Source organism: Hydra vulgaris, chromosome 14 (assembly GCF_038396675.1).
Source record: "Hydra vulgaris chromosome 14, alternate assembly HydraT2T_AEP".
In the NCBI taxonomy this organism is placed as follows: Eukaryota; Metazoa; Cnidaria; class Hydrozoa; order Anthoathecata; family Hydridae; genus Hydra; species Hydra vulgaris.
The window spans coordinates 24,251,195-24,323,283 of NC_088933.1; the positions used below are offsets into that span (position 1 = coordinate 24,251,195).

Consider the following 72,089-nt stretch of genomic DNA (forward strand, 5'->3'; position numbering starts at 1 on the left):
ATTAGTCAACTGTTAAATCTGAAAAAGCTGTTTTAGAGTTGACTTGACTTCGGTGTGAATAAATAAAAGATGGCGTATAACAAATAAGACAAATTTTTATTTTTGAAAATTACAAGGAACTTACTTAGTATTTCATTTTAATCCAGGTAAGTACTTAGTAGGAACTTACTAGGATTAGCAGGAAATTTATAAACGTGAATTTCATTAGTCATGACTAATGGGAAACTTATTAAGTTTAGCCGTATTGAGCGAAAACTTACCAGGATTAGCCGTTTTAGCAGGATTAGCAGGAAGTTAAACAGGTTCCTAGTAGTATTGGCCGGTTTTTTTTTTCTCGGGTATTAGACAAAGCAAGCGGAAACACCAAAAAAACTTGGAATGTAATTAAAGAAGTAATTGGCAAAAATAATTATGTGAGAAACACTCTGCCAAAAAAAATAACTGCTGAAACCATTCATTAACCCTACCCAACTCTTCGTTAGCTGTTTCAAAAAGTAACTTTTTGAAACAGCTAACGAAGAGTTGGGTAAGGTTAATGAATGGTTTATAAGTAATAAACTGTCTCTAAATGTGGATAAAACCAAATTTATTTTATTTCATAAAGTAAATGAATTAGAAAATATTCTCAATTAAACAGCCAAATCTAATAATCAATAACGCTAACATTAAAAGAGAAACTTCAGTTAATTTTTTGGGCGTAATATTAGATGAACATTTAGGTTGGAGTGATCATAAAAAAGCATTGAAAAAAAATTATCAAAAAATATTGCCATGATATATAGGGCTAAACCAATTTTAAAAAATAAATCTTTAAAATGTTTATATGTTTCTTTCATTCATTCTTATTTGGTTTATTGTAATATTGCATGGGCAAGTACAAATTATACAAAATTAAAAAAATTGTACAGTAAACAAAAACATACCTGCAGAATATTATTTGAAGCTGATAAAATTGTACCATGGTAGCCTCTTCTGCGTATACTGGGCGCATTAAATGTTTATAAAATAAACTTACATCAAGTTTTAATGTTCATGTATAAAACAAAAATGTGACTATCTCCTAAAATATTTCAGTCCTGTTTTGAAAAAGTAGTGCATAAATACCCGACAAAATTTTCAAATAATAACTACATTGTCCCTAAATATAATTCAAAACAAATTACATATTCAATTCAATATCGTGGAGCCTATTTGTGGAAAAAATTTCCTAATATTGCAAATACGAAAAAAGTTAGTATACATCAGTTTAAAAAAGAATCGAAACAGGTGTTATTACATATAGATTTTAACATATCCGATTTTAAATGCCTCTTTTAAACTAAAATTCAATCATATAAAATATGTCTCAGAATTTATCAACTTTTTTTTTTGTTTGTTTGTTTGTTTTTTCATTATTTCAGTTATGGTGTTTCCTCTAATCTAAAAAGTTATTGCTGAAATCTTAGTTCTTGAACATTTACTATTTAACTATTAATGAATTGTTATTTGTTTTACTTTTAATTAAGTTGGTTTTATAATATACATATATAAAACGGTTTTTTTAAATTAAGTACTCTTTTATTTTGAATTTTTTGTTCTTTATTTAAATATTACTTTATTACAAATTGTTATAATTTTTTTTTCATATTTTTCAATAAATACTTTGTATAATATACGTATATAGTGTGGCTCTTGTAAATACGTGCTCTTTAATTAATTAATTTATTTTTTGTTTTTTACTTTTCTTTCAGTTTTTCTTGTTTACTTGATTATTACTCTTAACATGAATATTGTTCTTGAAGTATTTCTTAAACTAATTGTTATTTATTTTTACATTTATGATTTTTAATAAATAGTTTGTAAAGTATAAATATATTATACGGCTATTGTAAATAGGTACGATTGGGGCTCGGTGATAAGACAAAATAATGTCTTCTACTTGCCCCGCCAGTGTTTTTATTTATAAACTTTTAAGTTGTAAAAGTTATTAAACGGCGAAATAAATAAATAAAATAAATAAAAAAACTCAATTTTTTTTTAAATTTGGAGAAAGAACAAAATAATTCTGACCTCGCTTTTTTGTTAGAAGGAGGAAAGCAGAAAATAATAACCCACACGGAGACAATTTAAAATTTTCTTTAAATGAATAACTTTGAATAATATATATAGAATTGCATGACCGTAAGTTAACCTTCATGTTGTGGTGATTAAATTACTTCCTTAACTTTTAGTAAAAACAACTTTGAAAGACTCTATTAAACTATTTTGCATTTTATATAAACTTCTTTGAAACATTTTGCTTTTTTCTCTCATTTTTAAAATGCAAAATAGTTATATAATATATATAAAGATATATATATATAAAGATGGGAAGGACGTGAAGAAGACAGGTTTGTCTTATCACCGAATCCCTTGTTTATTCTAGACATTTATATAAATTTTATATAAATGTCTAGAAAAAACAATTCGGTGATAAGGCAAACCTGTCTTCTTCTCGTCCTTGCCATCTTTATATATATATTAAAGAACTTTATATATATTATGAACCAGAACTCCGAACACTGCGCCATGCTACGATTTTCACCTGAAGCTGTACCTTTTTTTTTTTTTTTTTAGGTGCCCCAAGAAGTCCTTACGGTATTGTCACAGAACACCGCGGAAGTGCATATAACCAGGAAGTTCACGCCTCCTTCCTTACCGTGACGCGAAAGTTTGTCCAGAGCTCGTTTCGAACTTCGATCTCCTGCTTATAAAGCAAGCGCTCTAACCACTGCGCCACGGTCGCACTAAACTACCTCTAGATAGCGAACTGTTGAAAGATCTTGTTATTGATATTAAAACTGATGTTTTAGATAAAATAAATAGAATTTAAAAAAATTTGCTATCTGTCGTTGGTATCACAGTCCGAAATCTATCGTGCATTGGTTGTGGGAGCAAAGACGATGAAAATAGTCCAGTTAATAAATTATACAATAAAAAAATTTGAAAAATGTTTATCATCTAAGTTTTTCAGGTTAATTAGAAGAAATGATAGGAAAATATCCGACACCCAGAGGCATTTTACATGCCTCAGAAAAAAATTTGACTTATATATTGCTTGTGCTCTTCATAGCAATAGTGATATGAACACTCCGAAAAAAAAAAAAATTATGGTTAATTGGAAAAGCCACAGTGCAAGACAATCATTTACAAAGCAATGCCAAATTCTGGTAAAGATGGCTGTATAGCTCGTTTTTGAAGTTTAAAAAACAACAACAATTACTTACAGATTAGGTTTAGCATTAGTAAAACAAAAGAATTGAAATATCAAGGACGTAGTATTTAAAAAAAAGTTATGCATAAATATTTATTATTTATGCCACAGTTTTCTTATTTTTAGTGTAAATTGTAACAATTCAGCAACATTAATATTGCATAGCAACTCAAAAAAAATCTGAAATAATAGATATTTGCATCCTTCAATTATTCCTCTGAAGTTCTAAATAAACGGTAATATTTCGATTAGTTAAAAAATTAAAAACAATACACATAATGATGGATCTTTGAGAATGGAAAATTTAATCGAAACAATAATATTAACTATACAAAAAAAAAAAAAAAAAAATTGTCAATTTGGTGCATTAACACAATGATACATCAATGATGATATTAAAAGTTATTAAAGAATTTTTCGGTTATAGTACAAAATAGAAGACAGTTTATCTCTTATAAAATGTTTCCGTATATAAAATGTTCTTCTTTTATCGCGAGCTAGGTAGCGTATCCATATATTTACAAATTATTGACAACATCACTTCATCTGCTCCACCACCTATGGATACTAGTCGTGAGTCTCTAAACGCTCTGCTTATTTCACCTTCCATATAACCCATGCCGCCCCAATATTGCAAACAAGCATCCGTAACTTCCCTTAGCAATCTGCCAGCTTTTAACTTGCACATACTTGCGAGGTAAGTGACATCCTTACCTTTTACATAAAGGTCTAAAAGTTAAAAATTTATACATATATATATAAAAGTGAAAAAATATATATATGTATTTGGAGAAAAAAAGCAACAAAAAAAACACAACAAAAATCAAAAAAAGAGAAAAAAATTTAATTACTATAATATAGAAATTAAAATCAAAAATTCAAAAATAAATTTTTAAAAATAGAAATAAAAAATAAAATTACATTTTTAAGATTACATAATTAGCATCATTATGACCAATAAGATGAAATATCTTGATATAGAGATTTATAATGACCAATAAGATAAAATATCTTGATATAGAGACTTATTGATACTAACAATTAACTCTTTATCAGTTACTATTATTTGCCAGAAGTTCAGTTTTTTTAAATAAAAGCAGGGTTGTTATCTGTCAAATATGTCTGAGACATATTTTCTGCCGACATAAAATATGTCCCACATATTTTCTATCGACATATTTTGACATATTTTTATGTCTGAATTATTTTCTGCTGACATAAAATATGTCAGACATAATTTCTATTGACATATTTTGATATAATTTTATGTCTGAATTATTTTCTGCTGACATAAAATATGTTAGACATATTTTCTATCGACATATTTTGACATAATTTTATGTCTGAATTATTTTCTGCTGACATAAAATATGTCAGACATATTTTCTATCGACATATTTTGACATAATTTTATATCTGAATTATTTGCTGTTTGATATTCTTGAAGAAAAAATCAATCTAACAAATTTATTGCGCATTTCAACTTAATTTACAGAGTTAAGAGAAAATAGTTTAACAAATTTGTTGCTTTTTTGCAATCAATTATGCTTCATAAAACTTTTACTTTAAACCCTATAAGCAAACATCAGTTGTTTCATAAAGGTCTTTTTCTGCCCTTTTTAGCGATGTATCATTTGATAGTATTGACTAATATTGGCATTTATTGACTTATTTATTGATTACGATTTATTTATTGATTATGACTAATATTGACATTGATAGTATTGACTAATATTGACATTTGATAGTATTGACTAATATTGACTAGTTTTGAGGCATCATTTGATAGTATTTGATAGTATTGATTAGTATTGATTAGTATTGGCGCTTTCCCTTATTAGAATGAAAAAACCATCTCAAGCTGAGTTTTTATTACTGAAAGTGGTTTTTATTAGTATGACAAAACTTAAAACTATTTCTTTGATTAAAATAATAATAAAAAAAAAACTTTTTCAGTTATTTTTAATTACAAGTTGACCCTGAAAAAGATCTCATTATGAAAAATTGAATTCAAAAGATTCTATGAAAAAAACGGTTCTCAGAATTTCAAAAAATTCGTGCCAAATTAAATTCATTTAAGCTGAAGAATTTGAAATACTTCACAAAAGTTATATTTAACTCATTAAATTCATATTAAGAAGACTAACCGGTAATAATTTTTAACTAATTACCAATAATATACTTTTAGTTATAATAGTTATGATTTATTTAACAAAAATATTTGACAATTGCATTATAACAGCATACTTAACTGCCATAAACTTGCATAAAATGTTTTGAGTGAAATATATATTGGAGTAATTATTTTTTTCGTTTTCCTTACGATTTAAAGTCAAAAATGGAGAATAATTTAATGAATTAATCAACTATTAGTTAAAAATAACTAAAAATGTTTTTTTTTTAAATATTATTTTAATCAAGAGAATAATTTTAAGTTTAGTCATATTAATAAAAACCTTTTTCAGTAATAAAAACTCAGCTTGAGATGGTTTTTACATTCTAATAAGGTAAATCGCCAATACTAATCCATACTAATCAATACTATCAAATATTATCAAATAATGCTTGAATACTAGTCGATACTCTCAAATGAGACATCGTTAAAAATACATTGTCAATAGTATTGACAAAGTATTTTTAGCGATGTATCATTTGATAGTATTGACTCAATACTATCAAATGATACATCGCTAAAAAGGGCAGAAAAAGACCTTTACGAAACAAAAGATATTTGCTTATAGGATTTAAAATAAAAGTTTTATGAAGAATAACACAGGTCAACAAAAACAAAATTTTTTTCTGGTGCCAAGAAAACAATTTTTTTTTTATGTTGGATTTCTTATTTTGATTTCAAATTTGCAACTTATTTTTTACCATCACGTCAAGTTGTAAAGATATTTGGGTTCAAATCTTTATAATTTGGGGAAAAGTCCCTAACATTGTCGAAAAAAAAGTTTTTCAAAAGTATGTCAACCTGAGTCTTAAAAGAAGCGTATTTTCATAGAGATTTTAAAGATGTTATTCGTTTGTAATAAAAATAAGTATTTTTTGTATTATTGCTGAAAAACATTTTGTTGACATTTTTTTAAGAGTTTTTTTCAAATAATTTTTTTGCCAAAAAATTTTATAGAGAAATTTTTATGTTTTCTAAAATCTCTATACTATCTTCTAAAATACGCTTTTTTTGAGACCCCAGTTGACATACTTTTGAACAACTTTTTTTTTGACAATATTAGGAACTTTACCCCAAATATTTATGATCTGAACCCAAATATCTTTACAACTTGACGTGATGGTAAAAAATGAGTTGCATATTTGAAATCAAAATGTGAAATGCAATCCAAAAAACTAATTGTTTGCTCGGCACCAGAAAAAAAAATTTTTTTGTTCCCCTTCAATTACAATTGATTGAAAAAAAGCAACAAATTTGTTAAACTATTTTTACTTAACTCTGTAAATTAAGTTGAAATGCGCAATAAATTTGTTAGATTGATTTTTTCTTCAAGAATATCAAACAGCAAATAATTCAGATATAAAATTATGTCAAAATATGTCCATAGAAAATATATTTTACATATTTTATGTCAGCAGAAAATAATTCAGACATAAAATTATGTCAAAATATGCCGACAGAAAATATGTCTGACATATTTTATGTCAGCAGAAAATAATTCAGACATAAAATTATGTCAAAAAATGTCGATAGAAAATATGTCTGACATATTTTATGTCAGCAGAAAATAATTCAGACATAAAATTATGTCAAAATATGTCAATCGAAAATATGTGGGACATATTTTATGTCGGCAGAAAATATGTCTGAAAATATGTTGACAGATCTGCCAGACATATTATGCCGTAACAACTCTGAATAAAAGTTTTTAAATACGCATTTATACGTTAAAATTTAAAATACTTTTATACGTTTATTTAAATATATATATAAAAATATATATATACTTACAAATAGTTTTAAATTATACTTATACATTTTCGATACGTTTTTTATTCATCAACTCGAATTTACCACAGCTGTTATGTCAATGCCTGTTGGTATAAAAAGAACTTTACAGGCAGCCCTTCAACCATCCAATAGGTTACCTTAGCTTATTTCAGCCGCTAAGTTCAATGACCTACAGATATTAAAGAGTTTTTGCCGACAGGAGGCACAATATTTCTATAGCACTCTTCCACATCATGGAAAATCAACCATCAACAACGATGAGATTGCATCGAAGTGATTTTTTTGAAAAAATACTTACAAAATTATTGTAAAACATCTTTGTTCAAAAAAAAAAAAAAATTTCACTTTAAAAAACTAAAATTTAAAAAAAGAGAAAAAGTTAAGACGCCATACTTTTACCAAATTATTTTCAAAGAACAGTAAGCTAGTCTAAGTCCTTTGAAACCATATTTTAAAAATATTTCTAATACTGTGAGTTAACTCTGGGTTGAAAAAAGTAGTACTGAAAAACTGTTTACATTCATTGTTAGCTTTATACCTGGGAACACTAAAAATGTCCAAAATTGTAACATTCCATTCAAATGAAAAAAAGATATTGTACAAAAAAGAAAAATTTCATTTCTTGTAAATTAAGCATAATTTGCGTAATTTAAAACATTAGGTATCGCTTATAATTAATACTTAATTTAACGCTGTTGCTGCTGTTAATACTTCTTGGCCTTTTAATATTTCTCTTTATATTTTTGACCACGCGATGATGTATTCTTAAATCTTTATAATTTGTTAATATCTGTTTAATCAGTAATAAGATTGAAAACTTTGCTTCATAAGCTTAATTAGTAATATGATCAAAACTTTTCAATTTGATGACTTCTGCAGTAAAGGATAAACCTTATGTTATTTTTAAACGAGTATAGTAACTTTGAAAGTCAGGTAATTTATTTAATTCATGCATTTTAATACTAACACAATTCAAGTCCTTCATCAATCGTATTTAAAGTATATTGATCTGTTATTTTTTATTTTTAAAAATTAGAAGACGATAATGACTCTAGAAAACGATGCTCTTTTCAAAAGGTCAAACTCTTGATAAATTTAGTGTTTATCTCCTAAACCCTTGCATCTCACACGGCCAACTCTATATTGTATGTTAAAGAACAAGATCGTTTAAATACCTTATTTTAAAGAAATTAAAAAAAAATCTGTTTGCTTTTATAATTAAAAAAAACCAGGTCGTTTGATCGTTAGTTGTTAAATACTTATTACGAGGAATGTCATTAAACAAATATTTCAAAAACAAGGTTGTATTTGTAAAGTTTCTAATGTATATATTTTTCTTAATTTATATATTTATTTATATTTGTGTGTTATTTATTATGTGTTTATATGTGTTAAGGTTATATGGGTTTATATTTTGTAAGTGTTTAAATATATTTTATATATGAAGTGTTTCTATGTTTGTGATGTGTTATAATGTTATGTGTTTATAGTTTGTAAGTGGTTATTATGTTGTTTGTATGGTTTCAAATTGTTGTGACTTGGCTTAGTTTACAGCAAGATTTTTGACCTTGCTAGCCAAGCGGTATACTTTGCTATAATGTGACTTGGCTTTATTGAGAGCAAGAATGTTGTCTGTGCCAGTAAAGTGGTGTACTGTCACAATAAAATACATAAATTAAATCTGTTTGTAGTTAGTGTAATCATAAAATGGGTTGAAAAAATATTGAATAAATGCGTTCAAATACTTATATTCTGTTGCATTTTAAGAAAATTTTGTTGAAAAGATATTTACTCTGTTCTTTTTTAACAATTTTTGCTTTTGATGATAAATAAATTTTGTTAAAAAAACGGGCTTCCTATTTATTAATAGCTCCTCCCCATATAAAAATTTATAAGTTTTTATTTCCTTCATTAAATATGTTTAATTTAAATTTATTGTTTTTTTTATTAAGGTAAATATACAAAGTGTGATAAAATTAAATTTTTAGGATTTTTTGTATAAAGAAAGTTTTCTCCAAATAATATTTTAAAGTTTATATATATATATATATATATATATATATATATATATATATATATACATACATACATACACAAATTTTAATTTTTCTGCGTTGTATTATTGACCTTTTTTCTTTAGAATCAAATATATAAAAAAAATTAAAATAGTTCAAGAAGTTTCAATATTCCCAAGTTTCTTCACTTGAAGCAAATGATTGTTTATAGAGGTTTTCTATTATTTTTTTTGTATTTATTTATTGTACTTATTTATATTTTGTACTTGTTTTGTACATGTTTTGTACTTATTTATTGTAAATCTTGCATTAAGTACATTTCAAAGTAATGAAAGGGATTTTTTGATGGAGGATTACATTTTATTGTTCAATGCCTAAAAAATAAATAAGCATACAAGAAAAAAACAACTTTTATTATTGAAAATAACTTTTATTATTTTAGGAATCGTTTTTACACACTCCTTTGATGCTTAATTATGTTAATTATGATAATTTAAGAAGTGAAATTATTAGACTTCATTAAAATGAAAGAAACCCTGTTAGGTGAGCTGAGACAAATCGTCGTCAAAATGAAAGAGATGAACCTAGGCTGACATGAATTGTAATTAAAATGAAAGAAACTCATGGCAAGAACTCAATATGTAAAATATGCATCACATAGCAAATTTAGTTGTTATTTTATTTCTTTCGTTTTACTTTGGTGCTCTACCAACTATCATGTTTACTTTGTTTACTATTAAAATATGGTTTTAACTTAGTAAACTTTAGTTATTTAAAATTTGCTAAGTTGATCATTAGCTTATAGTTTGAAAAGAAATTAGTTGTTGCAATTAAGGTAAAAAATAATTTCATTTTTTGATCAAATTGCAAAATTTGTTTGTACTGATAGCTATTGTGTTTTTGTTATTTTGTTTTTGACTATTTTCAACAATGCTCTAGAAACAGAATTTGACTATTTTCAACAATGCTCTAGAAAAAGCATCAGTGACAGGTAAATTGGTTTGTAGTTTTTTTTCATTTTAGACATATCTTAGAATGCTTTTTCAGCTTATTGCATATCAAATAGAGGGCTCATATCTCATAAGGCACATAAGGTGTGGGCTTAAATTAAGGGCAAAAGCTCTGCCCCCCCCCCCTTTTTTTTTAAATATACAGTGTTTATCCTGTAGAAAGTAAAGTATGAGGAGAGTGGTGACAAGAGTGGTGAGGAAAAAAATACGCTACATCTATAATTAGTATTTTTGTAGTTGGTTAATCCACCAATTGGTAATTGATAATGTAAATTTAGTTAAATTTTTTTTGTAAATATATACTTTTCTTTATACATTTTGTTTTGTTACTATGTATAAATAAATTGATTTCCACTTAATACATGTGATGTATTTTTTCCTTTTTTAATTCAATTAATTTTTTTAGATTAATCAGATGACGTATTAGTTTAATATAGACGTATGGTTAAAAACGATTAAAAATTGTTATGTTTTGTTAATTTGATAATATTTGTGTAAATAAAAATATCTTTAATTTTACAAAGCCATTAGGGATTTTTTTGAAACCACAACCCGTCATGATTCGTATTTTATCTGTGTGAATGAAAGTCTATGCTAATATCTAATGTAAACTTCAAATTATATAAATTATTAAAAATTATATTAAATGTTACAGATGTACTTTTACTTGATAATTTTATTGCAGCAATATTTGCTTAATTTTGATTTATATGAATTTTTATAAAGCATTTATATTCCATTGTATAAAGTTTTATAAAATAAGCCTTTAAAGTTTTGTTTTTTTTTAGTTTTATTTAGATGCCCCAAGAAGTCCTTACGATCTTATCACAGAGCACTACGGATGAGCATTTAATTGGAAGCTCACGCCTCCTTCCTAACTAATGTCATAAAACTTGCCCAGGGGTGGGGTGTGTGAACCACGGATCCTTTGTTTCTGAGGCAAGTGCGCTACCACTGCACCACGGTTGCTCATTAAACACTGTTAAAAGACAAATTTATAGCATGCCAAAGTGGTTGAAGTGCTTCGCGTGGGTTTAAATCCTTTCGTTTTCACACTTAATTTTTTTTTTTTTTAATCTTTTCCAATTTTCTTGAACTCAAAGTAGAACAATTTTAAGAGTCAATAGATATTATATGCATATCATATATAAAGATATTGTATACTATAACAAACGAAAGAGAGAGAATTATTTAAAAAGTTTTTTAAAATTTCTAAAAACATGAAAACACCGTTAGAAATTTGTTATGCATATGTCATGGTAGAGTTTAAGGTTTTAATATGCTTAGTAATAGATTAAATGTACGCAGTAAAGAGAAAACTTTCTTTTTTAAAGAAAAAAGATTTTACAAGGAAACTTAAATTTTCTTTAAAATTAACAGGGCAAGAATCCTAATAACAGGGATTAACTTTTTCCAGATTTTTCAGGAGTATCGGATTTAGTTTTGGAAAATATATATTTCGGATATTTTACCCAAACAATTTTCCGGATTTTTAAAAAATAACCTGGATGATCTATGGAATAAGCTACTGATGGCCTGAAAAAAATTAATAGAAACTTATCAAAGAAAAAAAAAAAGGTCTGCCCCCCATTTTTATATATATATTAGGGTGGCTCTTAAAATAACATTTTTGAAAAAAACCTGTTCCTACCCCTTTACTTTGTTCTATATAATATTAAAACACTAGGTTTAAAATTTTTTTGAACAAAAAATTATTTTAGGGGTAGCTCAAGACCCTTAAAAATTTGACTGATCCCTAAAATTTTGAAAATAAAAGTTCTTCTAAGTATGTCAACCTGGTACTCAAAAGAAGCGAAATTATATAAAAACTTCCAAAACAGTAATCACTTTACAAAAAAAGCATGTTTAAAAAAACTATTTTTTTTAAACTTGAAAATAATGACTTTTTTTATTTTCAGCTTAAAAACAATAGTTTTTAATGCATTTAATCAAGAAAAAAGTTATTTTTTTGTAAATTGATTAATATTTTTAAAGTTTTTATATAATTTCGCTTCTTTTAAGTACCAGGTTGACATACTTTAGAAGAACTTTTATTTTCAAAATTTTAGGGACCAGTCAAATTTTTAAGGGTCTTGAGTTACCCCTAAAATAATTTTTTGTTCAAAAAAATTTTAAACCTAGTGTTTTAGTATTATATAGAACAAAGTAAAGGGGTAGGAACAGGTTTTTTCAAAAATGTTGTTTTAAGAGCCATCCTAATATATATATATATATATATATATATATATATATATATATATATATATATATATATATATATATATATATATATATATATATATATATATATATATATATATATATATATATATATATATATGAAGACCTCAGTGGAAAAACCGGCGTTGTCACATTTAAAAAGTATTGAGAAAGTATTTATTGATCATTAATAAAAGTCTTTATTTAAAGCAAATGAAACTGAGCAATTTAAAAAAATTTATATTATAATTATTTTATTTAAAATTTATTCAAAACAAAACATTTTTTTAATTTTTCATACAAAAATTTTTTTTTCTTTGCTTTAAATAAAGACATTTATTAATAATCAACAAATACTTTCTCAATACTTTTTTCCACTGAGGTCTTCATATATATATATATATATATATATAAAAGTTTACAGAAGTTGTAAAGTATTGAAAGTTAATCATAAACTCAAAACAAAGATTTTTATATTTTGCTCTTTTTTAAAAATCATTGAAATAAAGCGAAATTATTAAAATGGTAGGTGTGGAATAGACTTACCATGAACAGTAATATATTAATATTCAGTAATAATTTTACGGGTCATGGTAAGTCTGTTATTCCACTTATTTAAGTCATCTCATATTTTTTGGAACTTTTTATACCAATGGTATTTAATTAACACATTTCAAGTGGGTATTCTAAATATTATTTAGACTGGTATTGATATCCAATTTGTTGATAAATAGCAATTCGCGCAACATCTACTGAAACGTTAAAAGTTTTTAAAAGTTAAACTTAATAGAAAATTTATTTTATAGCTTTAAAAAGTAAACAATAAGTATAGTTATTATATATTTAATTATTTTTCTACCTCTTACTAAAATATATTGAAGTAAGGAATAAGTATATAAAAGGTCAGTGTGGAATAGATTAAGACCCGTATTTTACGGGTCATAACAGCTATTTTATAATATTACTTTATTACATTATTATTATTATTAATTATATATTTATTAATGTTCATAACTCATATTCATATTACATTATTTTATTAAAAAAGTTATGTCTTTTATAATTAGTTCATTTGAAATTTTCTTATAAGATAATTATTAACAAGATATTTCAAAAATAATGTGAACTCCAACGAAAAACTTAGCACCTATTCACCTGCTTAAGTAAAATATAAAACTATTATTGGAGTTATTGTGAAGCAAAAGTATGCAGAATATGCTACAGAAATCAGCAACCTTACTATATCACATTTACCTTCACTTTTAATTCATATTTTTTTCAAATAATCGTTAGTGATTCATAAAAAATAACTTGTATTAAATTTAATTCTGTGTGGGGTAAAGTGTTTGCTGATGGTGGAGGCAGCATTTTTAGTGGGTCAGTAGTGACATTTAAATTAGAGCTATATCGGATATAAATTTTACATAACCAGCAGATACTGACTATATTTAATATGCATATATATACACACACACAAATATACATACATACATACATATATACATATATATATATATATATATATATATATATATATATATATATATATATATATATATATATATATATATATATATATATATATATATATATATACATCGGCTTGATATTGGATATATTGACATATACACAATACCAATATTTTCCACAAAAATTACATTAATGCAAACATAAAACTTCGGAAAAGATCTTAGAATGTTGTTTTTTTTGCATATAAATTTCAGTAGCAATGGACATTTATAGCCCCTCCTGCTTCCTGAAATATAGATCATGGGTCACAAAGTGCAATTAAAGTAAGGGGGGGGGGGGAGGGAGGTAGGCAAATTTAATATTTGTTAATAATATTTATCATACATAGATTGATTTTTGTTTATTTAGTAAAAGTAGGTGAAAGTGTTTGTATCTATATAACAAATTTTTTCTCAGCAAAAAAGTCCACATTATTTTGCAAAAACCTCCTTTGCTCCATTGCTGCGGCCCATGCAGATATCTAATATATATTTCATTTAAATTTCACACAAACTAGATTTTTATAAATAGTACTAAGCAGGGATGCGGAGTCCCAAAAAAGACTCCGGATTTGAAAGTCACAAAAAGATTACTTTATCATAGTTTTTGGTATCCAGGAACTCTAAAAATATAAATAAGTTTATGGACTACCGATAGGAAAAAAATTAAGACTTTTAGGTTAGAGGAACAATCATTTTTTGAGCCCGGAGTCCTTAGGTATAATGGCGGCAAGGACTCCGGGCTTAAAAATAATAAGTTTCAAGTCATTAAATCTGATGAATTTTTTTATTATAGCAGATAATAAGTCAACAAACATGTTTAGAGCTTCTGGACACTACAGACTTGAAAAAGGTAGAGATATAAAGCCGGAGTCCTTTTGGGACTCCGCATCCCTGGTGCTAAGAACATCAAACATTTTATTTTATATATCTGCTATTGTTTTTTGCTCAGAAGTTAATTACAAAACTAACAATAACATTAAAAAATATAAACACATATAAATGCTTTGGTATCAAATGTGTGCGTATAATAGCTACGTATATAATAGTGAATGTGTTTTTTATTTCAGACAAAATACTTGAGCGAAAAGAAGTTAATAAGTTAGCACAAGCATGGCTTTGATGAAGTGCACAAGAGAGTTTGCATTAGAAAGAAAAAAAAATAAACATATTAGATTGTGATTATTGCATTACTACAACAGTGTCCCTCAAAATGTGTCAGTGCAGTTATACCAGTTTTCACTGATTATTAAAACAAGTTCTGAATCCTTTTTGTGGTTAAGACTTCTGCAAGCGCTTGTTTTTACTTTATAAATACGCCAGATCTTTATATTATAAGTAATATAAAGCAATATTCAGGATATTAGGCCTGATAGCAAAATATTTTGAAGCTAGATCAAGGTTTTATTGCCTAATTAAAAGAATATTATCCATGACTAAAGAGAAATCAGTAAATAAAACCTTACTAATTAGAATTGTTTTAAGCTTAGATAAAAGTTACTTATGATGAAAAAAAAAATGTAAAAAAATGAAAAAATGAAAAATATAAAAAAAATTATTTTATTAGAGATATGATGTACACCATCTGGTGATTTAAAGCTGCTTAACGCCATATTACGCAGAGAAAGGTACACTTTAAATCACCAGTGAGCAAACTGGAGAGTTTTTTCAATTAAATCTTTTAGACCTTTCAAAGCAAATGTTACACACAGACTATATCATGATTTATACAAGTAAAAACTTGAGAACTGTTTTGTCATACAATAATGAAAGTATTCAACAGTACAATGACAAATTATTTAAATACATGAAACAATGTGCAGTTATTATAATATTAATAATTATAATAACATTGTTGTTATAGCTATATTATAACTATTAATGATATTATTAATAACAAATTCTGTAAATATACTGTAAAGAAAGGTTTTCTTTTTTCTTTTTTTTGTAAAATGCTTTATTTTATTTATAAAAACTATTGTTGTCCCATTTTTTCTCTGAAATGAAAAATTATTTGTTTTCATTTTTTATTCAGTCCGACAACATCTGCAAATAGGATACTAATAATATTAATGATGATAACATTCAATTAGTTAAAATTTTAAAGGTATTTTTGATTACAAAATTGTGTAGAAAAAGGAATAGCATATGATAATTTTATTTTTTTAGAAAAAATAGTAGGAGAGACCAGAGCTAGTTAGTAAAGGAGGTAAGTTGACAAATTGCATTTAACTCTAAAGCCTTCGATCAGAAAATGACAGGAATCAAATGGAACCTTCCTAATTGACCATTTCTTTGATTGTAGTATTGTAAACAACTTGCAAATTTCTATATGAGTTATTGCAATTTGCGTGTATTTTGGAAAAAAATGTAACTTTAGGAACAAGGCTTTGTTTTTACTTAACAAAATATCAGTTTTTATAATTTACTTATTTCTGCCAGTTTTTTGTCAATAGTTGCAGTATTTCAGCATTTATATTTTAAAAAAGGCTGGGGATAGTTGGCAAATATTTCACAGGGCTAGTTGGCTCATATTAATCACTATTAAAAAATAAAAAATTCTTTTAAATTTAATTTTCTTTTTTTTTATTTCTAAAAAAAAAATTTTTTGATGGAGAGTTTTTTACCTAGAAACAAAGTGGACTACTGTTTTGGTTAATTATACCAACTATTATTTGTTACCAGCCCAAAGAAATTGCTTCAGAAAAAAAAGTGAACTACATACTGGTAAAAGAGCAAAAACAGAGGCAATTATCACTGGCCTCCACTATATATTTGATAGTCATTGATAGGCCATAAATGAAACTAACTTTATAAAATTTGAATCAAAGAAAATTAGAGCAAAATAATATTGTTAACTGTTTTGATAAATGATAATGAACTAGTTGTTAACCATTTTTCTTCTCCAGAATTTCAATTTAAAGCAAGAGGCAACAATTCATATCTTTAAAATAATAAACATATAAGGTGATTTAAAATTATTAAAAAGTATGAAAATGATTTAGGTATTTCAAAACCTATAAGTAATGGATCATATATTGTAAGTGGTTGCCATTAAAACAATTGGCTTAAGTACTTAGGCTTCTGGATAACCTTGTTTATTCTTGTTTCAGTGTAAATCTAAGGCCAGCACTTGAAAAAAACATTAGGTTACTTAAGAATCATTATTCAACTTTAGTAGATTACTAAATGAAGTCAGACATTATATTTCAACATGCAGGTCCTTCCTGCAAAGATTAGGATATTAGGCTTCTTTACTACTCATTTCAAAAGGAATGTAAAAAAGTTTATTTATTTATTTTTTATTATTTTTTAACATTTATTATTACTTAGTTATTATTAGCAAAGTTAATTAAAATTATGCAACATATTTGAAAAAAATAGAAATATCCTAACTTATAAAAAAAAAAAAGTAAATATATTTCAAACAAAAATTATAACCTGTTGCACGGTATATTGTTGATCGCAACATTTCCACCTCAGTTTGTAATTCCGCTAATTTAAAATGAATTACTTGATTACTAAGTAATGTTTTACCAAACGCTTTCCTCTGGTGACAATAGTTTGCTGTCTGTCTTATACATCGATCACATATAGCCAGGGCTAAAGAGCATAAGCTGTAAAATGGGTAAACTATTAACAAATGTATGCTAAAATTTTTTTTTACATATATCATTATTATTATAAATTGTGTGTGTGTGTGCGTGTGTGTGTGTGTGAGTGTGTGTGTGTGTGTGTGTGTGTGTGTGTGTGTGTGTGTGTGTGTGTGTATATATATATATACACACACACATATGTATACATAGAGAGAAAGAGAGAGAAAGTATGGCTCGTAATTTTTTTACAGCGAAAAAAAACTAATGTTAAATGAAAAGTCCAGTTATAAACTCTAAAGAGAAAATGAAATGCGAAGTAAAAGATTTTTAACTGGGTGTTAAAGTAATGGTAATGTAGTCATATCAATAAGAGATAGATTTATGGGGAAACTTCATCAATTCAAAATCAAAAAATCAAATTCAAAATCAAAATAAATAAAAAAGTACAAACGAAAGCTTCCAAATAAAAGGCATTGATCATATTGAAACAAACACAAAAAAGGTACAAATGTGCACAATAGCAAATCAAAAATAACAAATAAAAAAATAAAAAACAAATCAGAAAGTTAAAAAATCAAGAAAAGGATTTTTTCTTACTAAAGAGTTCTTCAGATTAAACTTAATATAATTATCACATAAGAAAATACTATAATATAATATAAATATAAATCAAATATAAGTATAAATCAATTTAATAATAAATTAAATATAATTATCACATAAGAAAATACTAAATATAAATCAAATATAAGTATAAATCAATTTAAAAATAAATTTTATTAATGCTTATAACAAAATTAAGCCAGCAAAATTGTAAAAAAAAAATTGAAAATTGAACAAAATTGAACAAAATTGAACAAAATTGAAAAAACTTAAAATTCCTAAATGAACTAAACAATAATGGTTTGCATAGTCTTTATACAATATTTCAAGGTATTAGGCCAGGTGAATATTTCAAGGTAGTAGGCCAGGTGAATAAAAAAAAAAATCACTTTTACTCAACTTAAAACTTTATACAATATTTCAAGGTAGTAGGCCAGGTGAATAAAAAAAAAAAAATCACTTTTACTCAACTTAAAAAATTTGAGCAAATTGCTCAAATTTTCATTCACATAAAACTTAGGAATTACTCAGTGTTTTTAGAGAAAGTTGCTTAGCTTTACGTAAATAAAAATTTGAGCAAATTTACTCAATTTTTATTCATGTAAAGCTGAGCAATTACTATAAAAATGCTGAGTGAAAACAATTGCTTTTTTTTATTCACCCTACTTTTGTTATAAAGTATGTTGAGCATCCTTATTGAAGGTCCTTATTGAGCGATTAAGAAATGATCTTAATTTCACATTAAAATTTACATTTGAAGAAACCAAAACCCTTTTAAATGTATAATTTATTCACCGATTTTTTCATATAAAAACTACATTTATGAACTTAAGGATTCTGGATCTATTTGCTTAAGACTTATGATGGGAGTTGATAAGTGTTTTTTTGCAGTTTCATGAAAGTAATTCTATTGCACTATAGATACAAAAAAGTTAAAAAAAAATTTTTTTTTCACCTTCGCTTCCAACAAGGCTGCAAGCAACCACTATTAGAGTTGAAAGTTACTGGAAGAGAAAAGATGAAATTTATAAAGCAAGATAACGATTAACAGACACCTAAAAAGATTGCAAATTATATGAATCAGGAAAGCAAGATGAAGAAAGCGAATTCCAAAGAACTGATGTTCGAGGAAAAAAACTAGACAAATAAGAGTTTTTGGAGCACTTAGTAACATTCACAGAAAAAGGATGAGACTTAATTGGATAACAAGTAACACAAGAATGAATTTTAGTAGATGACACAAGAGATGCTAGCTCTTTAGAGCAGTGCCCATTATAGTATTTGTAAAAAAGAGAAAGAAAAGCAACATTACAACAATGTGACAATGCTTAGAGGTTAGCTGCAAGAGTAGGTCTAACTATGAACAACTTTAAAATGCGTTTTTGCACCTTGCCTAAAAGAGAAAGCATCAATCAAGCTGAGAAAAATTGGGTTTATCTGAATTAAAGTTCACCAGCAACTGTGACCCCCATGCTGTAGCAGAAGTGAGATCCTTTTCAAGCTCAAATGCTCCCTCCAAACAATCAGAGTGTTGGTTTCTTATCAAGACAAGAATAAATGGTATTATCATCATCAAACAATGCCACCTTAGATAGCAGATGCTGCTTTCCAGCATGCCGGAAAACAAGACTCCGATAAGCACTTGTTAAATAGTTTTGAGAGTATAGACAACAGCTCCGGAGAACACTTCTGCAAGACTATAACAGGTATGTTGTCTACACCACAAGCTATAGAAGAGTCTACGCAGGAAATCACTTTAAATAAAGAAGATGAAGTGATACAAATGTCAAGCAATCGATCAACCTGTTTGTCAGCTATATCAGGTAGAACGCTACTAGTGGAATCAAGAGATGATATTGATGAAAAGTTCTTAGCAAACAATTCAGCTTTGTCTTTAGGTGAGGTAACAAAATCTGAACCATACAACACAGGTGTAATAACAAATTTGCCCTTATTATTGATACTTTTAAAGATTCTCTAGAAGTCACAAGAGCCTAATTTTTGAGAAGCAATAGCAGGCTTTTGCACAAGACAAAACCTTTTTATAATGGTTTCTAGCAATAGTAAACAGATGTCTGTTTTGTGGAGAATTGTTTTGCTGATAGATATGGAAGTAATGGTTTCGATTGAAAATTGCAACAACACAATGTGAAGTAAATCAAGGAAAAGAGCGAGGCTTGACTTGGAATCGCCGAGAGGAAATAAAAAATTCCATGTCAGCCTGAATCCGAGAAGTTATGTAAGAAGCACATTTATTAGCAGGAAGACGAAAGATTTCTACCCAAGGGCCATCACAAAGAAAATCACAGAAAGAGTCTCAGTCAGCTTTATGGTAGTTGTAAGAGGTACGATGATAGGGGGATTCTGATGATGAAGAATGAGATAATAGATGAGAGATCAAACTGTGATCAGAAGCACCTAAGGGTGAATATGGAGAAACTGAGCACTGACTAGGGTCAGAAAAAACATAAAAGTTGAGTAGAGAAGGTAAATGATATGGTTTGTCGGGAAAACGAATTGGAAAAGTGAATATTTGAGTTAGAGATTAAGAAAAGCAAAAATTGTGGACCTTAACGCCTGCAGAGTCACTGACACTAGAGCCAAGCCATTTAGTGTGATGAGCATTAAAGTCACCAACAACAACAATATTGGCTGAGGGATAAAGAGAGAGGGCTTGGTCAATTTGATCAGAAATAATATCAAAAAGAGTGCAGTCTTGTGATGTAGGAGAGCGATATAAAACAAAGAGTAAGGCGTTAGAGTGAAGCGATGTTAAACAAAAGCACATAGTCTATGGATTCAAACCTAGTTTCCCAAGAAATGGGTGAATTCTTACGAATGTAAATGCCCGGGCCAAGGAAGATAACCAACAAAAAGATCACAAGATGAGACAGCCAAACTCAAATTAGTCTCACAAACAGCAAGTAGGTCTGATGAACTTTGCAAGAGATAAGACTCAACAGAAGAAAAGTTACTTCAAAGACCACGAATATTAGTGAATGATAGATTTAGATAACTTGGTGATGACAATGGTTTTTTGTGTTTTATAGTTTTTTGGTACTTTTGTCATTTTTAAATTTGTGAAAGAACTTTACTCAAAGCATAGATAGTACTCAGTACACTATTTAGTAGCCCAAGCAATTGCCTCATTACTATTAATAAACTCTAAGCCCTAAAAAAGGGCTCCAAATGTGGCCTAGACAATTCACAAAGAAAGTACAAACAGGGGCACCATCCATGCACATCATGGCACTGTTAGAACTCCCTTTATCTCCCAATCTTGAATTTGATCTTACTTCTGTAAGAGATTGGAGCTTGCATCCGCTAGTAAATTTTAACTCCAACAAGACTTCTCTGCAAACGATCTCAATACTGTCAAAATTTCTATTTTAATGAATGGCATCCCTCTCACTAAGGCTTCTTCTTTATGTCTTCCTGGATTATTGTTCATAATGACTTTTTATGGAAACCAAATATACAATCAATTGCTAAATTCTGCAAAGGTTACTTTTTTTTATCAAGCTTGACATTTTCTTACTCCTGGTTCCATTCTGTACTTCTACAAATCTCTTATTTGTCCCTGCATGGGATACTGTTGTCATATTTGGGCTGGTTTCTCCTCTAAACAAGGTCCGAATAGGTGTTGTAATTGTAGTTGGACCCGCTCTATTTGCCAAGCTTGAGATTCTCTCCTATAGTCTTAAAGTTGTATCTCTTTTTCTTTTCTACAAATACTATCATGGTCGCTGCTCAAAGGAGTTATTATCTCTAGTTCCATCAACAAAAACTCATTCTTCCTTGACTCGTTATTTAGTAAAGTTTCATTCATTTACTGTATCTGTCCCTGCATGCTTTAAAAACTGTTATCTGTCTTGTTATTTTTCCTGCACTTCAACCCTTTAAAACTCTCTACCGTCTCCATGTTTTTCTGACTAATACAACACGCAACTTTTTCAGTCTTCTGTCAACAATTTCCTTGCTCTATAACTCTATTCTTTTTTTCTAATAACTCCTAACTTAATAGTGGTTGTTTGCAGCCTAGTTAAGAGTGAATCAGAATAAAAATAAATAAAAAAATTCATAATCAAGTAAATTTACTAATTAATAACTATGTGTAATATAAAGTATAATTTCACTTAATTGCTATTTTATTTACTTGATTACAAATTGTTGCTTCTCTTTCTCTTTTCTATAAATACTATAATGGGCACTGCTCTAAAGAGCTGGCGCCTCTTGTGCCATTTAATATATTTAAAGTTAAAATAATCTAAAAATTTATTGTAAGATCTTATTAATTTAAAAGATCTAAAACATTCAGTCATTCAGTATTCTTGACAATAAAGTTAAACAAATAGTTAAGCTTTTTAAAAGTCATAACATATATTTGTCAATCAAATAAATAAAAAAAACAAAAACAATAAAACCACTTTTGCAAAAGGCAGAGTAAGTTGTCTGTTATTCTAAATTTTAAAATGTATGATTTGTATATGAACTTTTGTTTTCTTATTGGCATGGTAAATAATTGCAATTTTTTTTGAAGATTAAAGCAAACTTCAGTTTTAAGAATTAAAGTCTGAAACTAAAAAAATAGTGAAAATCATGCTGATTTACTAAAAAAAAGAAGCCATATAAGATAAATATAATAAAATATAAACACTAAATGAAATACAATATATATATGAATAAAATATAAAAATATGAAATAAATAAAAACAATTACTGAATAAATATACAAACTAATCAATTTTAAAAAACTTTACACCGTACCACTAACAGAACCAACAAGACGTTCATCTTGAAATTGCTTCATTTGATAAACAAATCCGAGCCCTTCTTCACCAATCCGATACTTTTGAGGAACAACAACATCTTCAAAAAATATTTGAACAGTATCAGAGCTATGCATTCCAAGCTTTTTCATTCGTGGCTGCACAACAATGCCCTTGGTCTTCATTGGCACACAAATAAGACTCTTATTCAGGTGTGGGTTTTGACCTTCACTTGTGTTGGCTAACAGACACATCCAATCAGCTTGAGCACCATTTGTTGTCCACATTTTCCCACCATTTATTACATAGTCATCTAAGTTTTATAACAATAGATTCTTAAGACTAATTTGAAAAAAATTAATCAAACAAATTACTAAAAAACATAATAATTTAATTTGTACATATTCCACTATTATATCTCCACTATAAATGAGGAGTAAAAATATGTAGAAATAAAAAAAGTACATTTATATACCAAATTATTAGCATCTGTGGAACATGAAGTATTATTTTTACCACTTTAAACACTTTAGATCTATTTTCTGGTTGAGATGCATAAAGCTATATTAGTTAAAATAATAAAAAAAAATCTATTCTATATTAGTTAAAATAATAAAAAAAAAAACCTCCTCTTTTAACAGCCGTTGTTTTAATAGCAGAAACATCAGAACCAGCTCCAACCTCGCTAACACCAAGACATCCAACAATGTCACCAGCAATATTTGGTGCAAGGAACAATTTTTTAAGTTCATCTGACCCAAAGTTTGTAAGTGCAGGAGTGCACATGTCTGCCTGAACACCAATTGCCATAGGCAGAGCTCCACATGGAATATTACCTATTAATACATTACAATATTATAAAAGCGTTTACTGTTAAATTAAAATACAAAAGAATCTATACTACAAAAAAAACAATCAATAAACATGTTACATAAATCTTATATTTATAAAAATGCATAAATTCTTTCTATTATAAGATAAAATGAGGATACATATTAGGTCTAATTTAAAAAGGAACATGAAATACACTTGGAAACAGAATATGTAAGACCATAAATAATACTTGCTAACCTAGTAACGAAAGTATAATAAAAAAGAGTATAAAATCACCATTATCTCAATAAATTGGGAAGGAGAAACTATTACTTAGTTACTTGATTTTAAATAAAATGTTTTTGTTAAAAGTTGTTTAATTAAAGTTCAGTAAACAGTAAAGTTTGCTTATTGTTAAAAGAATGTATTTATATAATTGTTATACCAACATTTATAATTGAGTTTTTTCCATTGAAGTAAAATACTAATGTCCCAAAAAAGCTTGTTTTTTAAATATAACTTACATCATTTTGTTTAAATTAGTCTTTTTTGTAAAAACAATAAATGGAAAGTTTTATTGTTATAGTGGAAATTTAATGTAATAACAACACCAGCAAAATTAGATCAAGAAATACTAAAATTTTGAACCATTCTTTAATTGACCTTATTCATACTGATGATAAAACATGTTTTATTTTAAAAAGATTTTTTTAATATTTTTAACTGTATAAAACAAAAATAAAAAAACATAGTAAAGTTATTTTAATTTCAAACAAGCTTTCCATATTGATTTAAACAGCTTTTTTTATTGCCAGTATAAACAGTATAATTTTTAACTTACAGCACAAATTTATTAAGTTTTTAATTCAAAACAATTATAATAAAACTTTAAAAGTATTTAAACAAAGCCTTTTCAGCAAAAATTTTAAAGAAATTAAATTTAAATAATTTACTATAAAATTAAAAATATTTAATAAATAAACTTTAACACTTTACAAGATCTAATAATGTTTTAACAACAAAAAAACATTAAATACAAATTTATTTTAAACAAATTCTACTTAATAATTGAAAAAATTTATTCAAAAATGAAATAATAATAAAACAAAATGACTGTTACTCTTGTGAGCTTAATACACGGTAGGGGACGTTTATTAATTTTTTGAAAATTATCCTACCCACCACAAGCTTATTAAGTTCATTCCCCCCCCCCTCCTTTATAGAAAATATGTATATCAGCCACTGGTAAGTATGCACCGACGAATATTGTTTTCATTAAAAAATAGCAAATAGCTAATTGCTATTTGTTAAACTTTAGTACCAAAATACTGAATGAATTTTACTTGTAATATCGTTTAACTTCGTTTAACGAATATATAGCGAGTATAATAATAATAATATTGTTTACTTTGTTAAACTATAGTACTATTCGTTAAGAAAAATGTTTGTTTAACGAATAGTAAAAGCATTTTTTTTTCAAATAGTAATCAATTTTTTTTAATATCAAATGTCTGTCAATTTTACGTAATAAAAAGTACCTTACAAGACGTAACCTTGTAACATGTGATTTTTTAATATTTTATAATTTTTTGTTTTTTTATACATATAAATATCTTCATATATATGAAAATATACTCAAGTGTATGTAAGTATTTATAAGAATATGTAAATAAAAATATATATTTGAAGTACAGTGTAAATAGTAAATAGATATAATAATAGTTAAAAAAAATACTAATCAAGCATTACAAATAACAAGTTATACAAGCATTACAAACAACAAGTTAAAAACACATTAGTGGATTTAACTAGAGAGCCTAAATACTCAGAGAGTGGACATACGTGTGATCGTTTTTGATTGGATGTTTGATTTTGATGGCTTTTGACGCCATGTTTTTGCCAAAAAAAACTAACTGCAAGTGAATTTGCTAATAAATTTTTGTTAAATATTTGTAAAAGTTAATGAAAACTGATGTGAATGTAATAAAAATTTACGAAAAAGAATGTGCTTTAACTACTGATGTTATGTCAATAACTGAAAGTGGTAACTATGATACATATCAAGCTCATACTATGGAATTGTTAGATTACCTTAAAATTATACCATAATGTTAAGGCCATAATTTATGGCCAAGCTAACCATACTTTAGTTTTTATACTTAGAGAAATATCTACGAGATGAAAATAAACTGTAAAATATTATTATAGTGAAAGTTTTGTTTATAAAGGTGCAAATAACCAGTCAATGTGAAGATTTTTTAGCATAAGCTGCACTTAAAGTTATACTTTTTCCAGTTTAAATAAACATCCATGTGATTCAAGTTGTTTTATTGATTTTTTAGCAAATGTACTTTATTTATTGAAGAATACAAGAACATCTCTCTCATGTAACAAACCTTTCATAATTACAGCTGGAGTTCAAAAAATATATATACTTCTATCACTAGTTATAGATTAACATTCCTGCACATGTTGACATTCTAAATATGTTTACTTATAAGTTTAGCATCTTGATGAAAAACATTTTAACAAAACAAAAGTATCAAGAGTATTATATTGTAATGAATTATAATGAAAGTTGTGGATTGAAATTTATTGCAAATAAAAAAAGATGATTCTATATTCACAACTGCTTGATTTAACTGAATTATTGATAAATGGTTTACACTTATGAAATCACAAAACCTTACTATGGCTTTTAGTATAGAAAATCACTAAATTTACAATAAAACAAAAGCTTTTTTCAATGAAATTATAGAGGTACTATTCCATTATATGTATTGAGCCTATGTAGAAAACTAAGGTGGAAACTTATTCCATCTGGTGTTATTTTGTCAACAACCAAATATTCTTCTTGAAAAAAAAAAACTTTTAATATGAAATTGCAATTTACCCAAAACTTCTAAAAAAATATTTATAACTGGTACGTTCACAAAACAAGTAATTCCTACAGCTTTTCAATACAAAAATGACTTGAAACTTATTTGTTTTGCTTAACTCTTAAAAACATTACATTATCAAAGTGCAGTTACGATACCAAATAATGGCCATCGATTTTTATTGTGTTTTCTTGACTTAGTTAATAGTAAGGTCCACTAATCCACACAAAAAAGAGCACATTGTTTTACTCAAAGATTTGGATAAAACGTCAAGTTTAATCTTGAGTAATACTGACCAAACTACTATTTTATAATGTATTTTAATGTAGTTTTTTAAATATATATGAGTTCTAGAGTTGAAGAAAATTAAAGAATTTTCCTAATTTGCTTTAAATCACAATATTTTAAAAAATTGAGTAAATGCTGATTATACAAACAGCATAATGTGGGAAGTTTATTTTCTGCTAATAAAACAAACTTTGCTTTTTTTTTTAAACAGAATTAATATTCAGATCATCTTTTGGCATAACTTTTTACCTAAAAGAATGGTAGTTCTATACTTTCAGAGAAAGTCAATTATGAACAAATTAAAACTGATACAAAAATTAAAAGTTCAGCTTTTATCCTAATTCTCATTAATTTTGATTAAAGCTTGAGAACAGGTTAAAAAAATTCAGACCTGTAATATTTAGCCTTAAGGAATAAAAATGAAGTAAAAATATTATTTTGAACTTGGCAGCAAGATATGATAATACAAGCATTGGCTTTGAAAGAATAGATTTAACTAAACTAATTAATAAAAAAAATTGTAAAACTTTTGTCAGGTCTAAACTTTTGTTAAGTAACTTATAAATTACAAGTAGTTTTTTGACGTTTTTTTTTAAAGAATTTATTTATTTGCCAAATAAATTTTTGTTTAATAAATAATTTTATAAAAAACTGCTAAGAAAAACATAAAATATTCAAATTTTCAAAACAAAATTTCCTTTAAAATATTGGGTTATACAATTGTTTTTACTTAAATTCATTTGTCACACGCTAATTTGACAAAAACATGGCTGCCGTTTTCCGTATGTCCGCTCTCTGAGTATATATATTGTTGTTTATTTCTCTCCTCCGGCGTCTGCCTTGTAGAGATATTAATAATGAACACAATGGCATTAATTACAAGACGGTCCACTGTTCCACTACTAAGTCACATATAAAACACACAAGAGTTAAATACTTAATATAAAAAAATGAAGACCTCACATACACAAAAAAAAAGAAACGAAAATGAAATAAAATCAAAAAAACAAACAAACAAAAAAAACAACAAAAAAACAAACAAGAAAAACATGAAAAGCAAGATTCGAAAATAATCGAAAAAGTTCCAAAAATAATCTGGGCATTTTAGTTTAGAAAAAGATTGTTGTTTATATCAATTTTAATTTTGTTATCTTCGCTCCAGATTTTTTCACATTGTAAAAGAAAAAACTCTTTACTGTTTGATATTTTTGAAATTTCGAATTCTTCATACAAAATCTTTTTGATTTTGTTTTGGAATTCCTCCAACAAACTCACTTTAGCAAACATCGACTTTTGATGGAACGACTTCATTCTATTACAATATAATTTATATAAAAGTTCGTTAAGAAGTAAATTTCCAATATAAAAACTATTTACAGGTGTTAAAGGAAAAAGCAAAGTTTTGAATGTATTTTTAAGAGGTGGATGATGTGGATAGATTTTATGAATAAGAGCGAGTGTGTATTTTATGAGTGGTTGTGCTTTTCACATCTAAACATCATATGGGGAAGGTTTTCCGTTTTTTTCATACATTGAGGGCAGAGAACGTCTGGTACAAAGCCTCTTTTTTTAAAAATCGAGTTGGTTGGAATTGCAAAGTGTATTAGTTTGTATTTAATTTCGTCTGCTTTATTGTTGATGTTACTATTGTGGATGTAGTTAAATAATTGGGACCAGTCTTTTGTTGTTATGTTTCTCATGCTATATTTATAGTAGTCTGCCCATCTGTAAAATTTTCCTGTTAGGTTTATTTCTGCATCATTTTTGGAGTTAGTGTATACATTTTTTGGTTTAAGGTTTATAAATTTGAGAGAGGGTGAGTTTTTTAGATAAATAGATGTTAGTGCTTTGTTGTGGTCGTAATTTTGGCTTTGAGAATTTATGAGATGTTTCCATTTCGGTGGTAGTGAATCTATTATTTTTGTTAGAAGGTGTTGCTTTATACCGAGGAGTTGACTCTCTAGAAAGCCATTAGCAAATACTTTTGAAATGTCGCCTATCTTGATTATGCTGTTGTTTGTGGATTCTGGTGATGGCTTAAGGATTTTACGCTCGTGCCTTATATATGGATTGTAGAATATGGGTTGGTTTAGTACTTCCTCGATGGTAAGATTTTTGTGGTTGTTGAATTTTCTATAGAGATGACTCCACGTTTTTATTGTTTGACGGTAGTAGGGGGGTAGAGTTTTTAATGAGTTTGAAGAATGCGTGGTGAGAAATATAAGATTTCCTTGATTTGCATGTCAGTAATTATTAAAAATATGAAGGGCTGAATCTTTCCACGCTCCCTGTTTGTTGTCATTAAAATATTTGGAAATCCAACTTAGTTGAATCGATTGCAGTTTTTTTTTCACGTCAATAATGTTTAAACCGCCTTTATTGATTGGGAGTTTGGAAATTTGTTTAGGTGTTTTTATGGAGCTATTATTCCAGAGGAAGTTGTCGATTTTTCGTTCTAATAGTTTTATGGTTTTGTCACATGGTATAGGTAGGGTAAAAGCAAGATGCCATAGGCCACTTAGTAGTGTTTGGTTGATTATTAGAGCTTTTCCTTTAATCGATAATTTAAATCTTTCCTACTTTTCTATCTTTTTGTCCAATTTTTCTATGCTTTCGTTCCATTGTCGGTTGATATATTGATTAGAATTAGAGAAATTAACACCTAGACTCTTAAGAGTAGTATCATGCCATACGAAATTTAGAAAACTGTCTTTTATTATAGATCTGTTTCGTCCAAGCCACAGACCTTGGCATTTGGAAATGTTCAACTTTGTTCCTGTACCTCGTTTGCATATGTTTAGAGCGTTGCCTAAAGCTATTATCGAGTTGTCAGTCGATAGGAAAAAGACAGTGTCATCCGCATACCGTTGCAGTTTAGTTTCTTTATTGTCGATTGTGATTCCTTTAATTTCTGGATTTCTCCTAATAAATCCTGCAAAAACCTCTGCCTGAATTATATATAGTATCATGGAAAGGGGACATCCTTGCCTAACTTCTCTGTATATTTTTATTTTGTTTGATAAATAACCGTTTATTTTAAGATATGCACTGATGTCATAATATAATGTTTAAATTACATTGATAAAGACAACACTAAAACCAAATTTAAATAAGCAGTCATATAAAAAATTCCTGTCCACACGGTCAAAGGCTTTTATTTGGTATTGACACAATGGAGGCATCTAAATTAATTTTGTTAGCTATATAAATTATGTCTCTTGTATATGCAAGATTTTGATATATCGTTCGGTGGGGAACACTTGCTGTTTGGTTTTCGTGTATGATTGTTGGGAGTATTTTTGCTAGTCGGTTTGCTATGATTTTGGTGAGTATTTTGTAATCTGTGTTTAATAGAGATATCGATTTCCAATTGGAAATGTCAGTTTTTTCGCCTTTTTTAAATAAACATGTTATGATGGCTTGTTTTTGTGTTTCCGACATCTCGTGTTTTTTTATGATATCATTTAGAATATTAACTAAAATTTCACCAATATTATCAAAGTTTGATTTGTAAAATTCGACTGTTAAACCATCATTCCCAGGTGATTTGTTATTTTTCATATTCGTTAATACGTTTTTGACTTCAGATAATGTTATTGGTTCGTCCAATGATCGTTGTTGTTGTTTAGATATTTTTTTAATATCCGAATTATCTAGTATGAATTTTTGGAGTGTGATATCATTTTTAGTGTCTTTGTATAGTTTTTGGTAGAAATGTTCAAAAGCTTTAGTGATGTCTTTGGTGTTATTTTTTTCAATTCCGTCTTTGTCTTTTATTAATGTTATGACTTGTTTAGGAACTTTTGATTTTTCCAGGTGGAAGAAGAATTTGCTCGATTTTTCACCCTCTGTTCGCCATTTAACCTTTGCTCGGATTTCAGCACCTTTGGCTCTATTTTTTTCATACATTTCAAGTTTTGTTTTTAATGCATCACTCAAGTTTTTCATTTTTGGGTTGTTATGGGCTTTTTTTAACGAGTTTTTTAATTGTTTTTTTAGTCTGTATTCTTGAATTCGAGTTACTTTAGCTTCCGTTTTGCTGAATTTTTGTGAAAATATTTTTATTTGTTTTTTTAGATGGTCCCAGTCAGTAGTTTTATTTTTGGATTGATCAATTATTGAGGCTCTCTGAGTATATAGGCACTCTAGATTTAACTAGTTCAAACATATTTTTAGATAGTACTTTAATAAATGGATTTCACAAAGTATAGGTTGACATTTTAGATATATTTTTGCTTGTGGGTTCATTAAAACTTTAAAAACACATAAAAAAAATTTTTTTGTAACAAAGTCACTAATTGAAACTTTTTGTTTTGAAACATTTAGTTTTTGAAACATTTGAAACAATTGAAACATTTATTTTTTTTTTATACAAAAAAAAAAATAAAAGCGCTCTAAATTTTTTTTTTTTTAAACCCAGAAGAATTTTTTAACTTACCCGAACTTTACTATTTAAAGAATTGAACTATTACTTAATTACTATTTAAATTATTTTACTATTTAATTCTTTAAACAGAAAGTTCAGGTAAGTTAAAAAATTCTTCCGGGTAAGTTAAAAAGTCTAACTTTTGTATGTTCATACTTATGTAATTTAATGATTTTATGACAAAAAATTGCACAGATTAAAACCTAAGAATGTAAAGACCATAAAAAGTAAGCATCACTCAGCTAAATGCCTATTTTTTAAGTAGGCATCATCTCCTACACCACCTTCAAAAATAATCTGATCAGTGATCCTTAAACAATTTATTAAAACTTAAAAGGATTAAATCTCAAGACATAAAAAGGAAAATTCTTTAAAAATCGGCCTTAAAAATTAGAAAATCATTATTTCATTCACCAAAAAATCAACATTTTAGTGTAAATAGGCTTTAAAAACCGTTGACACAAAATCGTTCTCACAAAAGTATAAAAATCGTTCTCACAAAAGTATAAAAATCATTCTCACGAAAGTATAAAACTTATATCAACATAATAAATCCTATTGAAATGAAATTAAATAGTTTTAAAACTATTCAATTCTAGCATAGCTTGTGGTCAAAGGCGCATTTTCTAACAACAGTTTTTTCTTAATTATTTAATAAGCATAAAACTTTTATGAATGTAATGTAAAAAATATTAGTTTGGATTTATAAATTCCCCCAACCCCTTTTATTAATCCCCTGCCCAGTTAATTAGACCTGTACTAAAATTCCACCCACTTTCCTGTCATTCCCACCCCTTGTATTAAGGACTCAAGAGTAACCAATTGAGACATAACCTAACATAAAAAACTCTAAAAAATAATTTTTAATAGTCGAAAACATAACAAAGTTATTTTTTTTGTTATGCTATGTAAACTGTCTAATACTTACACTTAAACACCTTTAAATAAAGTATTGAAATGCTATTTAAAAAATTATCATATAATATTAAATAAAACTTTTATTCATTTCAAAAGTATTTTTTCTTTTAATGATGAATTTTTTTTTTAAACAATTTGTATTCTTAATTTTATAAACAACAATGACAACGTATGCATTTCAATAAACTTTTTTTTAAAATACTTTTTGATAATTTAAATAAAGTTAGTCTTTTATTAAACAATAATTAGATGTAAGTAGTTTTTTTTAAAAGAGTTCCCCTAATATTATAAAAACATTAGAAAAGATCGAAGTTTTATAGTTTGTCTAATTGGTTTAAAAAGGTTATTAACTGAAATTTTTTGTATTAGGAGAATTTAAAAAAAAAAATTTTTTACTTTTTTTAATGTTTAATTATTACTATTTATATTATTATTTTTTTATTTGTTTATATATTATTTTTTTGATTGATATATAAAAATACATGAATAAATAAAAAATAATCATATAAATAATTTTATTTAGACATTAAAAAAAAAGTAAAAAAGATTAAATTGCTATTCTCCTAGTATAAAAAAAAATCAGTTAGAAACTTGTCAAAAAAACGTGACGAGTTATTCAACCTTAACGTAATTGCAAAATATAATTTAAAATAATTTTCTATTAGAGTTTTAGTTTTTCAGATTTATATTAGTTGATTTTTTTTTAGAGCTATAGGTTTTAATTTTTTTTTTTTCAATTTCTCTTTTGTTAAGATTTCTTTCTTTTTTATATAGTTTAGTCTGTTAATAATTTTTTTTCTGTCTGTTTTTTTCAGCACGTTTTCAAAAAAAAAATTACTTGCGTGGTCATGATTGGAGTGCAATCGCACGCCTTTCCTGTCCACGACTGATTTTAATTGCTCTTGATCGCACACCTTTCCTGTCCACGACTGATTTTAATTGCTCTTTTTTTTTGTTATACCACGTCTCAATTAGTTACACGTTTGAAAGTTAAAAAAAAGAAGCTAATTGAGGCATAACGGTTCCAATTGATGTCTCAAATTTGAGACATAATTTAAATATGTCAAAAAATATTTTAATTTACGCTACATTACGTTTTTTTTGAAACTTTTAAAATTGTTAGGTCTCAATTGGATTTTTTTTTAACTTTTAAAATTGTAACCAATTGAGAAGTAATGTAACGTAAATAAAATCTGTTTTTGAGACATATTTTAACTGCGCTTTATTTTACATTACACTACGCCTCAATTGGTTACACTTTTAAAAGTAAAAAAAAATCCAATTGAGACCTAACTTGGCAAATTGAAACTTTATTTTTTATTTTTGTGACAAAGTAACCAGTTGAGACAAAGCTATTTTACAATAAAAATAAAGTAAATATGGTAATTAGCAATACAGCAATGATAAACAAACATTTATTGCCTTATCAAGTTTATTTAATTAATATCTAATTAAAAATAAACGAATGTAAATTTGCTACCAATTGTAACTGATTGAGACGTAACAAAACTAGTAAAATGTTATAGGGGAAAGTGTATTTAGACAATGGTTTTTAATAAAAATTTATTTAGAATTATTTATTTTCATAACTTTATAAATAAGACACATAAATGTTATAAATCAAAAATGAAGGATATATTACCGAAATACAATTTTCAGGCAAAAGTTATATAGTCATATTTTCTTTCACATTTTCTTATAAAAAAAGTGCTGAAAGACTTTTTCTTGTCATTAACTTGGCTTTAATCACTGCTATGAGTTCCACGTCAAACATGCATGAGTGAGTACTACTAATAAGTTCAACATTATTATATAAGATTATATATAACAGTATAATTGTGATTATTATAATGGTCCTTTTTTAAGTACTTAAATTATAAAAAAATCATTTAGAAAGATGTAAAGTTAGAAGAGCAGTAAACTTTTGTGATTAAAACTATTTTTCTAATTTTAAAATTAATGTTGTTTTTGCTATTCTTTTAATTATATACTTATCTACCATCAACAGGGGTGACTATAAACACTTTTTAAACATTTTTTGCATCATTAGAAAAAAACTATTAGGGGTCGTCCATAAATTACATTATGCATTTTTTGTTTTTGATACCCCCCCTCATCACAAAATTGTAACACTTTAAAAGCAAGTTTTGTATGAGTCGTCATAAAACCATTAACCCCCTCCACTCCCTTACAATTTATAGACGACCCCTTAGCTGCTACCTTTTTTCACAAAACATATTATCCAGCTATCAATACTATGAAGTAAATACCTTAATACTCTGATTTTATAAAAGCATAAACAAATTTTTAAAACAGGGTAAGAATGAAAAACTGATTTTAGGTGACTTAAAATGCTACGTAATGTTTTAAATTTTTAGATTATGGCTAGATTAACACTTTAAAATCAAACAGTTAACAGGAAATGCATTTTGTGTAGAATCTTTTATTTCAATTGAGTTCATGTAAAACAATTTACACACTAAGCTTGAAACGGTTTTAGGCTTAGTGTAAATTTTTTCACCATAATTCAATTGAAATAAAAAATTCTACAGCTTAGTAAACTTTGTGATATATGTAAGTACATTGAAAAAACTAAGTTTAAAAGCTAGTTTTTTCAACGTACCTACATATATAATCGAGTTCATGTGAAAAAATTTATACACTAAACTTAAAACCTAATTTTTTTAACTTACTTACATATAAAATTTACTAAGCTACATAAAACAGAACAACATATTAAAATATTATGTTTCTTAGTTGACTACTATGCTTTGCGTTGTTAGCAACTTTATTTAATAAACAACACCTCTTCATAAAAGACTTAACCCAATCTACCACTGGCATAATATTTTAGAATTGAGTCAGTTATTTTCCATTCATATATTATAAATAAAGACTCTGAATTAAAATAACACAACATTTAACTCTATAGTGTGTATTACTTCACTATATAGTAAACTTGGTACTGATGTTCGTTTTCATCATGTTGTTAAGTTAGCCCCTGTTAACTGTACTACACTAGACTCTAGTCTAGAGTCAGAGATATTTAGCAAGTGTTAATCACAAGTAATTGATGAAAATATATTGCATGGCCGACGACACAGTTTTCAAAGTGGAGGGGCACAATTGTTTATTTCTAAAAAAAAAAAAAAAAGGTTCTTTAGAAAAAAAGTTAGGGGGGAAGGCACGTGCCCCCCCCCCCCCTCCGGCGTCGTCGGACCTGTATTGTAACTTCTTTTATTATTAAACTTAAAAAAGACTTTCAGCTTTACAATGTAACAACAACTAGAAATAAATCCTTACCCATTTCTTCGTGTACAGCCATAGTGAATGAAAAATCTAATCCTAGTCCTCCATATTCTACTGGTTTGTTCACACCAAGAAATCCAGCACTGCCTAATGTTTTAAATACTTTATGAGCAGGAAAGCCACCTGCTTCTTCCCAGCAATTGACATGTGGGATGATCTCTTTTTCTAATAACTTCCGTAAAGCTCGTCTTAATTCTACATGTTCCGGCGTAAATATACTTTCGTCAGACAAACTATCAGAAACCTCAAGAGGTGTTTCAAATAGCTTAACTTTTTTAGTTATCCCTTCTTCGCTCGCCTTAGTTTGAAAGGCATTTTTTGTTATTAGACATGAGGTTCTTTTCGATAACGCTATAACTCTTTTTGATAATCTTAATGCTCCCATTTTGTTTTATTGTACATATAATTTTTATCTGCCTGTAGGTTTTTATTTCAAATACTTTTTTACGGCATTGATTAATTTATTTTTAACGTTTAAAAAAAAGGCGACGCATGAGGGTTTTTTTAAAAAAAGTTTTCCTTATTTTCTAGCTAATATTTTCACGACCAACGACACAGGAGGAGGGGGGAGGCCGAATATTTTGAAGCTCAGAACAGGCAGCGATATGCGCAATCGTTTTAGTTGATTTTGAAAGAGAGGTATCTGGGCGTTTGTTAAAATCAAAACAAATATCAATAAGCGTGTTGATTATTGAAACTTAGTTTATCTACCCGCTTTGAAATTTATTTCGTAAATCTTACATTAAAATTTATTACTATCATTTTACTTTGAAATTTATTTCTTAAATCTAATTGTTTTGATTTTAATTAAATTTTTCAACAAAAGCGACTTGCCTCTCTTTCAAAATCAGCGATCAGATAGCTCATATTTTTGCCTATTCTGAGCCTGTATAGGGTTTCAAAATATGCACACGGGCCCTCCCACTTTTTTCAGAAGGACTTTTTTTTTTTTAAGAAATTTTAGGATATAGGGGAAAGGCGCTAATGATGGCATAGCGCCTACGATGGTATACCAGTCATATTTCCATAAAAAATTGGTTTTGGTAAAAAAAGTTATTAGACCTACGTGACTATTCTGACTTTACATTAGTTTTAGTGAAAATACGTCCCTTGTGCACAAATTTTGTTTTTATAATCAACAAAAATCGATTTTGGGATGCACTGTTGTAGTTTTAATCTACAAGAAAGAATTTAGCCAAAAATTTTCATGAAACATGTGCGTTCATAATAACCAGGACTTTTAGTAAATTTATTTTCTAATCATAATATTAGTTCGCGTCTTTTGTTATGACAATACCAAATATATTTGGTTTACTTTTCAAACAAAATATCAATTACAAAATAAATAGAATTTTCGCTAAAAAAAACAACCTTGTTCTTCGCCTTAGTAACTTTTAGTGGTGTAGTATGAGACTATTTTTCTGGCTTTTTTGAAACTCCTCAAACTAAATTTTTACTTTTATTAGTAAACTTTTACAGTCATTATGATAATTTTCTTCTCATAAAAGTATATTTTCCGGAAAAATATATTTTTGCAACCACATTGTATTTTGTGAACACTTTTAAATAATTTATTTACTGCAGTTTTTTTATTAGATTTACAAGTCCAGAAAATAGGGAGTATACTATTATTTATAGGATATGTTTTATAAATTTTGTATAAAAACTGACTATGACTATAAAAAGCTGCTATACAAAATGAGATACCCATAGCAACCAAATAAAAAAACACCTTCAAAAGTTGCACTGCCCTCATATAAATGCACGTGCCTAATATAGTGTATGTAGCACAAATAAAAAGTCTTTTTCAACAGTGTAAAAATTGGCTATTCTGGTCTACTGTGGTCTAACGTTCTTTTTCAACAAAGGATATTCTGGTCTACTGAAAATTGGCTATTTTGGTCTATTGTAGTGTAATGTTCTTTTCCACGATGTGAAAATTGACTATTCTGGTCTATTGTGCTTTGACCCTCCAATTTTTTTCAATTTTTTAAATATTAATACAAAATACACAATAAATTTTTGTAAATATAATATTTGTAAAACATGAAAAAAAAACTTTTAAAATCTTATATTGTTACACTAAAAAAAAACAGTTTTGTCCACTACCTGGTCCATTGTAGAACGAAGATTAATATTCTAAAATCGGTCTTATGTACGTAAAAAATGCTCTTAAAGTGGCCACACACTATGATCTAAAGATTAGCAACATTTTTTTCTATTGTCTACTAAATCTTTTAAAATACTTTTTAAACAACGAAGTTTTCACAGATGATTGAAGAATATTTATCTTGGAGTAGATTAAAAAACTAAATTTAGTTTTTAACATTAATACTAAAAATATAGTGCATAATTGGTTGAAATGCGGTAAATTATAATTTTATACAGCAATTAATAATGTTGTTATGAGTGAGATGTAGGATTATTTATTTATTTTAATTTATGTTCCAGAGGGTAAAAACCCAGCTAGCACATTTACGTTGGGCCAACGTGTGTAAATACATCGCAAACGTTGGCTGTTTTCTCCAATGCAAATACAACGTTGATTTAATGTTAGTTTTATGGTATTTATATTAATGAAAACCTTAATAACGACGTGATTAAAAATAGTTAGCAAAATTACATTCTTTCAACGTATGTAAAAACATTGCAAAAGTTGGTTATTTTTCCGATCTAAATCCAATGTTGATCCGATGTATTACACACATTGAATCAACGTTGATCCACATACATTGGAATAAATATATATTTGTATAATTTATAAGAATTATTTTTTATTTAAATATGTCAGTTGATTATGGAAATATATTTTGCTAATTTATTTTTCTCTTTCTTAGATAACGAAATATCAAGCCACAAGCAAAACAAATATGAATAATGGGTCTTTAAATAAATGCATAAATGAGTAAGTATAAAAGACTGTATTAAAATTATCAATTCGTCATAATGTAAAATATATATTTACATCATGTATTTTTTGGAACAGTTCAACAAAACCGTCGTGTCGCGGACCCAAATTTGAAACTGCGAATTTATCGGAGAAAAACCTTATCTCGCAACTGCAGTTGACAGTCACTCAAACCACCATGAGTGAAATATGGAATAGTAGATGCCACCATATGTTTAACGATTTTAAAATTGACCCAATTACAGTGATCAGGGTAATAATCAAGAACATCAGAAATATTATTACTTTAAAATATAATTATCATGTCCGTAGAAGCAATTTTTTTGTATTAAAAACGTTTTTTATCAAGTAGAGAATGGGAATCTTAAACTAAACATATGAGCTAAACTAATACACTGGCTCATTGTAAGTACTATATGTTTAGTTAAGTTTTCCTGTTCACTGCAAATATTTCTTTCTTTCTTACAACAAAAATATTGCTATTTACGATTAAACAATCACTTCCAGCCTTTATTTTATGACATAATTTTATCATTTGACTGTTTTCTGTAGCGTTCGTAACGTGGTGTTTGTGTAAAAGTCCTGTTTTTTTTTATTTTCTCTAATAAAATCTTTCTTCACATAAAACTTTTAACTAATCTTGAACATCTTCTTCTAAAACCTTATCTAAATTCTTGATTTCTCCTTGCACAACGGCTCAAAAATAAAAATACAAAAAAATATAACTAAAAATACAAAAAAATGTATAATAAAAAAATATATAAAATTACAAAAAAAAAAAAAGTCAAAAATTTATTATAAAAATATAAACATAGATATTGTTAAATAATTACGTGCAAAACAATGTTAAAATTGTGACAAAACTATATTTAAAATCATAACCGTATATATAGTATAAAAATATAATAAAGGTATATATAGTATAAAAATATAATAAATAAATATCTTATAACATTATAATAACGGAAATATATATTTAAACGGAGAGAATGTAAAACTTATTGTATACATTATATGTTTTTTTTTTTAATGCAGAAATGGTTTGTAAAAGTTGTAAATATTTATTACTTTTTAATAAAATGAGATATATTTGAATAAGTGCATATATACATTTATATTTGCGCATAAATATTTAATATTTAATGTGTGTATATATTTAACAAATTATAAAACAAATTTAATTATATTTTTAATTACTTACATATATTTAATTCCGATAAAAGTTAAATATAACGTTGTGCAAACGTAAGATATAACGTTGAATCAACTTAAAACACAACGTTTCGGCAACGTAAAATACAACGTTGAAATAACGTAAAATATTACGCAATGCCGGCATAAAATACAACGCTGGGCCAACGTTATTATTTGGTTGTTGGCGACATTGCATTTGTAAACAAATTGATATAAAAACAACGTTGGTGGTCGATGTTGGGCCAACGCAAAGCCCAACGTTATTTTAATAATTTATCGAGTTATGTGTGCTACCTGGGAACCTATCTAAAAAATTTTTTCTCAATATATAAAAGATGAGGCTTATAAAGCAAGATAACGATTAATCGACGACTTATAAAATTAAAAGAAAGACAAATTATATGAATCAGCAAAGCAAGACGAAGGAAGCGAATTCCAAAGAACTGATGTTTGAGAAAAAAAACTAGACGAATAAGAATTTTTGGAGCACTTAGGAAGAGTCACAGTAAAAGGATGAGACTTAATTGAATGATGAGTAACACGAGAATGAATTTTAGTAGATAGCACAAAAGGCACTAGCTCTTTAGGGTAGCCCGGTAAAGTATTTATACCAAAGAGAAAGAAAAGCAACATTACAACGATGTGACAATTGTTGAAGGTTGGCTGCAAAAGCAGGTCCAACAATGTTTACAAAGCGTTTTTGCATCTTGTCTAAAAGAAAAAGGGCGGCATTCGCTGTTTAAAGATTGAAACAAAGTTTAAGGAAACAAGTATTATTAAAAAAAACAACAAGCAACAACTCAAAATCTGCTTCTTACATCCCATGTGAAATATCTTCATGGATGTATGTTCAAAATTCATTCAAAAAAGACAAGTACATTAGCTTGGGTATTCCGCACAGCGATGCTATTCACAAAAATGTTTAAAGTGAGAAAAACAGTTTTTTCTTTTCAAATTCTTTTTAACCTTAATTCGTAACCTTTTAAGAATATAATAAAAAGCTAATCTGTCATAAACATATTTCTTATATATATAAATTATTGGCAGTCCCTACCTTAACTTATGGTATGGAGATATGTGAAAATAATTCTGATTTGATGAAAAAGCTAGATGTAATTGGAAGGAGTGCACTAAAATTGCTTTTAAATGTTTCAAAACACAGTAAGAACTATACAAATTCGCTATTTAAAATCCAGGAAATTTCAAAAAGTATTCAACAAAATAAATTGAACTTGTTTCTTCGTCTTCTTAATAATAAAACAACTTCAGACATTATCTTTTCACAACTGAAACACCCCTTATTTAAACATTCGTTTGTTGGCGATATTCAGGACCTATGCCGTTTTCGGATGCTAAATTTTCAAAACTTAATTCAAAATAAAAAGAAGATAAAAATAGCACTTTCTAAAAGTGAAATTCCCTCCGAAGTTGAACAAACTTTGAAACATGCAATAGAGTGCTGGAATGCGAAAGAGCAAAGAGGAATTTTTAAACAAATTCTGGAAGAAAAAATTCTTAAGTGAAAATCACGAGAAATAACTTTCTTATTTTTCTTTTTTACCTTGTAAATTACATTGGGTGTTAAAAAATGAAATAATAATAACTTTAAATAATAGGAAAGTTTACAAAAGAAGTAAGTGAATAATCCCAGTTGGCATATCTAGTATTGTAAATACTCGGAGTATTGGTCACGTATAACATACCGCCGTTGATACCAGAAAAATACGCATTTAGTTTTAAGTTTCGAATTCGAGTTCAATACCACTTATTTATCAAAAATACGTATTTATAATATTTGATCAAAATCGGAATGATATTGAACCCGATTTTGATGAAATATTAACAAAGGGAAAAACAAGATTCTTTGCTTTTAAAGCGCATGCTTAAACTGATATAGCGAAAATAAAATTTAAATTAAAAAGGTTTCTTGAGAAATTTAGTAAATTATCTCGAGTACTGTCACGATAATTTTTGTCCGCCGATAAAAATGACCCCGGAATAAATTTCTCAGAAAATTGGTCTGAGCTAGAAAAAATTGGTCCGTAAAAAATAATTTAGTTTGCATGTGTGTATATATTTTCAAATTATCATGGAAGACGAGCTCGTTAAAAAAGTTTTTACTTAATTAACTAATAAGAAATACCCTGATGGAAGTTTAGATGGCGAAAAAAGAATAATTAGAAAAAAGGCTTTAAAGTTTATAATTTCTGAAGGAGGGGAATTACTATATAAGTATAAAAAGAAAGACAAGGTAACTAGTTACGTAACAGAGTTAACTCGGTAAAAGAAAGACAAGGTCTTTTTTTTTTAAAAAAAGTAAAAGTTTTTAAGTAAAAGAAAGACTAGGTCTTTTTTCTTGTCTTTTTTTATCGAGTTAATTCTGTAATATATATATATTGGTAACAAGGTAATATACAAATATTGATAATTCGATGCTTGGATTATCAACATTTATTTATAACAATTTTTTGTTCTAAAATAAATATTATAACCTATTATTTGTACATAATTTTTATTTTTTTTAAGATTTTAAAATAGAGAATAATGATAATGTTAATGAATATTTTAATCTGCTAAAATTTAGCAGAATAAAATATTCATTATTTAGCCTAAAATTTAGGCTAAATAATGAATATTTTATTCTGCTTTAGGCTGATTAAGGCTAAATCATCAAATTTAGCGTAAATTTGAAATTGCTGCATGCTAAATTTTAAATAAGGAAATGAATTATAAATTAACATACATATAACATGGCAATATAACTCAAAAAAATAGTTTAGAATTTTAGTTTTTATTTCTGCTTTACAAATTTAATTAATTATTATTTTTTTCAGTATTTTTGCCATAGCTTATAGATGGCATAACTTTAATAACTAAATATAATAAAATAAGTTATAAAAAGACAAGCAATTGTAAATGGTTTGACTTGTAGTTTAAAAAATGAATAATTATGAGATCATTTTATTATCATAAATTGGTATATTAAAATAAGTTATATAAAGATATTAAATTAATACTTGTATGTGATGTTTTTTTAAAAGGAACTACTTCTGTGATACATCATAAATCATGATGAAAGGAGAAAAATATTAGTTGCTTGCCATGTCCATCCTACTTCTGGCCATATGGGTAAAACAAGAACATTGGGCAGGATAAAAGAGCGTTTCATGTGGCACGGAATGGTAAAAAGTGTCCATGAGTTGGTAATATAGTTTTTGTATTATGCATTATCAGAAAATTATGATTTTTTCTAATAATTATAATAAGGTATTGCTATACCATTTTAAATTCTGTTTAAGCTTATATCATGTGATGTATGCCAGAGAATGAATAGAAAGTTAAACTGTGGGAAACCAGAGATGCACCCAATAAAGGTGAAGGCTCCATGGTATATGGTTGGCATAGATTTTGTTGGCCCACTCAGTCCAATTAGTGAAGATGGTTGTAAAATATGTATCCTCTAAAAAAGAACAATGGAGTATTTTTCTAGATACCTGTGCATTTGCGTACAATACATCTTGTCATGACTCTACAAAGTTCACACCATTTTAACTGATGTATGGTCAACAAGCATATCTTCCAATTGATGTAGATTTCCAGACAGAATCTTTGGAAGAATTAGGTTCAAATTATTTTAAAATAAAGGAGCCTGACATGGCACAAAGTGAATATAAGTTAGTGTTGGAAGAAGCTGAACAAAATATTTTAAAAGCTCAAGTAAGGCAAAAAAAAAATTGTGACAAAAAGCACTCGAAATCTGGAGTCTTTATAATCAATTCATTAGTACTAAAATTTAATCATAGACTAAAGGAGGCAAATTAAATGATAGATTTGTAGGCCCATATAAAATACTTAGTTGCCTTCCTCATGGAGTATACAAACTTCAAGGTACATCTTGGGGTTACCATTAGTAGATCCCCTTTGTTTTTTTAAAGTGTTTTTTTAAATACATTTATTTGCTAAGCTAAAAACATGTATTGATACAACAATAAATGGATAATATGGATGAATGAAGAATTTGGATAAATAACCAATTATTGAAATAATTTTGAAATAAAATCTAAAAATAAAAAATTTTATAATTGCATATGGCTTATAAATTTAAAAGCAAAGCTTACGTCCAATCCAAGTCTATTTATGTAATACAAACCCTATGAATACTTAAGTAAAATAAATGTAAGGCAAAAAAAAAGCAAATACCGGTATATATACAGGAAGTTTTTCTAGAAAAGTTACGTACATAATACATAAAAAGTCCTATAATACGTATTAATACGTTTAAAAGATACGTATTTAAAACATTTTTCCATACATAAAAAGTCCTACAATACGTATTAATACAGGGTTCGTAGCAAACTTGGAAAACATGGAAAATTGGTTCATTTTGGCAATAGTCAGGGAATTATTAATTTTTAATTAGATAGTCAGGGAATTTTAATAGAGAAATTGATTTATTTTATAATTATGGTGTTTTTTTCTCTAACTGATACCATACAGTTAAGATAAGGCTTTTATTGTAATTATTTGTTTTGATAATCCTAAAATGTCATTTATAACATATCCAATATAGCCGATGGCTAATTTAAATGTTATTCCGTGTTAAAAATAGTCAGGAAAATTGACTGATTTTTATAAAATTTATATGAAAAATTGTCTACGAACTCTGTCATACGTTTAAAAGATACGTATTTAAAACATCAGCCGCTAAAAGTACCCTAAATTATACAAAACACGCACAAGTACGAATTAAATATTTACAACTTTGTTTGGGCTGTTACATTTAAACAAGTAGAAAACGCTTATATAGCTTATATAACTTTGTAGAATACACTAACAATTTACATTAGGCATCGACCTAGGGACTAACTGATTTTTTCAATATGTAAAACAATCTATTATCAGGCCCGTACCATGAACATTTTTATAGTACCATTTAGGGAGTTGATGACCCCTCTTCCCCCACAATTTTGACATTATTTTTGCAGAGGTCTGTAATAAGACTTTGTAATATGCACTTCTTAGCGTCTCCTTATAAAATAGGCATTAAAAAAAGGTTCTGTCAGTCCTCTCAAGTTTGCGCTAACCTAAACTACATTAAATTTTAACGAGCCCACTTGTCACTATACATTAAAATAGTTTTTTAAAGCTAAGCACAAATTTTCAGACATGTCTTAGGCATATGCTGGGCATACAGCATATGCTTTAACTTTCAAAGAAAAATGCACCAAAAAATACTCTAAACTTTCTCAATAGTGGCAACCCAAATCATTTTAGGTACACCTAGAGCAGGATCTCCCAACCGTCTCTAAACCGTCTCCCAAAGTATATATAATAAAATTTTCATTGACCCATTAGTTAAAATTATTACTTGGTGTAATATTTTATGTACGTACTTTTTATTAAAAATAAAATTTTGTATAATGCATTTCTGAAAAGATATGTATATTTTTTTAAACAGAAAAAATAAAAATATTAAAACTAAAATTCATTCTCTGAAATAATATTCAGAGTTTCCTTTTACCTTTTAGTTCTGGAAAGCTATGTAATCAATAAGGAGCTTTGATTCCGGAAAGCCAAGGAATCAATGAGGATGCTTTGTGCATGGATCAAAGCATAGTTTTCCATGGTTACTATCGATGTACCCTAAGGTTTGGTTTTAAGGTGGTACATCCCCATTAATTTTGAAATTTTTTAGAAAAAATCAATTTTTTGAAAATTGGTTTTTTAAATTCAAAATTTTTCATAGAATAATATTATTAATTTTTTTTTAAATAAATAAATAAGGAAGTGTGTACAATTATGTGTTTTGTGGCCATAGTAAATTAGGAATGTATCGTGCTTGCATGCTGTTTTAATTTGTCAATTTCTGATCCAAGTTTATCAGCAAGCTCCAGAAAAATAGTAAGCACTGAAATATCTGGAAGTCAAAAAAATTACAACATTATTATAAACTTTAATATTTTAAAACTAATGGTTAGTGAGTTTAAATGCCCCGAATGTGAAAAAGAAGTTTGTTTAAAAAATGATTTAAAACCAAGAAAGGTTTTTGTTTTTATTTAACTTTACAGTGCCTTTGTTGCCAATTTAGCAAAGGATGGCACACGTCTCAGTTTTCTACTAAAAAATCTAAAAGTACTCGAAGTGTTCCTACTGCATCAGTTAAATTTCAAGTCGTTACTGCTTTTCGTGAAATTGGTAAAGGTTATCAATCTATATGCAAATTTGCTGCTGTAATGAACATGCCATCTCCTATGTATTTTAAAAACTATAGTGCAATAAATAAGAATTTGTTAAATATTTATAATGAAGTTGCTTCTGCAAGTATGTCAAGCTCAGCCAATGAAACCAAAGATATTATTTCTAAATCAAGCAATGGCCATCAATTTTTAAATGGTATTGTCACTGCAATATCAAGAGAGAATGGAAAATGTCTTGATTCAATTTTGTTAAGTTCTGCAAAGCTTGTAGTTATTGGAACAAAAAAAAGTCAACACCGGGTTATCGAAATTGGAAAATAAATCATGTTTGTAAAGCTAACCACAATAAATCATCAGAATCCATGGAAGCTTCTGGTGCTGTTTCAATTTTTCAACGGTCAATCGAAAAGCATGGTTTGAGATATGAAGGATATATTAACGACGGTGACAGCTCAGCATATAATGATGTTTATGGAAGTAATCCATATCCAGGTTTTGAAATAAACAGACTTCATTGTGTTGGACATTACCAAAAGAGACTTGGAAATCGTGCGCATAACCTTAGAGTTACACTTAAAGGTCAGTTTCTTTCAGATGGAAAAAAATAGATGGAAAAGGTCGACGGACAGATAATGCCATAAATACGCTTCAAAGTTATTTTGGTATGGCTATCCGTCAAAATTTGAATAACTTATATGCAATGAAAAAAGGTGCTTGGGCTGTTTTGTTTTCTAACAGTGACATAAGTGAAGAGTCAGAGAGACACAAATTTTGCCCACGAACTAGAACTGGTTGGTGTTTGTGGCAGAGTAATAAAGTAACAGGTGAAACAACATACAAAACTAAATTAAGCTTACCATTAGCAATTAAAGCAGTACTTATGCCTATATTTACAGATTTGACAAATGAAACATTATTATCAAAATGTTTGCACGGACAAACTCAAAATAACAATGAAAGTCTGAATGCCTTAATATGGAAGAGATGTCATAAATATTTTTTTATTGGGAAAAAAGTTCTTGAGATTAGTATGAACTCAGCTATTATAGCATTTAATGATGGAAGCACAGCAGTTGAAAAAGTAATTAGTGCTGGAGGTATCGAACCAAGTATATTTATGCAGGAAGGACTTCGTAAATTGAACTGCAACCGAATTAAAAAAATAAATCACAAAGCAAGTGCTAAAGGTAAAATAAGGAGAAAACAGCATAGAGCCATCAAAAAAAGTTACATATTGAAAAAGAACTGGAAAAGGACCCACAATATAATAGTGGAGGTTTTTAATTGGGCTCGTTCTTCTTTTCCTAATATAACGAACTTTTATTTTGTTTTTTGTGTTTTTCTCAAAATTTCATTTTTACCAAATACCTAAATTTTAAAACGCAATATTTTCAGTTTGGGACCATATGCTGACTAGAAATTTTCAGGGTGTTTTTGTTATAAATTGACTTAGGTAATGAACCAAAACTACAAATAAATATGATGTATAAGTATGTTTAAAATTTTTTTTTCTTGCTTTTTTTGTTAAAAATTTTCTTAAATATATAAAAAATTATTTTTAAAATGTTCTATGCATCTTTAATGCATGATTTTGGTTCATAACCTCTTCGTACCTTTTAGGAACATAGTGTGAAAATTTCAGAGTTAAAAGATATATAGAACTGGAGATATCTTGTTTTAAATTACACCCATATTTTGGCAATTCGTATGGAATAAGTGAGGCAAAAGTTGGGCAATCGAGATTTCTTATTTTAAAAAAAAATCAGCATACTTGTTTTAACTTGTGTATTGTAGTTTTAATTTTTATTGATTATTTTAAGGAAATTTTTTAGAATGGGGGTGTACCACCTTAAGTCTATTATAGTTTGTTCTGAATATTGACGGTTTTCCAGACAAATTTAAAAATCAGAACAAGCTCTGCAATACTATGATGATAGTGTAGTCTAAATTTAGTCCAAGACGCAAATTTTATGCAACTAGGCAAAGCCATCAAAATCAAGAAGTACAAAGATATGCAAATATCATTAAGTGCTGGGAGAGTGAAAAAGCATAAATCAATGTCCGTAAATTTTTGTTATGAAAAGTTATAAATAGGTCAACCGTTGTTTTTTTGAATAATTGATTTCAAAAACCTGTAAAAAAAAATTTATATCAAATTTAATATTATACACTTTTTCACACTGATCAAAAATTTCAAGTAATATTTTGGTCCGATATCAAAACTGCAAAATTTGTGCGCAATTTGTAAAATATTATCACGGATCGTTTTTTTCAAAGCGGACCAAAATTATCAAAAAAATTGATCCGGCCGGACCATAAATTTCAACGAAAATTTTGGTCCAGGATAAAAATTTTCGCGGACCAAAATTCCAGCGACAGTACAGTTACAGTACTTTTATGCACTAAAAGAGTTACTAAAACTTTATTATAAAAATATTTATTACTACTTTTAAATTTATTAATTTAGTTTTATGAAGTCCTAAATTAATATAATTCAAATATACGTTAAATCCTATCATTTCATACCTTGCTTATTTTATTCCGTTGATTACTATTTTATTGACTGTTATGCTATTACCTTTTTTTGTTCTGTTTTAGAAAATTTAGAAAAATAAGTTAAAATTTTGAGCCAGCACTGACATTTTAATTGTTGCTAAGCGTTAAATTTTGTTATTAGGATTGCAGTTCTTTTATCTGTTTTTTGTTCTTTATTCAATAAGTATTTGATATAAATTAAATATGATTATAATTTGATATTTTATTACGAGATATATGTCTTTATATATGAATATATATATATATATATATATATATATATATATATATATATATATATATATATATATATATATATATATATATATATATATATATATATATATGAATCTTTTTAGATTTTTTCATGTTATTTTTTAATTTTTTTGTTCACGCAATTCAAGTTATATATGTTTATAGTTTGCATATATGTTTATATTATGTTCAAAGTTAAAATGTTTTTGATAAATATATGTATGTGGTAATATGTGTTATATAATTGTTTTATAAATGCATTTTTAAAATAGTATAAAATGTATCTATTGTGTATATAAATATTATAATAAGTGTTTATATATGTTATATAAATTTAAATAAATATATTGTGTTTTGTAATTAGTATATATGTTTATATTATGTTGTTTCCATGACATAGAAACAACATAATATAAACATATATGCTAACTATAAAACACAATATATTAATTTAAATTTATATAACATATAAATACACTCATTATAATATTTATGGACCATGTTTTCAAAGTGTGTGACTTGGCAAACGTGTTGAGCAAGATTTTGCATAAAGTTGTTATTTATGTTACTAATGTTGTTACATTTGGCTTACCTTTATGTTGGTGTCTATTGTTAAAAATTATAAGTGGTTTTATTATTGAAACTCACTGCTTTTAATCGTTCAGTAAAAGCCACTTTGAATTTTTAGAACCATGACGTACCAACATGAATTGTTTTCTAAAAGCTAACATGAAATAACAATATTTAACAACTACTACTCTCTTATCATGACATCTTATCTCTATCTGATATATTGATTTGTGATTCATATATGATGTTTTACTTTGTATTTACTTATCCATTACATTTTTTCATTTCAGATTTATCATATGATGGATTTATGCAATATAAAAGAACGAATATATTTAAATTTTTATGAATATTTTAAAAACATCTGCTAATAATTAGTCCAGCGAACGTTCAAACTTCAATGTTGCATATGTCATCTTTAAGTAGTTTCTTGGCTTTTCTAAATGTGTTTCTTATTCACATGGTTTTACAAGCAAGGTATGCAAGCAAATTTGAGCTGAAAATTTTTTTCAGCCTTTAAGGAGAATTGGCGTTACACTTTTAAATTTAATTTGTTTAAATATAGTAGTTTTAACAAATAAATGTTTGTTTGTTCTTTGTTTTTTTACTTATTTGTTTTCAGATTCTCAAGAACTTGGCAACTTATCTAAGTAAGTTTTTTTTTTCTTTTTAGTGCAATTGGAAAGAGCTGAAAGTTATTTTTTAGAGCAATTGAAAAGAATTAAAGTGCTTTTTAGTTACTTCACACGGTATTCTGATTTGAGTAAGTTTACTATTATGTTTTATTTTATATTGGATTTATTTGATATTTGATATATGTTATATTAGATATATATTTTATGTATTTAACATGGAAAACTGACTGTAATTTGTTGACACAAAAGTTTATAAACATAAATCTGCCTATATTTCAGTATATTTTATATTTCTCTGTATCTTTATAAATATTCTTTCTTAGAAAAAATAACAGACTAGAAAAAATAAATAAATTCCTTTTGAAAGTAGTTGAAAAAAATGATGTATTTCCATATTTCATTGTGTAAAGTGTAATACCACTTTTAAAAGGTATGTGAATAAATATATAGGGGAACATGGGGCAAGATGACGACTGTTTCAAAAAACGCCTGTATCTTAGTCTGTCCCAAAAATTAAAACTTACCTTTAGCTGGTGATGTAGCAATGTAATAAATCAAGTCAAACGAGGATAAAAAGTTTTTTCTCAATGTCGGAAAAACTTTTTTAATACTTAGCTTTCGTCACAAAAATAATATTTAAAAAGAAACCATTGATAAATCTAGTAAAATTAATCTACTTCCCTTTCAGCTAAAATCAACTGTTATATTTAGTTTTGCTTAAGAGATAACTGTAGGTCGTCATCTTGCCCCATTCGTCATTTAAATAATTAATTTAGAGTAAAATATACTGATTGACATTGCTTCATTTTTTCATACAAGAATGTGCATTTATTATTTTTATGCATTAAGGTAAAAATAATTTTGTGCATTGTAGTCTAGATTCTTTTTTAATTAAAAATAATTGATGTAAATAAATGTTGTTTAATATTTTTGATAAACGACTAATGTATGTAAACATATAAAAAGATATGGATTTCAATAAATCTTAAGTTTAAATAAAGTCTTTGATTAGAAAAGATCATTATTTGTAAGATTCTTTTACGTTCATTTATTCAGTTGCAGCAATATAAGATTACTGGTAATATGTTTAATGATAATAGTTAAATTGAAATAGATAGTATTAGGCTCAACGAAGTTATAATGTAAATGCTTATAGGCAACTTGAAATAGTAGTCAAATGAAAAAAATAGATAATTTCTAAGAAATATTTTACGATTTGCTTGCTATTTTATAATTGTAATTTTATAATATGGTATAATTGTTTAAATTGTTTAACTATAATTGTCCCTTGATTGTTCAAATATTGTAATAAATAAAATCTTTTCATTCCAAGTATTTAAGTTAATAAAATATTTTATTAAGTTGTGGTGTTGTTTCCCAGTGTTACTACATTGTGTTGTCTAGCCTTTTTATAATCTTTTTTATTTATTCTGTAGACACAGAGTATATATTTTCTGTTATTATTATCCTAATTCTGCTAACAATAAAATGCAAATAGTACTTTTGTAATTAAAAAATTTTTTTTAATTTCATTTTTTAGGTATTTGCAGGCTTTACTTGACTTTCCGTTTCTGGTACCTATGTTGTGACAGATTTTAAAAAGAACTCAACTGATGTTAATTGCGGTCTTCGTCTTTGACTATAAGCAATGATGTTGCTGATAGGGAGTCAAAGTTAAAATATTTACAGATAAATTTGTATTTAATTTTTTAGATAATATATCAAGTTATTAATGTGTTTTTATTGTTATTAATGATTTAATAACTCATAACCCGTATTACGGGTTGCTTTCTGCTAGTCATTATCATTATGTTATGAATTCATATTAGTTAATAAAATTGTATTGAATATTCTCTGGTTATCGTGTTTTATACGTGTTTACAAGAGTTTCAAATGCGAGTTTGATACTCAGTAGGCGTCGTATTGTATACCTGTCTTTATACGCATCTAATACGTATTTCTAATGCGTATTCGACACGATAAAATGGCTAACATACATACCACATCGATACGTATTTAAACGAGTTTCTAATGCGCATTTACAACTAAATTTGCCGACTGGGATAGCTTAAATACAAAAAATAAATCCTTAGTAAACAAAACAAAAAATGGTAAATATGCGGTAGTGGTGTAGTGGTAAAGCGCTCGCTTCATAAGTGAGAGGTTACGAGTTCGATCCCCACCGCGTCCCTGGTAGTACCGCGCTTAACTTGTTTCTTCGCGCAGCGGCCGTGTTCGTTAAGGTTCGTGTTTCGGAGTTTTAAAGTTGAGAGAGGATTATAACCACTATTAAGTAGCCTCCTCATGTAGTGGCTTTATCGGCCTTGAGGAGGTGAATAACAAAAAACAATAAAAAAATGATAAATAGCCTATATATATAAATAGTATATAGCCTTAAGGATAAAAACGGATCACGACTTTTAAAATACTAAAGGAGCAAGTATTCCCGGATGTTGATGATACACGGACAACATTTAAAAATTATTATATGTTGATAACACTAGTCTTCATCAAATTTGCTGACAAGTAATTAAAGTGTGATATTAACTAATTTTGTGGTGTATGATAAATTAGTCTACTAAATTATATCAGTTGTTTTACAAACCATATGTATACTAGTTAAGATATGTATACATATATAATAGGGTGGAGCGATTTTGAAAATTTTTGAAATTTGATTTGCCTGAGCAGCAAATCAATATCTTTTGGTGAAAAAAGAACCTTACTCTTTTTTTTTTAGTTTAGATGAGTTCTTGAGGTTCCTCTTTGGATTCTAATTTTTTTAATGGGTCCTAGTATTGTTTAAATTTTTTTTTCTAAACAATATCAACTTGATACTTAAAAGAAGCAAAATAATATGCTGATTTTGAAAATAATACTTGTTTTTATCAAAAAATTAAAATTAAAAAAGTAGAGTTGTTTTTTTCATTAAAAACCCCCGTCCTCAACAAAACGGGGGTTTTAAGGTATATTTTTGCAAGTATTTTTTTCACTAAAAATTTTTTTAAATAAAATTATTATTTATGAAACAAGCATTTTTTTCTGCTTGTTTTGAGTCCAAGGTTGATATGGTTTAGAAAAAAAAAATTCAAAAATCTTAGGACCTGTCAAGAATTTAAATTCCAAAGAGGAATTTAAATTCCTCAAGATCTCATCAAAATCAAAAAATATTTTTTTACTTTTATCTTATAATTAATAGACATTGATTTGTGTCTCAGTAATATTGGTTTTTAAACTCTTTTTTTTTTGCTATGAAAATCGCTCCACCCTAATATATAAGTATAAGTATATATATATATATATATAAATATGCATATTTCTTTCTTTCGTTTAAAAAATTCAAAATTATTATTTCAATTAAAAATTTTTTTGGACTACCCTTATTGAATAAGTAAAAAGGCTTACTTTTTAAAGGATGTTTGATGTTTGCTTTCAGTGCAAAAAGAATGCTTCTTTTGTATATCAAATACATCACAAAATGAGCTAACTACGTGTTTTAGGAAAGTAGTTGCAGATAATATAATAGAAAAAAATCAATTTTATTATTAAAAGCTTCAATTTGAAATAAAAACTTCAAATTTCTTTAGTCAATAGATTTGTTAGTTAGTGTTTAGACATGAAGAAAAATTTGTTCAAGTTTATACGTGTTGCTTAAATAGTATTTTCTTTAGTTATATGAGTTGTCAAATCATGGTATGGATACTTTTTTGCATCCATACCATGATTTGAATAAACTCCAAGAAAAAAGAATTTTTAAAAAGTTCTTTACTCCTGCGGTTTTTTTCCTCAAAGAAATGCCAATTTTAAATTGAGTGGGTAAGGATAGGGGGGGGGGGGTGGAAGAGTAAGGTAGGTGCAATGAAGAGGAGGGGCGCAATTAATCTATCGCTTAACAATAAAAATTTTCAACTTTTCTTTTGTAATACCTAAATCTTGTGCATAGAGCGATGTAGCATGTTTTTAAGGGTTGCATATACTTACCTCTAAGTGTCAAATATCCTATATTCGTAGCTGTATTACTCACATTATATCTCTTTTCAAATAAAAAGGAAAAAAAAACTATAAGCATAAGGACACTCAAATATTTATATCGGAGATCAGTTTATCTACTGCCCCATGCATAGGTACGCTGTACATGGTATGCACATCGCTTAAATATTATAAATACGATAATATAAATTGAGTAGTGTTTTGAAAGTTTCTATATAAGTTAAGTTACTTAACGGATTGGTAGTACTAATTCTTTTTTTTAAGAAATTACTTGTAATTTCGCGAAAGTTTTTTGTGGTAATTTATAATTAAAAAATATTTTTTATGATTGAACTAAAATATGGCCTTTAAATACATTATTTTTGAATGCGTACGTGATGCGGAAAATTAAAGAATATAAGGAACGTCAAAAATAGTTTGGTTTTGAAAAATTAATATTATATAGTATGAAACCTTTATAAAACTTTTGCTAGTAGAAAAGATACACTAGAAAAAGAGCAGTCAAAACCACTTGAAGGTAAAGTAGTATCTTATAAAAATGCTGTAGTGGTGGAAGTTGCATGGCTAACAAGAGATTTATTCTTAACAGTAGAGGCAATGCTAAGAAAAGTTGATAGGACAACATTTCTTGAATAAAAAGAAGTTTAATTTTTATCTTCCCCTTCTAATTTGCCCTTTAATCGTTTAAGACGCTTCCCTTCCGCACCAGAAATTTCCGTTTAAAAGACTAAATATCACAAAAGTAAATCATAGAAAACACTTATATGTAGTTGTACTACTATTATAAGAAACTTTTTAAAACCTAGTTTTAAATAAGGATTTGCAAAAATAATATTTAAATAGCTTCAAATAATACAAATATTTTTAGAACGAGCCCATCATCGTTACCTTATACAAACTGATATATAAATTATCTAATAATATATAATTTTAAATATTAAATTCTTAACAGATTTTTCAAGTTTAAAAGAAACTCGAAAAAAACCCCAAAATAAATAAACAAAAACGGAAAATACAAATTAATAAAAAAAAATCGTCTTTCATAAACGCGAGTTCAATGGAATGTTCTTCTATACAGCGAGTTCTTCTATCCAGTTCTATTCACTTCTATTTATAAAAACTAAATACTTTTTTTATAGAAATTTATATTCTCATTGAACTCATCTCTATTATGTTTGAACTCCATCAAACATACGTATCTGGTCTATTGGTTCACAGTAGTATTTGCTTTCATCAGCTGTTGTTACCAACTTAAGCGTTTACTTTCTTTTAATGCAAACCTTTTTTGTTGACTTCTTTTAACAATTTCAAACTCTATTAGTATGTTTACTGCTAAATGAACAACTTCTAACGTCTCTACACAATTTTAGTCTTTTTTTTTTTATCAGTTTCACATTTTTTTTCATCTCAACTAGTTTGCATTCGTCTAAACCTTCCTTAATTTCCTCAACATCAGCGCGATTTTTCTGAAACAATAATACTTCTGTTCTATGGAATTCAACTAACCTGTTATCATTCAATTTTTTTTTCCGTCTTTGCATGACTCTTCTGGGTTGAAAATACCCAGAAGAGGTATTGCAAAAATATTACACCATATTTGAACTTTGAAATAAATCAAATATGTTGTAAACCATAAGTAACAGCAGCATACTAACTATTTTACATTTGTTATTCTTCGATTTGAATGACTTAGATCGCCATCGACGTAAAATGATGCTAAAACTTGGTTTTTGATTGTTGTAGAAGCAACAGTTACACAACAAATTTTTTTTATAACAAAAGGATTTTCTAGTGTAAGTTGAACAACTAAACGCGACGGTTGTATAACTTTAAAACGTCGGTTATACAGCAAACAAATTTTATAGTGTAAAATAAAGGAAATAACGATGAAAATAATTTTTGCAGAAATAGAAAAAAAGTTATTTCTGCATTAATTGTTGTACAACAAATTGCGTAACTGTTATACAACGTTTTTAAAACTAATTGTAACCAAGCTTAAGATAAAGGCGTAACAAAATAAACTGTATCAAAATCAGTGAAAAAGACAAGAGAATGATGACGCCATATCAATAAGATGAATTAAATGTTTTTATGAAATTGGTTTAGCGTAAACGTAAGCTTTTAACTTGAGTAGCTGTTTACGCTAATACTTAGAAAGTTAAAGTACATTTTTATACAATTAACCAAATGTATTAAAATATATTTAACCGATGATGTACTAGAATGAGAAACGGGTGCAAATGAGAATATTAGACTAAAACTCAAACTTATTTTTTTAATTAATAAAGGTATTCCAATCTGTTTAAAAACTTTAAGTTTTTAAACGGATTGAAATACCTTCAGCTCAGAGCATGTAACTGCCGAGTTTATAGAACAAACTTGCGTAAATGATAAAGTACGGAAATGCCAAGGTTTGTGTTTCGGAGTTATAGAGTTGAGAGAGGGTTATAACCATGAGTAGCCTCCTCATCTGTAGTGGCTTTCTCGGCCTTGAGGAGGTGAATCACAAAAAGAAAAAAAAAGAAGAGTAACAATGATATATAAAGAGCTTAAAGAGGCTTATCTGTGGAAACAAAAAAGTTAGAAACTTTATTAAATGTTTTTTTTATGTTTATTTGTGACTAAAATTAAGAATTGGAAAAAGTAAAAATATTTTGCTTTTTCCAATTTTTAATGCATATGCATAACCACACATCAGTTAACTGATGTGTGGTTATGCATATGCATTCGTTTAAGAATAGATATTTATAAATAAACAAGTCATTAGACTTATTTATAAATGTATTCCCAACACATATAGCTTTCCTATAATATCATAGCGTGGTAATCATTATTTTTAGTGAAATTTTGAGCGGTATAAGTATTATAGCCACACATGGACCGTACCACTGCCATTAAAGAAGAGTGGCATATATGGTTGACATGTTTCCCAAATATGATCCACGTGAAACGAGATCTAAACGATAAATATAGTGCGGTGTTTGCTCGTATTTAGTGTGGTTTCCAGCCATTTAAGCATTAATGCTATCCTATAAATAAGAGTGATATGCATATTGTTTGTACATACGTTTCACATAAGACCCAAATGAAGTGTACACGTACAAAAGTAGTGTCGCGTTCGACCTAATATAGTGTGGCTTTAATGGCGGCCGTGGCGCAGTGGTTAGAGCGCTTGCTTTTTAAGCAGGAGATCCAGGTACGAAACGAGCTCTGGACAAATTTTCGCGTCACGGTAAGGAAGGAGGCGTGAACTTCCTGGTTAAATGCACTTCCGCGGTGCTCTGTGACAAGACCGTTAGGACTTCTTGGGGCACCTAAAATAAAAATTTAAAAAAAAAAAAAAAAAAAGTCACTCACGGACCGCACGATGCCATCCCATGAAGAAGATTGGTAAGTATATGGCTTACATAGGTTTCACATGTTGTTTTTATCTTTTCACATTTTTTTGAGAAAATTTTATATTTATAAAATGTTTTGCAATTTAAATATTATGTTTTTTATAAAGGAATATATTTCTTGTTTCGCAATCTACGCAAAACCATTTTACAAACTATTTGTGTGTAACATTTAGAATATCGATATAAAAATTGAATATGAACTGTAAAGCCGGTATTTAAATTACTTGCATTAGATTTGCGTTAATCATTCATTAACAGTTAATGCGCAAAGTGCTTTTCCGTGAATTGTTGACGATAGTTAAGATAATTATGCATTAATTTTCTATTATGATGTAATGTAATATAGAGTGACCTTTTGCGATAACGATGGTTAAAAGATTGAAATGATTGTAATCAGTAATTCCCATCGCACTAAGTTTTTCCGTCAATAGCTAACTATGACTTATTTTCAAAGTATTAAACGTTTGCTAACCATTTAAAATTACAAAAGTAATTTTATATTTTTGTTGCAAGAAATTTTAGAAGTAAAAGAATGATTTTTCAGCTATTTTTAGTTTGAAACTGATATGAAATAAGATACTTCCGTATTAATTGTTTTGTCGTATGTAATTTGACTCTATTTTTGGCTAAAGTTGGTTTCAAAAAAGAAAACAAACAAACAAAAAAACACACACAAAAAAACGATGATAGGAAAGCTATTAGTTACGTTTCTTTGTTCAGCAGTTTATTCAGATGTCTATCTGCACAATCCAAGGTTTTATTACCGAAATAAAATTTTTGTAAACTTATTTCTAAATTTATGAAAAAAAAATTTTACAAAAAATATTTATGTTTATTAAAAGTTTTTCATAAATAAATATGAGTAAACACGAAGTATTAATAATTTACACTATCGTCATGGTGGTCACCGTGGTCACTGTGATAACCTGATCATCATGGGGCAATATCATGATGAACTTGCACCATGATGATTGCCGGTGCACAATAAATATTTGCATAGTTGAATTATCTTGTGACCATGCCATGATTGCCGGTGCACAATAAATATTTGCATAGTTGAATTATCTTGTGACCATGCCAATATAAATAAATATGAATTAATAATATTCTACATCATAAAACTAAGTAATTTTATTTCATTCTATTATTTTTTAGTATAGTTTATATGACATAATTGGTGTAAAATTCAACTGCATTATTTAGTAACATTTTGATTTAAATGATTAACAGTCATCATCATTTACAAATTGCCTAATAATAACGTAAAATACCATTAAATGAAATATTATAAAAACATTAAAGATAAAAAATATTATAAATTTAACAGCAACAATTGTAAAAATAAAAAGATAATTGCATAATAATTGCTGATCAATGTTATAATGCACACATGCACACACACACACACACACACACACACACACACACACACACACACACACACACACACACACACACACACACACACACACACACACACACACACACAAACATAAAAAAACCTATAAAACATATTTAGTAATCATAATAATAAACATTGATAAATAAACAGTTATGAAATGAAATAGAAACAAATAAAAAATAAAAACAAGAAATATGATTAAAAAAAAAAACTGCAACAATTAAGCTTAAAATATCATAAAGATATTTTGAGCTACAAACAATATTTGCAAAAAGATAATGAAATCATTGTACTTTTAAATAATAGTCAGACTATTGATCTAAATTTTCTGAACAACTATTCCTTAAACAAAATGGAAAATAATTTTAATAAAAGTTACATTTTGTCTTAGTCTAACATTTATGACTGAATCGTTTATAATAATAATAATATCAATGAATTATTAGCAATTTAATCACCTATAAGAAGTTTTTCAATATTAAAATTAACTCAAATTATGTTTTAAGTAATACATTTAATAATATTAATAATAGTAATAATAATAATAATAATAATAATAATAATAATAATAATAATAATAATAATAATAATAATAATAATAATAGTAATAATAATAATAATAATAATAATAATAATAATAATAATAATAATAATAATAATAATAATAATAATAATAGTAATAATAATAATAATAATAATAATAATAATAATAATAATAATAATAATAATGCAGGGCTCTATAAGTTACTTCTCTTATGTGTGTGACCCTAACCGGTGTAAAAAACAGGGAGGGTGCAACCAATCGTTTATTTTTTTTATTTTTAAGAAATGATTTGTAATCGATTGCACTCTTCACATGGGTCAGTAGTAAAATTGGAGTGCTGCTGCATTTGTTATGAACATATTGAGATAAGCATTTTGAAATTTTTGGATCTAATTTTATTTTATGTTATTAATTTTAGATCAATTAGACTTCATTTAAGTTAATTAGCTTGACTTATTTGGCAAATGGTCAAAATATTTATTTATATATTTGAATTCTGAACTGCAACAAGCTGCTTATATATTGCCCATTTATTGCAGACAATTATAGCTATTCAGAAAACTAACCTGTTGAAACTCGTTGACAAATAGAGTAATACTACAGTTAACATTATTTTGGCACTTACTAATTTTTTTTTTAAAGTTAAGGTTATAGTTTTTTTTTTTTAAATATGGTACAATTTAATTAAAAAAAACGATATCTAGAAAATAGTTCTAGAAAAATAGAAGCACTTGTTGCAATTTAGAATAAGGCTTAGAGTAGTTAGTTTAAGACTTAAAGTAGTTTTTTTTTACCATATTTACAAAGGGGGTCACTATATCGTCCCCTCAATATTATCTTGTTCTATCTACAAATGTGATAAATAAAATGTTCTATCTAATATATAAAATAAATACAAAAAAAATTATCTATAAATAAATTCAATGTTTTATGTAATATAATATATTACATCAGGTAGAACATTGTATTTATTTATATATATTTTTTGTATTTATTTTATATATTAGATGAAACATTTTATTTATTACATTTGTAAATAGAACAGGATAATACTGAGGGGCGATATAGTGCTGACAAAGTTATAATTTTTAAACCGTTGCACTTGTTGATCTAAAAAAAAAATTAAAATTTTGATTATTTGGGATTTAGTAATTAAATTTTATAAATGTAAATGTTGTATAGAAATGTTGTTTTAAATGTAAATGTTGTATAGAAATGTTGTTTTAAATGTAAATGCTGTATAGAAATATTGTTTTGAATGTAAATATTGTAAAGAAAGGTTGTTTTAAATGTTGTTAAAAGTTATATAGAAAACAGTTTGCATGGCCGACAACACGGGTTTTGAAGTGGAGGGGCATAATCCTCAATTTCTATAAAAAGTCCTCTATATCTAAAATTTGCTAAAAAAAAAGGTCCTTTAGAAAAAATGTGTGCCCCCTGGCCTCTTTGGTGTTGTCAACCCTGGTTAAAAGAATCTATGAACACAAAGTAGTTGAACTAGTCAATGATATATCTTTATGATTTTTTTACAGCAGGAGTTTTCATTGAGATGTCCAAAGCCTTTGATACCGCAAATCATGAAATTTTCTTGAAAACTCATCAATCAAAGAATCTATGTTGATTGTTATTAAAATATTGACATTACTGGATAGTATAGTAAATTTATTTTAAGTTTCTTATATCATCATGATCTTAATTAGATCATAATTGATTTTAGTTAGGAAAAGCTTCTTTCATAATTAGGCATAAAGAAATAATATAATGTGGATCAAACATAATTTTTTATTATGGTAAATACACATTTTACATAAATCATAACAAGTTCAAAAAGTTTTCTATAGAACTTCCACTTCCATTTAGAGTCTCATTTACAAAAAAAAAAAAAGTGAATATAAATTTTCATGTACTTTAGTATTTATTGCAATAGTGGTGTAGTGATGGAGAGCTCACTTTATAAGCAAGATGTTCTGAGTTCAATCCCCACATCTCTAGTAGTACCACACTACTTTTTCTTCTTCTTTTTTTTGATAACATTGATTACCCATTGCCACATTCATTAACATTTATCAATTATCAGTCATTTATCTTTATTTTTTATACTTTATAATTTGAATAATATTTAATTGAATTTGATTAACGATTTAAAACTTCAATTTAAACCTCAAATTATGATTTATGTTGTATGTTTCATGGATGAATTCAACATCTCTTTATACCTTTTAACATATTTAAAAGAATGAATCTCCCTATAAGTGGTGAAGTGCAACTGGAATTCAACAACAAACATATTTAAAACTAAAAGATACAGGCTATTGCGTGTGCATGGAGAACAAATTGTATTCTTAAATTATTTTATAACTAACATAAGTGAATAATTATTATTTAATAAGTAATAGATTGATAATTTTTATTAAATATTACTAACTTCACTCGCTTGTTCTAATCAGTGATTTTTCTATTATACTTTATTGTTCAAATTAATTTATAATTTATAAATTAATTTTAAATTCTATTAGGCTTGATATTGATATTGAATTGATGCAATGAGGTAAATCAAGTTCTATAATCCATGTAATTATTTAATAAGTAATTACTAAATACTAATATTAACTAAGTACTCATTGTTTTCTGTATAACTTTATTGTTTAATACCTAAGTTCAAACTTCATAGACCAATGTCCAAAGTTTATGTTAAATTTTGGATATTGATTCATGAAGTTTGAAAATTGATACATTGAATAACTGATTCAACTTTCAAATTTTAAGTTCAAATTGGAATATTCAATATATATATAAATTAAAATTTACATTTGTTTGGATTTTTTGAATTTGTTCAATATAGTATCTACTATAAAGCACTTTAAGTGTTCCAAGTTAGATCCCCACCATGTCCCTGGTAGTACCGCATTCAACTTGTTTCTCTGTGCAGTGAACTTATTTGTCAAGTTTTGTGTTTCTGAGTTATAGAGTTGAGTGCTATGTTACTAACTACCTACATTTAAAAATAAATGCAAATTTGCAACTGCTTCCTGCATTACTTTCTTAGTTATGACTATTATTTTGTGTTTTTTTTTCATAAAGAAAAAAAGCCAACCCTCATTCTGAGTATTGAATTTTCTTCACGTTTCATGTTTCTTATCAAATATCTATAAGTATAATAATGTTTAAATATCTTTATTTGACTAGTTATTTATAAATCATTAAAAATTTTAATGATCATAATTTTACACTTTTTTAATGACCATAGATTCAGTTTGCATTTAATTGTAATTTAATATGTTTGCAAATAAGATGGTTTGTTATCTTTGTTTGACTATGTTACACATTTAATAAGATTTTAATAAGATAGTTTGTCATCCTTGTTTGACCATGTTCCATATTTAATAAAATTTAAATAAGATGGTTTGTCATCTTTGTTTGAACATGTTCTATATTTAATAAGATTTAAATAAAATGGTTTGCCAACTTTGTTTGACCATGTTCCATATTTAATAAGATTTAAATAAGATGGTTTGTCAACTTTGTTTGATCATATTTCATATTTAATAAGGTTCAAATAAGATGGTTTGTCAACTTTGTTTGGCCATATTCCATATTTTTGAAAAAATTGAGTTAATAAAGATTTGTACAATACATCTTTACTGGTGATCAAAAGGAAAGCTCATTTTGGAATGAAATTTAAACATTTAAAGTTTAGTTTAAACATTTAAAATAATATGTATTTTTAACTTTTTCTTAAATGTGTTTTTAAATAAAAGATTTTTTTTTTCTACCTAGAAATCTCTTTAACTACAATTGTATTTGTATAAAATTTTGTTGTAATACCTTCCTCTACTACAGTATCATCCGGTTTAGACTGGTTGCTAGTTTTATTAGATGGATAAAAAACATTCATAGTGATATTCAAAAAACCTTGACCACAATTCATAATAACTTATATGTTGTAGACAGATGGTCTTATCATATTTATAAACTCTTAACATTCAAAATATAAAAAATTGTTAATGAAAAAACATACTTAGTTCTTAAAATACACTGTTTTAACAAAAAAGCGTTCTTTTAAATTTATGAATTGTTCATTAAGTTACAGTTCCTCCCTTTTCAAAATTAAAAAAAAATCATTATTATTAATTTTCAATTTTTATTAATTTTCAAGTATTTTGGTTGAAAATAGAACTATGGTAATTAATAGATTAATTTACTTAGTGTGATGATATAAAACATTGCCAATAGATTTTTTTTATAGAAATACTATTTTTTTTAGTGATTAAGAAAATGTATCAATATGTTAAACTTATAACTAAATTTGTGTTTTTGATAAAAATGAATGCTGAATATAGAGTGCATATTGCTGAATATAATGCTCAATATAGAGTGCGTAGAGTTATTATTTTTTTTATTGATATAGAAAATATATCAATATGTTAAACTTATAACTAAATTTGTGTTTTTAATAAAAATGAATGCTGAATATAGAGTTTTTATTTTTTAATTTTAGAGGAAGCAACAATCGTCTTGATGAATCTGGAAGAGAACGCGATAATGCAAATCGGTAATTTTTTTTCAATAGATTTTAATAGATTTTTCAATAGATTAATGCAGTCATGACATAGTACTTAGATATGTAGCTTAAAACTAAAAGATTCATGGTCCGTGGTCCAAGGTCCGAGGTTTGATGCTGGCTCTAGCCCAATAAGTAACATTTGTAAGGAAAGGGGTGTGAACTTCCTAGTTGAGTGCTCTTTCACAGTGCTTTGTGATAAAACTGTAAGGACTTTTATGGAGCACCTTAATAACCACACACTCAAAAAAAGATTAAATTTACCATTTTCTTGATTCAATATTTTTTTATTTTACTTTATTAGTAATCTAGTCTTCTAAATGTTTTTAAGCCTACCAAATTTTGCTATACTTTTTCAAATGTTATAAATTTTTTTATGATGCATTTTGCTTTTCATCATGAACATAACTGTCATAGAAATAGATACCATGGATATCATAAGCATCATAGTCCTTTTTTTTTCTTGTAAGTTAAATCACTATAGTTGATTTTTGACTTATTATACTTATAATAGTTAATTACTATATTATACTAAATACTTATTTAAAAAATATGAATGTTTGCATCTAAAGTCTAGATTGTACTGTAAAACCCAAGTAGTATTAGGAAAAAAAATTTATTAGAAAGTGTAGTTGGAAGAGTCCCTAGCAAGAGCCAAATTTTGGGGCCCTTTTTTTTAAGCGTAACTTACTTTTTTTTGTTAAATATATGTTACGGTTAATCCTTTGAAAACTAATAATATTGTCTACAAATTCCGTGAAAACTTATATAATTTTTTATGTAATAAATTAAAATTTTTCAAAAAACTTTTATTTTTTTAATTGTATTATATTTAATAAATTTTATTTGAAAAGGCTTGAAAAAAATGAATAAACAAGTAAATATTTTTACTAAGTTTTAGTTTGTTATACAGTTTTATTTCTGCATTTTTCTCTTAAAAAGTCATCAATCAAACAATGCAGAGTGTTTTTAGTATATTAATGTTACTGGATAATTTAATATATTAATGTTACTGGATAATTTAATATATTAATGTTACTGGATAATTTGCATAACTATCTAATAACTAGCAATTTTGTTAAAAGTTCTTGTGTCATTGTTGATCTTGAACAGCTCTTAATTAATTTTAGTTCGGAAAAGCTTTTTTCATAATTAGTAATCATCAAGCATAAAAGAAATTACTTTTTATGAGATTGCGGGTTTGCGAAATTTCATAAAATATTTAATCATCGATATCTACATAATTTTGCTTGACAACTTCTTCAACACTTTTCTTTAAATTCTGATTGGTAATTATAGTATAATTGAAAATCCAAAAGCTATGCGAGCTTCTTCATATGTCAAAACTTTTTGTTTTAAATTTGAATAGTTTTGAAAATTTTAAGACACTTATTAAAATTCTCTTTAGGGCTCAATACATACTTAATTGATTGAGGATTGCCAAAAAAGTTTTTCTTTGGGTATAGTCAACATTAGGTAGCAATAACTTAGCATGTGCTTCAATAACATGGGAAAGATCTATTAATGATAGAACATAATTAGAAAGTGATAATAACAATGAGCAGCACACATAATTTTTAGATGAATAAAAAATAACTAAAGTTATTTTTTATTCATCTAAAAATTATCTTGACAGAATTGGCTCAAGCACTCTATCTGGTTTTTGATAAAGGTTTTTACCCATTTTTCATATATTTTTTGTAAAACATCACATCTTTTCCTAGACAAAGAGAAAAAAATGTAAGTTTGCTGTATTAAAAATTAATTGATAGGTTCTATGCAAACCTTATCTCCACACAATCCAAGCATGTTTAGCATGTACTGCACATGGTAAAAACTTTGCCTAGTTGTTTTTTTACAAAATAGTTTTCTGCATCCCCTTACTTTCCACTCATGTTAGAAGCATTATTGTGTTTAAGATCTGCAGTCAAAAGAGTTTAATTTAGCTTTATTTTCTAAAAACTTGACTCTCATGTCAGCTAAAATCCCACCTGCGTAATCTTCAATATTGATAAAATATAAAAATCTTTTCAAAGACTCCGTTGTATAAATATATCTTTGAACTACAGAAAGTTGATCTGTGCATGATACATCAGGGGTGGAATCGAAGAAATTCCAATAATGGTTTTTGAATCAATTGTGGCAGATTTTTATACATCTGCCACAATTGATTCAAAAACCTTTTTTGCACTTAATGAAATAAGCTTATCGCAAACTGTTTTGGAGATTTATAAAGTTTTGTCAGAACCAACATGACTATATTTTGCAATACATTAGATAATCAATTTTTTTTTAATTTTTTTTTTAACATCTTCGCTTCCAACAAGGCTGCAAGCAGCCACTAATTAAAGTTGGAAGTTACTGAAAGAGAAAAGATGAAGATTGTAGAGCAAAATAACGATTGACAGACGACTTAAAAGATTGCAAATTATATGAGTCAGGAAAGCAAGATGAAGGAAGCGAATTCCAAAGAGCTGATGTTCGAGGATGTTTGACGAATAAGCACTTAAGAACAGTCACAGAAAAAGGATGACACTTAGCTGAATGACGAGTAACATGAGAATGAATTATAGTAGATGGCATAAGAGACGCTAGGTCTTTAGAGCAGTGCCCATTATAGTATTTGTAGAAAAGAGAAAGAGAAGCAACATTACGACGATGTGATAATGGTTGGAGGTTGGCTGCAAGAGCAGGTCCAACTATATTTACAACGCGTTTTTGCACCTTGTCTAAAAGAGAAAGGGCATCATTAGAGGATCCGCCCCAGATATGGCAACAATATTCCATACAAGGCCGGATTTGAGATTTATAGAGATAGAGAATAGAATCCGATGCAACCTTAGCAGATGCTAATTTTGCAACTGATTTGATATATGGTTTCCAAGAAAGATTGGAAGTAAGAGTTAATCCTAGAAGATTAAGAGTAGGTGACTCATAGAGTACATCACCGACAAAACCTGTCAGTTAAAAAATCAGCTGTAGAATGAGAAGATCGAAATCCATATTGATGGTCAGAAAGTAAGGGATTAGATTCAAAATGAGAAATTAAGTGTTTTTTAATTAAAGATTCAAAAACCTTGCTTATGATAGGAAGAAGACTAATAGGACGGTAGTTAGATGAATCAGATCGCTATCCATAATTTTTGAAGATAGGGATAACAGATGCTGGAGTGATATGAATGTCAAGCAATGGATCAACCTGTTTGTTGGCAATATCAGGTAGAAAGCAACTAGTGGAATCAAGAGATGATATTGATGAAAAGTTTTTAGCAAAAAATTCAGCTTTGTCTTTAGGTGAGGTGACTAAGTCTAAACCATTCAAGAGAGGTGGAATTATAGATTTGCCCTTATTATTGATATTATTAAAGATTCTCCAGAAGTCATGAGAGACTAATTTTTGAGATGAGATACGAGATTTCATGACCTGAGAATAGCGGGTTTTGGCGTTAGACAAAACCTTTTTACAGTTGTTTCTAGCAGTAATAAACAGACGCCTGTTTTCTGGAGAATTGTTTTGCTAATAAATATGGAAGTAACAGTTTCGATTGGCAATCGCAGCAGCACAGTGTGAAGAAAACCATTGAGGAGAGTGAGGCTTGACCTGGAATTGTCGAGAGGGAATAAAAGATTTTATGCCAGCCTGAATCCACGAAGTTATGTAAGAAGCACATTTGTCGACAGGATGACGAAAGATTTCTACCCAAGGGCCATCACAAAGAAAATCACGGAAAGAATCCCAGTCAGCTTTACTGTAGTTGTAAAAGGTTCAATAATAGGGGGATTCAGGTGATGAAGAAGAATGAGATATTAGTTTTAGAGAGACCAAACTGTGATCAGAAGCACCTAAGGGTGAATGTGAAGAAACTGAGCACTGACTAGGATCAGAAACAAGACATAAGTCGAGTAGAGAAGGTAAATGATTCGGGTTGTCTGGAAAGCGAGTTGGAAAGTTGACTATTTGAGTTAGGGATTGAGAAAGGCAAAAGTTGTGGGCTTTAATGTCTGCCGAATCACTGACACTAGAGCCAAGCCATTCAGGGTGGTGAGCATTAAAGTCGCCAACAACAACTATATTAGCTGATGGATAAAGAGAGAGGGCTTGGTCAATATGATCAGAAATAACGTCAAAAAGTGTGCAGTCTTGAGATGAAGGAGAGCGATATAGAACAAAGAGAAAGGCTATAGAGTGAAGTGGTGATAATTGAAAGCACATAAAAGAATAGTCTGTGGATTCAAACCTAGTTTCACTACGAATGGGTGAATTCTTACGAATGTAAATGCCCAGGCCAAGCATGTGACTATTGGAGTCTTTACAAATTAGAGGAAGATAGCCATCAACACTATGATCACAAGATGAGACAGCTGAACTCAAATTAGTCTCACAAAGAACAAGTAGGTCTGGTGAACTTTGCAAGAGATAAGACTCAACAGAAGAAAAGTTACTTCAAAGACCACGAATATTAGTGAATGATAGGTTTAGAGAACTTGGTGATGATGATGGTTTTTTGTGTTTTATAGTTTTTGGTACTTTATTCATTTTTAAATTAGATTGAAGAACTTGACTCAAAGCGTAGATAGTACTCAGAACACTGTTTAATAGCCCAAGCAATTGTCTCATTACTACTAATAAAGCCTAAGCCGTAACAAAGGGCTCCAAATGTGGCCTCCGCAATGCACACCAAAAGTACAAACAGGGACACCATCCATGCGCAACATGGCACTGCTAATACTTTGATATTTTTCAGCTGTTGATGGAATCAGCCTCTCTGAGAGCTACCACAGAATTTGGGAAACCTGACTACCAGCCGGCCTCAGAACCATAAAACTGAGTTTTAGAGCTGTACCCTCATAAGGAGATAATAGAATGAGTTGCCTAGTCATAAAAACAGAGACACAAGCAAAACCCATGCATTGAGTCAAGAAGATTCAGCATTCAACATCCTAAACTGGAAACAATGTATTAAAAATACATCTGCGCCAGCCTAATAGATGATGAAGGGGTGCGAGGCTGGTCAACAGATAGAATCTATTTACCTCTTATGTCTTTGCCTAGGAGGCCTTCTACAAGACAATAGCCAAAAAGGCAATAGACAAAAAGGTGTATCCTACAAGGCAGCAGGACATGAAGCAGATTTTACTGGGTTACATGTTACCAGTAGCAGGATAACCTGATCTGACCTTTTATTAGTGAATTAGACATTAGTGAAAGAGACAAGTTAGTGAAAGAGGCAAATTAGTGAAAGAGACAAGTAAAGAACAGATATATTGGCAAATGGTTTTGAAAAAAATCTTGCATTTAGAGGTTCAAAAAAGTTATTTAGTAATAGAAGTTTTGATGGTCTTCTAGAATTGATTGTCTTATTTGACCCTTTTTCTAAAAAAATATATTAGGAACCAAATAAACCATTTAAGCTTCATGATGCGCACATAATTTTTTTTGACTTTTCAACAGCGAAACAAAATTTTTCATATCATTCAAATCATTAGTTGCAAGGAAGTATTTGGAAAGCTTAAAAACTTTTACCATAAAGCAAAAAACGCTTTCTTTTGAGGGCAAACATATTAGCCATTCACAATTATATTTCTTGCCATTCACTATATTCTACTATAAAAATGATTTAGAGCAAAATTGATGTTTTTTGTAATGTTGTTTTGATGCTCAAAAATTGTCATTTAGGTGTTTTTCTGGTCCATGCTCTTTTCTACTTGTTTAGTTCCCCAAGCCAGAAATACTTCAGTGATACTAAATATATTTTTATTTGAAATTCAGTTATGCTGTCATAAGAAATTGCAAAAAAAAAAGTTCCTTAAAAAACATGAAAATTATTTTAGATAAAAAAAATCGAATTCCATTAAAAAAACTTTGTCCTTGCTCTTAAATATTTCGTAACTAGAGTATATTTTTTATTATTTGATTTTTAAAGTGAGGTGCATGTTTTAAGGCATTCTTATGTTGTACATTTTCACTTCATGTTGATTTTTAAGTCTTTGTTTTTATATGATTCTTAATAAAAATTTTTATATGATTCTTAATAAAAAATTTTATATGATTCTTAATAAAAAATTTTATATGATTCTTAATAAAAAATTTTATATGATTCAAAAAAATTAAATTTGAAACAATTTTCTACTATATGAAAATGGTTGTTTTTACAAAAAAAAAAAAAAATCTGTAATAAATTTTATAAAATAAATTGTAAGTCACATTTATAAAAATTAAATTTTTGTAATCGGTAGAGATATTTTCATTTCCAAGAAAATCCAGATCTATGCCCGAAACAGTGTATATAAAGTTTTTTGTAATTCAGCACTTAGTAAATAAATTTCTCAGTTATTTATTCCGTTAAATTTGATTTCTAATTACTTTAAACTATGAAATCTATAAAAAGGAATTTTCAAAGTGTTACAAAATAAATATAAAAAGAGATTTTGGAATTTATGCTTACATGTAAATCTTTTTTAGTCATAACTTTATTAGATGTTAAGAAAAAATAAAAACTGATTTTTTAAAATATGTCTTAATATTAAATAAAATTGATAATAAATAAAAGTAATAATAAATAAAATAATTAACTGTTATTAAACTTTGTCTATTTTTGTTAATTTATTTATTCTATTTATTTAGCTTGTTTCTTTAATAAATAATTAGCCTGTTTTTGAATACTTTTTATTTTAAAAAAGGTCTCTGATTTTAACTTTTACAAAATTTGCATAACAAAGTTGTTTATTGTAGGTTTAAAATAAAAATGTTGCTTTTAAATGTCATTTATGCTGTTTGAATTTCTGTTACTTTTTTTTTTTGATATGCAAATTTGTTGTATAAAACATATAACATTAAATCAGAGCCACTCTGTCTTTTTAAGATTTATCTTTATAATTTATAAGAAAAATCATCTCGATATTTTTAAAGAAATATTAAAAAATATTGCAGCTTTTCTGGCAGTCATTTTATCAAATCTTTAGAATTTTTTGCAATAGTTACCATATATTACTCTCTGAATAAACATAGTCTAAATTATATCAAAAGGCAGTTTTTGATGTCGTCATTTTTGATGTCGAAGTTTTTGATACCATAGTTAAACTATTCCAAAAGATATGTTTTGGCATATCAATAATCATGTTTATGTATGTAATTTATAGTTTTGTATGCAAATTAGTGATCCTCAAATTCCCGGGAGTTTCAATTTCGGGAATATCGGGAATGAAAAAGCTCATTCCCGGGAATTAATTACCCTTACCGGAATGAGCTTTGAAATATTTTTTTTCTTTCTAAAACCTGAAAATTTTTAATCAAAAAATACAAAAACAATACAAAGAACTCAAAATTTATGTTTAAATCTACTTTATTAATTTATTTTGGAAATAACATTTAAGAAAAGAAATAGCATCGATGTTCTCATCACAAAGACGGTTGCAAACTTTGCTCACAAGAATATTTGCTTCCGAAAAACAATGTTCTGCAGCTACTGATGTTGCTTGTATTGTCTTCAGTCCCTCGAAAAGTATATCTAGAGTTGGTGAGCGTACTTTTGTCTTCGCATATACCTGCATCTCCTTTTTGTATTCAATAACTTTGCCTGCCTGCTTGTTGGTGACCTCTCTTGAAGCTTTCAAGGCAAGTGTCAGTTGTTCAGCTAAACTTCTTTGAACCTGCTGTGATGTTGATGCTGATGGTTCTTCTTGCTGTTCAGGTTGTTCCACACAATCATCATTTTCAGTACTGAAGAGTCTTTCCATCAGTTTCACTGCAAGTTTGCTCATAGCTGCAACAGTCGATGTAGCAAAGTGATTCGGCTCATTGATGCTGTTGATGTCGTGCAAGTAAAGGATAGGGCTCACGATTTTTCTCAATTTGGTGATAGTTGATTGATAAGCAAAAAACATTTGAAGTGAATTGGCCTCCTCTTCATCATCTGATTCTGTGTCCTCGCCGGCATCAGGTACATCTTCATCAGGTTTATCTTCATTTCCACACTCAACAAAAAAGACATCATCGTCGTTGTCATCCACTGGAGCATCTGCTGACTGTTTCTTTAGATAAAGAACTTTAGTAACACCCAGATGAGTTCCATGATCGCTGCACTGAACATATTCTGATGCGATCATAGAACCAAATGGTACCATAGCGCTCGCACCATCACCAGAAGTGCCAACAATGTGTTTCTCTGGATCCAAGCCAAATTCCATCAATCTTGCTTCGAGCTGTTAATAAAAAAATAAAAAATAAAATGATTAGAAACCTAAAAAAAGAAAAAGATTATAATATCAACTTACTAGTTTTTTGATGTTAAGAGCAGTTGCACTTCCATAAATTGGAACCATGCACAAATTGATTTCTTTATCAACACCA

At 27.5% G+C, this 72,089-nt stretch overlaps 2 protein-coding genes and 1 long non-coding RNA gene across 3 annotated transcripts in view; 2 read left to right on the top strand and 1 right to left on the bottom strand.

The window, feature by feature from the left end:
• Nucleotides 1-3,511: 3,511 nt before the first annotated feature.
• LOC100203757 (probable acyl-CoA dehydrogenase 6) lies at nucleotides 3,512-36,039 on the bottom strand. Its single transcript, XM_065818259.1, has 5 exons — nucleotides 35,545-36,039; nucleotides 23,544-23,753; nucleotides 22,916-23,230; nucleotides 17,391-17,552; nucleotides 3,512-3,961 (listed from the first exon to the last, which is right to left on the bottom strand). The coding sequence occupies exons 1-5, from the start codon at nucleotides 35,933-35,935 to the stop codon at nucleotides 3,720-3,722; spliced, it is 1,320 nt and encodes a 439-aa protein (XP_065674331.1). The 5' UTR covers nucleotides 35,936-36,039; the 3' UTR covers nucleotides 3,512-3,719.
• Nucleotides 36,040-49,111: 13,072 nt separating this feature from the next.
• On the top strand, nucleotides 49,112-51,581 carry LOC136090572 (uncharacterized). The gene is made up of 3 exons (XR_010643523.1): nucleotides 49,112-49,686; nucleotides 49,883-49,972; nucleotides 51,385-51,581. It is a non-coding gene; the product is annotated as an uncharacterized LOC136090572 (long non-coding RNA).
• Nucleotides 51,582-57,577: 5,996 nt separating this feature from the next.
• LOC100210880 (protein DD3-3) overlaps nucleotides 57,578-72,089 on the top strand; it is an 86,671-nt gene continuing 72,159 nt past the window's right edge. Inside the window, exons 1-2 of the mRNA XM_065818261.1 lie at nucleotides 57,578-57,986; nucleotides 63,677-63,730. Coding sequence (XP_065674333.1) covers nucleotides 57,916-57,986; nucleotides 63,677-63,730 — 125 coding nt within the window. The 5' untranslated portion in view covers nucleotides 57,578-57,915. The remainder of the gene's footprint in view (nucleotides 57,987-63,676; nucleotides 63,731-72,089) is intronic.

What these genes read in the sequence shown, in the direction of transcription:
- LOC100203757 (XM_065818259.1), bottom strand. Translation starts at nt 35,935, where the DNA reads ATGGGAGCATTAAGATTATCAAAAAGAGTTATAGCGTTATCGAAAAGA. An exon ending in AACGGCTGTTAAAAGAGGAG is followed by an intron (nt 23,231 to 23,543) that starts GTTTTTTTTTTT and finishes TATAAAACTTAG; the next exon opens with ATGACTATGTAATAAATGGT. An exon ending in AACAATATACCGTGCAACAG is followed by an intron (nt 3,962 to 17,390) that starts GTTATAATTTTT and finishes TTTAACTTTTAG; the next exon opens with ACCTTTATGTAAAAGGTAAG.